Source organism: Dama dama, chromosome 18 (genome assembly GCF_033118175.1).
Source record: "Dama dama isolate Ldn47 chromosome 18, ASM3311817v1, whole genome shotgun sequence".
Taxonomy (NCBI): domain Eukaryota; kingdom Metazoa; phylum Chordata; class Mammalia; order Artiodactyla; family Cervidae; genus Dama; species Dama dama.
The window spans coordinates 107322131-107394219 of record NC_083698.1 but is presented as its reverse complement, the minus strand read 5'-3'; the positions used below and the strand labels follow the sequence as shown (position 1 = coordinate 107394219).

Sequence of the window (72089 nt, the reverse complement as noted above, 5' to 3'; positions counted from 1 at the left end):
CAGGGCCCGCTCCCTGGAGAGCAGCCTGGAGCCTGAACAGTGTAGACGGGGGAAGCACACGGGCCGTGAGTGGGGGCAAACCCAGTGTGGCTGAACACTGCGAGTGCTCCCCACACACCCCAGTGATATTTGTCTGCAGTGCTCTCCCTCCCCGCAGCGCGACTTAACGAGTGAACCTAAACAAGAGACCACCTCTGCCCGCTGGTGTCAGGGTGGAAATTAGACACTGAAGAAACCTGCAAACAGAAGCCAAATAAACAAAGGGAACCCCTTCAGAAGTGACCGGTGCAACAGATTAAAATCCCTGTAGTTAACACCGACTACACTGGAAGGGGCCTATAGATATCGAGAAGTGTAAGCTGAAACAAGGAGCTATCTGAAACTGAACGGATCCCACACTACCCACAACAGCTCCAGAGAAATTCCTAGATATATTTTTACTATCATTATTATTATTTTTCAATTAAAAAAAAGTTTTTTCTCTCTCTTTTCTTTTTATTTTTTTTTAAAGTCCTATATTTCTCCTCTATTACTCCTTAATTTTCATTTTTATAACACAGTATAACCTGGACCAAAATAAAGGACCCTATTTTTAAAGCAAACTTCATATATATTTCTTAAATTTTTTGTGGTTTTGTTGTTTTTTAATATTGTATTTTTAAGAGTCTAACTTCTACTGTAGATTTTTAATCTTTGTTTTTCAGTATTTGATATCAATTTTGGACATTTAAGAATCCATCATTCAGTACCCATTTTTACTCAGGAGTGTGATTACTGGTTTGATCACTCTCTCCCCCTTTTGACTCTCCTTTTTCTCCGCCAGATCACCTCTACTTCCTCCCTCCCCATTCTCTTCTCAATCCAGTTCTGTGAATCTCTGTGTGTGTTCTGGGCTGCGGAGAACACTTAGGGAACAGAGTACTGCTTAGATCTGTCTCTCTTCTCTTGAATCCCCCCCTTTTCTCCTCCTGCTCACCTCTATCTCCTTCCTCCCTCTCCTCTTCTTCATGTAACTCTCTGAACCTCTCTGGGTGTCCCTCACTGTGGAGAATCCTTTCACCATTAACCTAGAAGTTTTATTATCAGTGCTGTATGGAGGGAGAAGTCTTGAGGCTACTGAAAGAATAAGACTGAAATCCAGAGGCAAGAGGCTTAAGCCCAAAACCTGAGAACACCAGAGAATTCCTGACTACAGGGAACATTAATTAATAAGAGATCATCCAAAAGCCTCTATACCTACACTGAAACCAACCACCACCCAAGAGCCAATAAGTTCCAGAGCAAGACATACCACGCAAATGCACCAGCAACACAGGAACATAGCCCTGAACATCAATATACAGGCTGCCCAAAGTCACACAAAACCCAAAGACCCATCTCAAAACTCACTACTAGACACTCCATTGCACTCCAGAGAGAAGAAATCCAGCTCCACCCACCAGAACACCAATGCAAGCTTCCCTAATCAGCAAACCTCAACAAGCCAAACATCCAGCCCCACCCACTGGGAGAAACCCCCACAATAAAAAGGAACCACAGACTACCAGAATACAGAAAGGCCACCCCAAACCCAGCAATCTAAATAAAATGAAAAGGCAGAGAAATACCCAGCAGGTAAAGGAACATGAAAAATGCCCACCAAGCCAAACAAAAGAGGAGGCGATAGAAAATCTACCTGAAAAAGAATTTAGAATAATGATAATAAAAATGATCCAAAATCTTGAAAACAAAATAGAGTTACAGATAAATAACCTGGAGACAAGGATTGAGAAGATGCAAGAAATGTTTGACAAGGACCTAGAAGAAATAAAAAAGTCAATTAAAAATGAATAATGCAATAAATGAGATCAAAAGCACTCTGGAGGGAACCAACAGTAGAATAAAGGAGGCAGAAGATAGGATAAGTGAGCTAGAAGATAAAATGGTGGAAATAAATGAAGCAGAGAGGAAAAAAGAATTAAAAGAAATGAGGACAACCTCAGGGACCTCTGGGACAATGTGAAACACCCCAACATTCGAATCATAGGAGTCCCAGAAGAAGAAGACAAAAAGAAAGGCTATGAGAAAATACTCGAGGAGATAATAGCTGAAAACTTCCCTAAAATGGGGAAGGAAATAGCCACCCAAGTCCAAGAAACCCAGAGAGTCCAAACAGGATAAACCCAAGGCGAAACACCCCGAGACACATATTAATCAAATTAACAAAGATCAAACACAAAGAACAAATATTAAAAGCAGCAAGGGAGAAACAACAAATAACACACAAAGGGATTCCCATAAGGATAACAGCTGATCTATCAATAGAATCCCTCCAGGCCAGAAGGGAATGGCAGGACATACTCAAAGTAATGAAAGAGAATAACCTACAACCCAGATTACTGTACCCAGCAAGGATCTCATTCAGATATGAAGGAGAATTCAAAAGCTTTACAGACAAGCAAAAGCTGAGAGAATTCAGCACCACCAAACCAGCTCTTCAACAAATGCTAAAGGATCTTCTCTAGACAGGAAATGCAGAAAGGGTATATAAACGTGAACCCAAAACAACAAAGTAAATGGCAACAGGACCACGCCTATCAATAATTACCTTAAATGTAAATGGGTTGAATGCCCCAACCAAAAGACAAAGATTGGCTGAATGGATACAAAAACAAGACCCCTATATATGCTGTCTATAAGAGACCCACCTCAAAACAAGAGACACATACAGACTAAAATTGAAGGGCTGGAAAAAAATATTTCACGCAAACGGAGAACAAAAGAAAGAAGGAGTTGCAATACTCATATCAGATAAAATAAACTTTCAAATAAAAGATGTGAAAAGAGACAAAGAAGGACACTACATAATGATCAAAGGATGAATCCAAGAAGAAGATATAACAATTATAAATATATATGCACTCGACATAGCAGCACCGCAATATGTACAGCAAACGCTAATAAGTATGAAAGAGGAAATTAATAGTAACACAATAATAGTGGGAGACTTTAATACCCCACTCACAACTATGGATAGATCAACTAAACAGAAAATTAACAAGGAAACACAAATTTTAAATGACACAATGGTCCAGCTAGGCCTAATTGATATCTATAGGACATTTCACCAAAAAACAATCAATTTCACCTTTTTCTCAAGTGCACACGGAACCTTCTCCAGAATAGATCACATCCTGGGCCATAAATCTAGCCTTGGTAAATTAAAAAAATTGAAATCATTCCAGTCATCTTTTCTGACCACAATGCAGTAAGATTAGATCTCAATTACAGGAAAAAAACTATTAAAAATTCCAACATATGGAGGCTAAATAACACACTTCTGAATAACCAAGAAATCATAGAAGAGATCAAAAAAGAAATCAAAATATGCATAGAAATGAATGAAAATGAAAACACAACAACCCCAAACCTATGGGACACTGTAAAAGCAGTGCTAAGGAGAAGGTTCATAGCAATACAGGCTTACCTCAAGAAACAACAAAAAAGTCAAATAAATAACCTAACTCTACACCTAAAGCAACTAGAGATGGAAGAAATGAAGAACCCCAGGGTTAGTAGAAGGAAAGAAGTCTTAAAAATTAGGGCAGAAATAAATGCAAAAGAAACAAAAGAGACCATAGCAAAAATCAACAATGCTAAAGGTTGGTTTTCTGAAAAGGTAAATAAAACTGACAAACCGTTAGCCAGACTCATCAAGAAACAAAGGGAGAAGAAACAAATCAACAAAATTAGAAATGAAAATGGAGAGATCACAACAGACAACTCTGAAATACAACGGATCTTACAAGACTACTACCAGCAGCTGTATGCCAATAAAATGGACAACTTGGAAGAAATGGACAAATTCTTAGAAAAGTATAATTTTCCAAAACTGGACCAGGAAGAAATAGAAGATCTTAACAGACCCATCACAAGCATGGAAATCAAAACTATAATCAGAAATCTTCCAGCAAACAAAAGTCCAGGACCAGATGGCTTCACAGCTGAATTCTACCAAAAATTTAAAGAGCTAACACCTATCTTACTCAAACTCTTCCAGAAAATTGCAGAAGAAGGCAAACTTCCAAACTCATTCTATGAGGCCACCATCACCCTAATACCAAAACCAGACAAAGGCATCACAAAAAAGAAAACTACAGGCCAATATCACTGATGAACATAGATGCAAAAATCCTTAACAAAATTCTCACAAACAGAATCCAACAACATATTTAAAAAGATCATACATCATGACCAAGTGGGCTTTATCCCAGGAATGCAAGGATTCCTTAATATCTGCAAATCATCAATGTAATACACCACATTAACAAATTGAAAGATAAAAACTATATGATTACCTCAATAGATGCAGAAGAAGTCTTTGACAAAATTCAACATCCATTTATGATTAAAAAAAAAAAAAAAAAAAAAACTCTCCAGAAAGCAGGAATAGAAGGAACATACCTCAATATATGACAAACCCACAGCAAGCATTATCTTCAATTGTGAAAAAGCATTTCCCTTAAAGTCAGGAGCAAGACAAGGGTGCCCACTCTCACCACTACTTATTCAACATAGTTTTGGAAGTGTTGATCACAGCAATCAGGGCAGAAAAAGAAGTAAAAGAAATCCAGATAGGAAAAGAAGAAGTAAAACTCTCATTGTTTGCAGACGACATGATCATCTACATAGAAAACCCTAAAGACTCTTCCAGAAAATTATTAGAGCTAATCAATGAATACAGTAATGCTGCAGGATATAAAATTAACACACAGAAATCCCTTGCATTCCTATACACTAACAATGAGAAAACAGAAAGAGAAATTAAGGAAACAACACCATTCACCATTGCAACAAAAAGAATAAAATACTTAGGAGTATATCTACCTAAAGAAACAAAAGACCTATATATAGAAAACTATAAAACACTGATGAAAGAAATCAAAGAGGACACAAATAGATGGAGAAATATACCATGTTCATGGATTGGAAAAATCAATATTGTCAAAATGAGTATACTACCCAAAGTAATCTATAGATTCAGTGCAATCCCTTTCAAGCTACCAATGGTATTCATCACAGAACTAGAACAAATAATTTCACAATTTGTATGGAAATACAAAAAACCTCGAATAGCCAAAGCAATCTTGAGAAAGAAGAATGGAACTGGAGGAATCATCCTGCCCAACTTCAGACTCTACTACAAAGCCACAGTCATCAAGACAGTATGGTATTGGCACAAAGATAGAAATGTAGATCCATGGAACAGGATAGGAAGCCCAGATTTAAATCCACGAACCTATGGACACCTTATCTTTGACAAAGGAGTCAAGGATATACAATGGAAAAAAGACAACCTCTTTAACAAGTGGTGCTGGGAAAACTGGTCAACCACTTGTGAAAGAATGAAACTAGAACACTTTTTAACACCATACACAAAAATAAAATCAAAATGGATTAAAGATCTAAATGTAAGACCAGAAACTATAAAACTCCTAGGGGAGAACATAGGCAAAACACTCTCCGACATAAATCACAGCAGGATCCTCTATGACCCACCTCCCAGAATATTGGAAATAAAAACAAAAATAAACAAATGGGACCTAATTAAACTTAAAAGCTTTTGCACAACAAAGGAAACTATAAGCAAGGTGAAAAGACAGCCTTCAGAATGGGAGAAAATTATAGCAAATGAAGCAACAGACAAAGGATTAATCTCAAAAATACACAAGCAACTCCTGCAGCTCAACTCCAGAAAAATAAATGACCCAATCAAAAAATGGGCCAAAGAACTAAACAGACATGTCTTTGGAGACATGTCTCCAAAGAAGATGTACAGATGGCTAACAAACACATGAAAAGATGCTCAACATCACTCATTATCAGAGAAATGCAAATGAAAACTACAATGAGGTACCATTACACGCCAGTCAGGATGGTTGCTATCCAAGTACTGATGTTGAAGCTGAAACTCCAATACATTGGCCACCTGATGCAAAGAGCTGACTCATTTGAAAAGACCCTGTTGTCAGTTTCAGTGTGATTATGCCCATCATGACAGGTCCCTGTAGAGCAATCCCCTGCCCAGAACACCCAACGGTTTGACTGAGCCCTTAAAGACTTGGCATTTGTTATTAGACTTAATTGAATCAGATTACCCATCACCCCCATGTGAATACAAGCCAGCAGGTGCACATGCACAGACACACACTGCTTTGGGTGATGAACAGACAAAACAAACACTGTTGTTCCTGAGAAAATGGAGATACTGTGGTAAATCAGACTGGGACCCCAAGTCACATGCTCTTTGCTCCTGCAGACCTAGGGTCATTAATCTGCCCAGCTTGCCTGGGACAGGCCTGGCTTTAGCCAGGTCCTTCTCCCAGAAAACCCCCCAGGCCCAGGCAAAGCACAGAGGTTGGTGGTCCTGTGATCTACTTGCTGTCTGTGTCTGCTCTCTGCCCAAGAGGCTGGTGAATGGAAAGCATCCACTGTGCCTTTCTCCCTGACTTTCAGTTGGATGTAGCCAATGGGAAACAATTACATGAAGTTAGTGAAAGGGAAAAGGATGGGTTTATGGCACTTGGCCCCCTGAATCATCACACTTCTCAACACCTCAGCTACTATCAGGAAGCCTTTCCATCAGCTGCTCTCACCAGAGCCTGGTAACCACTTCCTCCTGTCACCATTTACGCTTAGAGGAAGCCATCATACCCCGGGTTTCCCGGTTCCAAAGTCCTGTGTTATCTCTTGTTTGTTTCTCAAATCCTGCTCCCTAACCATGTAAACACTGCTGTTATTAAATTGTCCTCACATTACCCTATTTGAAGGTGCCATCTGTTTCCTGCCGGGACCATGAAGGATCCACCCTGTATTTCAGGAGGGGCAGGGCACTCTGCTTTGGAACCTCACTGGAGCATACGGGATGGAGGAGGGGCATCTCCCAAAGGCAAAGGAGATGCCATTCCGCAAAAGGCAAAGGGTGAAATCTAGGCCAATGCTACTCAGACAGTCATTGATGGAGCGGTACTGGTACATGAACTGATGTTTCTGGTCAATGAGGAGATAAGAAGAAAAGTAAGATGAAACATTTAGAAATTCTTACAGCAATTTCATATTTTATAAGCAAAATTTAAGTGTTTTACAAAATAATCAGTCCAGTTAGGTACATTAGAAATTGAAATCTTTGAAAGCTGTTCCTTCTCAACAGACAGCTTGAGAAGCCATGATGGAAACCAAGATGTTACATATGATGTTGTGTGTAAATTTCAAAAACCTCTTCTATTGAAAAGTTGACTTAGAAGTACATGTTTTTAGACAATACAAATAAAAATCAACACGTTAAAAAGAAAGAAAGAAAGAAAGAAAAGACCCTATTGCTGGGAAAGATTGAGGGCAGGAGAGGAAGGGGACGACAGAGGATGAGATGGCTGGATGGCATCACCAACTCGATGCACAAGGGTTTGGGTAGACTCCGGGAGTTGGTGATGGACAGGGAATCCTGGCGTGCTGCAATTGATCGGGTCGCAAAGAGTCAGACACAACTGAGTGACTGAGCTGAACTGAATACAGTCCATGGGTCGCAAAGAGTTAGACATGACTGAGTGACTTTCACTTACCATTATATATAAAATACATAAGCAACAAGGATTTACTGTATAGTAAAAAGGAACTATATTCAAAATCTTGTAATAACTATAATGGAAAAGAATCAGAAATGTGTGTGTGTGTGTGTGTGTATATATATATATATATATATATATATATATATATATATATATATAACTAAATCAATTTGCTGCAATTATAGTAAATCGACTATACTTCAATAAATATATTTTAGAAAACAAACAATATCTAAAAGTAGAGAAACAAAAGACCAATAAAATATACTCAATAGAAAATGGGGTAAGAGATATCAATGAACAAGTTCAAGAAAAAATGTAAATATCCTTTGAATATATAAAAAGATATTAACATTTGCTCATAGAAAAATATATCAAAACATAAAAACCATGAAATTAATTAATTAATAAAGTTATACTATGACGCTATTTCTTATGTACAGGTTTGGCAAAATTCAAGTTTGTTGGCATAATCTATTGGTAAAAGGTATAGGGGAGGGACTCCCTGGTGGCCCAGTGGTTAAGAATCTGCCTTGCAATGCTAGGCATGAAGGTTCTACCCCTGGTTGAGGAATTGAGATCCCACATGCCATGGAGCAACTAATCCCACCACAACCAGAGAGTCCGTGTGTCCCAAGGAAAGATCCCACATGAGGCAACAAAGATCCCATGTGCTGCAACTAAGACCCAATGCAGGCAAATAGATAGATAACTATTTTAAAACAAAAGATTTAGGGTAGACAGGTCCTCGCCTGCCTGTCTATTGGGAAGAGAAAAACAGTCTAAAAGAACCAGAGGAGAAGTTAGCAAGAATTTGCAACAGTACATATGCATTTACCCTTTGATTATCAATCACAATTTTAAGACTTATCCCAGAGGTACACCAACAAAAAAGAAAGAAAGAAAGAAAATTATGCAGAATGCATAATATGCACCACTGTTTGAAACCTCAAAAGACCAAAAACTTATCAATTGACCATCATTAGGGACCTGATTGAATTAACTAAAGTATATTCACACAGTGAAGTACTAGCCAACTGTAAAAAGGAATGAAGTATATTTTTATATCCAGTATGGAGATCTGTAGAATACATCATTAAGTTAAAAAAGCAAAGTGAAGAAAATAATGTACAGTTTACTAGCATTTCTCTAACAAGGAGGAATGTGACCTATATGTATAAATGTAATATATGTGTTTTTCATTCATCTGTAGAAGCAATGGCAGAATAATCTGAAAACTAAACAAATAATTAGTTACTTAGATGGGGATGGGAAAAAGAGGAAGGAGGGCACAGGGATAGATGTTGGGAACTAGACTTGTTGGGATATACTTACATTTCATAGATTTGATCTTAAAGCCATGTAAATAGTTTAAAGAATTATACAGTAAAAGTTATGTTTCAAAATACTAGTAAAAATCAAAAGCAAATGAAGCAAACAAGCCTAATTGCATTTTGTGTTGTGAATGAACTACACAAAAGACTGTTCCAAGAGGCTTGACAATGCAGTCATTTCTTTGTCCGTCCCCAGTGGGATATATTTAACTTCTCCCACTACTCGCTCCCCAGAAAGACCTGCAAAACATTATTTTCAGGAATCCTATTCTTGACTGTGTGTGTTTGTATAGTTTTGAACTTCATTGAAAAGGCATAAAAATGAGCAGCCCAGTAGCAATGAGCACCCTTAATGCCAGATTTCAGTCTTCAAATACCATTACCGCCAAAAAATTAGTTGATTTACAATCAACTATACTGAAATATAAAATAGAAACTAAATTTTAAAAAAGAGAGATTAGGACTAGGTGGCCCCTCTTTGCCCTGCAACTCTAAAGACCTGCCTTGGGAACGCATTTCTTCTTAAGAGAAATGTCTGGGTTATCAAGTGTACTCAATGTCTATCCCAACAACAGCTGGGTGGAAGGTGTAGTATTCAGGAAAAGATTGTCATGTTAAAATGAGATGCATGGATATTATGTTAACAAAATCCTTACTCCCCTCCCTACCCTCCACCACTCCTGCTCTGGCAGCATCCTCTTGGTGGAGTTGCTTGCACAGCACGCGTGGTCCCTTCTCAGGCCAGAATCCGCCCTCTCCAAGTCCAGGTATCCTACTGCCCCTACAACTCTGTCACTCTGGAGCCTCTTCTCAGCCAGGCTCACCTGCTTTTGAAGGATTTGATGAGCTGTCCGGTTTCTTCCAGAGATCTGTTTGAGCTCTGTTTTTGCTTTAACTGCTGCACTTCTGAAACCTCGGAGCCAGGAAGCAAATTGGGTGGGGCTAGTGAAAACACCTTTTTTTTTTTTTTTTTTTTTAAAGAGACAGAAATATTGCCCATAAATATTGTTTAGGTTTGCCAAGTTGGAAGTTTTTTCTCCATGTGCCTGCAGTCACGTCAAAATTTCCAAAAATTACACTTCTTGTTTGGGGTTATAGTAAATGACCTAAATCTTGCCCAGAAATCCAGACACAGTGTCTGATCATCTCTCCTGGGAGCTGTAAGAGACCACAGGGCGCTTCAGGGAAGAAGCTTGCTGTATCCTGGGGATACTCCCTGTTCTGTTGGGTGGCAAGTAGAACTTGTAAGTGATGAACCTGACCATTTAGCCGAAGTAATTTCTGAGCAAAGTGTGGAAGGTGCAGCCTGGTTCTTCCTTCTGCTTATAGTGAAATGCAAGGGGAAAGTTGCAGTGATGCATCTAGAAGCTGAGGATGCCAGCAACCCCAGAAGCCCGGAAGAGGCCAGGAAGGATCTGAGAGCCTTCAGCGAGCACGGTTCTGCCACCATCTTGAGTTTGAACAAGGACTATGACGCAATAAATGTCTTGCTTTCAAGCTCTGTAGTTTGTAGTAATCTGTTGGAGCAGCTCTAGGGATCTAATCTATTGCCTTTCTGTTTGCTCTGCCTGTGTCTTGTTCCTCTTACTGACCCACACGTTCCCCTCCTGCTTTACAGGGTCTGATGGTGCTTGGCTACTAGATTGTGTCCTTCCTCATGCCCTACCTACACCTCTGGCCAAGATGGGCCATGGAAGTCTCAGTGATGAGAGAGTTGTGGCTTTCTTAGGAGAGTTTAGCTTTCAAGTTCTCAGGAGAATCTGTCTTGTTCAACAGTTTAAACAAAAAATCTACTGAAAAAAATGTATAACCTAAAAGCTGAGAATTAATTTTATTTGAGAATTTGGCCCAGGAGGCAGCCTCTTGGATAGCTCTGAGAGTCCACTCCCAAGAGACAAGGGAAGAGTCACTATGTATAGGATTTTGCAACAAACACCAGGTGGTTGGAAACATCAAAAGACTATGGTAAATTACAGAAAATCAGATATCTCCAGTTGGTGAATTTAGTAGTTTTCTATGTAGGAAAGGTGCAAGAACTGGGCTCTTTGAAATGATTCCTTTGATGTACACTGAGCTATCTGGGGCCAGTATCTGGTGCTTTCACATCGAGTGCCCTCAGGGTGCTCCATGGGGATGACTGCAGTGGCTGAGGGCACCACAGCAGGCAGTGGATTTGTCTCCATCCAGAGTCCTCTCCTTGGTAGAAAAACTTGCTCGTGGGAAGAAAAGCTATGACAAACCTAGACAGTGTATTAAAAAGCAGAGACTTTACTTTGAGGACAAAGGTCCCTCAAAGCTATGGTTTTTCCAGTAATCATGTATGGATGTGAGAGTTGGACTACAAAGAAGGCTGAGTGCTGAAGAACTGATGCATTTGAACTGTGGAGCTGGAGAAGACTCTTGAGAGTCCCTTGGACAGCAAGGAGATCCAACCAGGCAATCCTCAAGGAAATCAATCCTGAATATTCATTGGAAGGACTGATGCTGGTGCAGACACTCCAATATTTTGGCCACCTGATGTGAAGCAGTGACTCATTGGGGAAGACCCTAATGTTGGGAAAGATTGAAGGCAGGAGAGAGGATGACAGAGGATGGGATAGTTGGATGGTGTCATCGACTCAATGGACATGAGTTTGAGCAAACTCTGAGAGATGGTGAAGGACAGGGAAGCCTGGTGTGATGCAGTCCATGGGGTCACAAAGAGTTGGACACACCTGAGTGACTGAACAACAATGACAACAACAACAAAGAGAACATATAACCACACTTCCACTGGCAGGAATTGTGGACCCTGGTCTGCTTACCCACACTGCTTCTCAGAGATTGGTGGTTATAGTTATCAACCTCCAGCAGTGGTGAAGAGAACAGTGGTCATAAAAGGGAGGCTACATGAAGGGGACAGTTCTTGGTGCCCTTGGCTTCAGGGGCCTTGGGGTGAGAGACCACTTCTAGTCCAGGCCTTCTCCTCCCAGTGTTCCTGAGTCTCGGCAGTCATCAGAGCAATGGGTGGTTACAGACAGTTGTAGATATCAGCTTTATTTACCACTTGTCTCTGACAGTAAGAAAATAAGAAACAAGGAATTGTGTTTTTCTCCTACATTTTTCTATTACTCTCAGAAAAGACACAATTCCCTTCCTTATTTGCCTAGAAAGGTTTCTTAGTCCCATACCTCCAAAACCCATATTTGCCTTGATAACCCCTGAATTCTTAGCCATTCCATGATCTTGATGGTGGAAGAAGAGGCCATTATTAGACACTAAAAAGGAATACACCATGATAGTATGATCATTTCAGAAATACTAGGGTGGCCCAACATGAAGAAATTGATTCTTACAACCCATTCTAGTTATAGATTAAGAAGAAAACTAACTAGGTGCAGAAGAGTCATTTGGCCAAATTCAACACTGATTCATATTTAAGGCAGTTTATAAAATTTACATTAGATACTTCTTTAACATGTCTTTACATAAATATAAATTTAAAACATTTTTGTCATCACTTTTTTTCATGCAACTAATATAGTTGATTATAAAGTTCATTTGGAAGAAGAAAATAGAAAAGCTAGCCTTGAGAATCAAGAAAAATCATCAATGAAGGAAGATCAGAAAGACCAGAAACTTTACCAGATAGTAGAACATTATAATTTCTATAATTAAAACAGTATGGTGCATGGATAGACAGTGAAACACAAACAAAATTCAGAAATAGACTAAATTGATCACACTATACTCATTTATATTCTGTTCAGTTATATTATGTTACATTTATATTCACTAAAGCAGCATCTAACATCAGTGGAAAAAAAGGTGGACTAATAAGCAATATTGAAATAATGATATAGAAAAAGATAAAACTGCATCCATTTCCTGATGCCATTCAATTCCAAATAAATTAGAAATTTAAATGTAAAAAAATTAATCCATATAAGTAACAGAAGAAACATGGGTAAATCTTTGTAATGTGGTGATGGGGAAAAATATGTCCAAGATTTGAAAAAGAGTAAGGAAAGAGAATATCAATTTGATTACATAAAAATCACAAAGATAATGTGATGCAAAAATAAAGCACAATATATAAAGTACACACAATTCAAACCTGTGTTATTCAAAAGATAATTGTGTCTCACTCCCCAAAAGACCTGCAGGGAAGCTAATTTTATTATCAGAATTGTTTAAATGAAGAAACTGATGTGGCTCAAGAATTCTGAGACACTTGCCCACAGTCATGGTGCCCATTGGTATTGAGCAGAGAGGGATTCAATTCAAAGTCTGTCTGACTACCACGGTCACTCTTAACCACTGCACACTCCAGCCTCTTCTAGATTCCTTCTCTGTTTCTTCATTCTATAGATTACATCAGATCAGAGGTAGATCAGGGGAAAATAGTTCACTCTCTTTGCCAAATGGTGAACAGGTAGCAGGGCTGTAATTAGAGAAGACAAGGGGAGGATTTCACAAATATTGTTTCTTTAGAATAGCTAACCCTGTCCACAGGGCACCTGCTCCTCAACTTATCTGTCATCTTACTAGGGACACAACTTCTCTCTGTTAAGTATTGAAAGAATTCAAACTGAGTTCTAGGTTTCCTCTGCCATAAGTAACCTGAGTAATCCATTGTCTCATGAATTCACCAAGGTCTCATGGAGTCACCATGCTCTCAGGGATTCTATTTCTGTAAAATCAACGAGGACTTACTGTAAAGCATGTTGCATATTGAACTCTACTCAATACTCTACTGCTGCTACATTGCTTCAGTAGTGTCTGACTCTGTGTGACCCCATAGATGGCAGCCCACCAGGCTCCCCGTCCCTGGGATTCTCCAGGCAAGAATATTGGAGAGGATTGCCATTCCCTCCTCCACTCAATACTCTGTAATAACCTATATGGTGAAGAATCTGAAAAAGAATGAGTACATGTATATGTATAACTAAGTCACTTACCGGTACACCAGACACTAATTCATTAAAAATAAACTGTACTGTAATATAAAATTAAATTAAATTTAACAAGGGATTTAGACTGAATGGCCGAAATTGCCTTGTAGTTCTAAAGACCTGCCTTGAAGACACTAAGAGAAAACTCTGGGTTATCAAGTGGTACTCAATGTCTGTCCCAACAGCAACTAGATAGAAGGTGCCTGCATGTATTCTGAGTGGTGTTTGACTGTTTGTGATTCCATGGACTACAGCCTGAGGCTCCACTGTCCATGGGATTTCCCAGGCAAGAATAACTGGAGTGGGTTGCCCTGCCCTTATCCAGGGGATCTTCCCAACCCAGGGATTGAACCCGTATCTCCTGCATCTCCTGCATTGCAGGTGGATTCTTTACCGCTGAGCCTCTGGGGATTCCTGGAGGAACATTGCAATATTCAGCAAAAGGTTGTCACGTTAAAATGAGACTCATGGACAATATGTTAACAGACATCCTTACTCCCCTCCCTACCGCCACCTCCCCGCTCTGGCAGCATCCTCCTGACTTGTTTGCACAGCACCTGGCCCCTTCTCAGGCCAGAATCCACGCCCTTCCCAGGCTCCCCTATCCTACTGTCCCTACAGCTCTGTCTCCCTGGGATCTTTTCTCAGCCAGGCTCACCTGATTTAAGGACTTGATGAGCTGTCTGGTTTCCTCCAGAGAAGCTGTTTGAGCCCCTGCGTTTGCTCTAACTGCTGCACCTCTGAGACCTTGGAGCCAGGAAGCAGAGTGGGTAGGGCCAGTGAAGAAACTATTTTAAAGAGACAGAAATGTTGCCCCATAATTTGGTGGGTGCTTCAGTTTTGCAAAGTGGAAAGCTTTTTTTTCATGTGCCTGCTATAGCACCAAAATTTCTTAAATTATATTCATTGTTTGGAGTTATCATGGTGGATCCAAAAGACCCTTGGTAAATGACCTAAATGTTGTCCAGAAAGTCAGACTCAGTGTCTGATCATCTCTCCTGGGAGCTGGAAGAGACCACAGGGTGCTTCAGGGAAGAAGGAAGACAGACACGTGGCTTGCTGTATCCTGGGGATACTGCCTGTTCTACTATTGGGTGGAAAGTAGACCATTTAGCTGAAGAGATTTCCAAGCAAAGTGTGGAAGGTGCAGCCTGGTTCCTCCTTCTGCTTATAGTGAAATGCAAGAGGAAAGAGGTTGCAGTGATATGTCTAGAAGCTGAGGATGCCAGCAACCCCAGAAGCCTGGAAGAGGCCAGGCTCTGTCAACATTTTGAGTTTGAACTCCCAAACTATTACCCAATAAATGTCTCTACTTTTAGTTTGTAGTAATCTGATAGAGCAGCTCTAGGAATCTAATCAGTCACCATTCTCTTTTCCTCTACTTTTTCTCCTGCCTGCTTTTTGTTTCTCTTACTGACCCACACATTCCCCTCCTGCTTTACAGGGTCTGACTGGTGTAAGATTACTAGAATGTGTCCTTCCCCATTCTCTGCCCACACATCTGGCCATGATGGGCCATGGAAGTCTTAGTGATTGGAGAAGTTGTGGTTTTCTCAGGAGAGTTTAGCTTTCAAATTCTCAGGAGAATTTAACTTTTGTCAACAGTTTATAGAACAAATCAACTGGGAAAAGTGCACAACCTAAAAGTTGAGAATAATGTTTTATTTGATGGACTTCCTGAGGACTTTGGCCCAGGAGGCAGCCTCTCAGGTAACTCTGAGGGACTGCTCCCAAGACTCAAAGGAAGAGCCAGGATGTGTAGGATTTTGCAACAAAAACCAGGTGGTCAGGAACATCAAAAGACTACTGTTAATTAAAGAAAACCAGACATCTCAACTTAATGAGTTTAGTGCTTTTCTATGTAGTGGACCCAATATGCCAGCAAATTTGGAAAACTCATCAGTGGCCACAGGACTGGAAAAGGTCAGTTTTCATTCCAATCCCTAAGAAAGGCAATGCCAAAGAATGCTCAAACTACTGCACAATTGCACTCATGTCACACTCAAGTAAAGTAATGCTCAAGATTCTCCAAGCCAGGCTTCAGCAATACATGAACCGTAAACTTGCAGATTGTTTTCTGGTTTTTGAAAAGGCAGAGGAACCAGAGATCAAATTGCCAACATCCGCTGGATCATCGAAAAAACAAGAGAGTTTCAGAAAAACATCTCTTTCTGCTTTATTGACTATGCCAAAGTCTTTGACTGTGTGGATCACAATAAACTGTGGAAAATTCTGAAAGAGATGGGAATACCAGACCACCTGACTTGCCTCTTGAGAAATCTGTATGCAGGTCAGGAAGCAACAGTTAGAACTGGACATGGAACAGCAGACTGGTTCCAAATAGGAAAAGGAGTATGTCAAGGCTGCATACTGTCACCCTGCTTATTACCTTATATACAGAGTACATCATGAGAAATGCCAGGCTGGATGAAGCACAGGCTGGAATCAAGATTGCTGGGAGAAATATCAATAACTTCAGATATGCAGATGACACCACCTTTATGGCAGAAAATGAAGAACTAAAGAGCCTGTTGATAAAAGTGAAAGAGGAGAGTGAAAAAGTTGGCTTAAAGCTCAACATTCAGAAAAGTAAGATCATGGCATCTGGTCCCATCACTTCATGGCAAATAGATGGGGAAACAGTGGCAGACTTTATTTTTTGGGGTTCCAAAATCACTGCAGATGGTGACTGAAGCCATGAAATTGAAAGACGCTTGCTCCTTGGAAGGAAATTTATGACCAACTTAGACAGCATATTAAGAAGCAGAGACATTACTTGGCCAACAAAGGTCTGTCTCATCAAGGCTATGGTTTTTCCAGTAATCATGTATGGATGTGAGAGTTGGACTATAAAGAAAGCTGAGCACAGGAGAATTGATGCTTTTGAACTGTGGTGCTGGAGAAGACTCTTGATAGTCCCTTAGACTGCAAGGAATTCCAACCAGTCCATCCTAAAGGAGTTCAGTCCTGAATGTTCATTGGAGGAACTGATGCCGAAGCTGAAACTCCAATACTTTGGCCACCTGATGCAAAGAGCTGACTCATTTGAGAAGACCCTGATGCTGGGAAAGATTGAAGACAGGAGGAAATGGTTGGATGGCATCATCGACTCAATGGACATGAGTTGCATAAACTCTGGGAGTTGGTGATGGGCAGGGAGGCCTGTTTGTTGCAATCCATGGGATCACAAAGAGTTAATTCAGTGACTGAACTGAACTGAACTGATGGAATGGTAATGGGCTTCTCTGGTGTCTCAGATGGTAAAGTATCTGCTTGCAATGCATGAAACCCAGGTTTGATCCCTTGGTCTGGGAGTTCCCCTGGAGAAGGGAATGGCAACCCACTCCAGTACTCTTGCCTAGATAATCTCATGGACAGAGGAGGCTGGCAGGCTACAGTCCATGGGATCAACTGAGCAACTAACACTTATGGAATGGTATTGACTCTAATATTTTGGCCTCAGTCAATGAGAACAAACTCCCAGAATCTCCACTGGTAAGGATCATGAACCTTGGCTCGCTTACCAACACTGCTTCTCATATGTTGGTTGGTTATAGTTATAAACCTCCAGGAGAGGTACAGAGAACAGAAGTCCTGAGAGGACAACCACCATGTGCAGACAGTTTCTTGGGCTCTTCTATTTATGGGTCTGGGATGAGGAACCACTGTTAGTCCAGGCCCTCTTCTCCCAGTGTCCCTTAGTCCCAAGGGCCATCAGAGCTTTGGATGGTTATAGATAGTTATAGATATCAGCTGTATTTACTGCTTGGCTCCAACAGCCAAAAAAGCAAGAAGCAAGGAAATAGGTTTTTCTTTCACATTTTTCTGTTACTCTCAGGAAATCCACAGTTCCCTTCCTTATTCACCTACCTAGGTTTCTTAGTCCCACACCTCCAAAATTCACAATGTTTACTTTGATATCCCCTGGATTCTCAGCCCTTCCATGATCCTAATAATGGAAGAAGAGGCTGATTAGGAGAACAGGAGTTGGGAAAAGAATTTAGAGGCTGCAATAAATCATCTGACAGCATTTGATAACTTGCCCTCTTTCTGGGATTTGTCATTTAGTTTGCACAATTTCTGTAATTATTTTTATTTCTTTTTTGTTTCAATTTCACAGCTTTTGTTGCTTCACTTCAATCCTTCCCTAAAGAGAATGTCCTTCAGTGCTTTCTTATTGAAAATGGATGCTATAATTAAAGTTTTAACAAGGGGTGCAGGAACAACTGCAATGGACACCTCAGTATATCACACCACAAACTTCTTTCAAAATCCTAACAATTCTCAAAGCCTAGGTAGCTAGTAAATAGCTGAATAGCCTTATTGCTTTTGATTATTATTTATCATGAAAATATGTAACTTGAAAGTGGTAGTTAAATGACTCATTTCTAAACTTTGGGAGGTCACACATGACTATTTGGAAATATAAGGAGACACTAGAATTTATCTGATCCTCTATGAGTGTAACATATTTGCATTTAATGGAGAACCAAGAGTTCCAAATAAAATAGCAACCTGGAAGACAATGGCAGCCATCACATAGGTCCCTGTTAGCTATATTTTATTCAACTACAATAAAGAACAACAAGAAGGGGAAAGTAAACTATGTAAAACCCATGCACATGGCAGGAAGGAAGAAGAGGGGAGCTAGCAATGTGACCAAAATTTAATTTAAAACTACTGACAGAGTTTCCAGCTCCACAACGCATCATGAGAAGCCCTGCAAACTTATTACTGGTGAACTACCATAACTGGTGAACATTATTTAAAAAAAATAAAGAAATCTCTAAACATTGTCCTATGATCATATAACGAAGAAGAAACATTTAGTCAAAAAAAAGTCTACTGAATCTTAGAACAGTGAGAGTCTGCATTATACTTGAGCCATGACCAAATTCCTCCTTCCCCAAATCACCATCAGCTAAGCTTGAAGGAATTCTGGGCAGGAGTGGCCGAGAAGATGAGGCTCCCTCTCCCCATAGCTACTCATCAAGAGAGTATAGTATCTTACCAATAGGAACAGCATTCCCTCCAACTCTGAGTTCCAGAGACTAAATTCATGGTGAGTGCAGCTTCTCTATTGATAGAGCAGAGGCTCTACTTCAGGCATGACAGGTCCAGCTCCTTCATAGGATGGAGATTTTATGCTAGGAGAGGCAAGTTGAAAAGACCAAAGGCTACAATCCCCTGCTCTTAGCCTAGAGCTGTGACTCAAAGATTTTGTTCAGGAAGAAAAGAAGTTCATAATAACTTAAAATTCCAAAGCCCTCCCCAAAGGAAATTTGAAACATAGGGTAGTAAGCTCAGGTCAAAGTGTTCTCTTGCAAATGATACAGATTTTAGTGGTAAGCAATTTAAAGAGAGCCATAAGGGAAACCATAGGCCAGCAAGTTTACCAGCAAGAACTAGAAAAACAGGTAAGAAGAGTCCTTCTAGGATCAGAGAAACCTGAAAAGCTGGCCAAGAAAACTATCACTGCAAAGTAAACCAAATTTAATTAGATAAGACTGTGGACCAATTTATGTTCATGGGCATTGTTAAAAATTAGAGTGCAACCAACTGGCAACTAGTAAGCCTAACAGCTGGGTATAATACCAATAGAGACACACAGATAAGCAGAGATATTAGGGAAAGAAACTCTCAGAGACAGCACTGCTAAAACTATTGTCATTCCAGGTAACTGTGTGAATGCCAGTGACTGCACCTTCTCAGGAGCAACATCAGAGATTTCATACTGTAGGGGAAATTTTTGTTATTGTTATTGTTGTTATTCAGTTGCTAAGTCATGCCCAACTCTTTGCAACCCAGTGGACTGTAGCATGCCAGGCTCCCCGCCCTCCACTATCTCCAAGAGTTTGCTTATTTCATGCCCTTTGAGTCGGTGATGCTATCTAATCATTTCATCCTCTGTGACCCCCTTCTCCTCTTGCCTTCAATCTTTCCCAGCATCAATATCTTTTCCAATGAGTCAGCTCTTTGCATCAGGTGGCCAAAATTGGAGCTTCAGGATCAGTCCTTTCAATGAATATTCAGGGTTGATTTTCTTCAGGATTGACTGGTTTGATCTCCTTGCAGTCCAAGGGACTCTCAAGAATCTTCTTCAGCACCACAATTCTAAAGCATCAATTCTTCGGTTCTCAGTCTTCTTTATGGTCCAACTCTCATATCCATCCATATATGACTAGTGAAAAAAAACCATAGCTTTAACTGTTTGGACTTTTGTTGGCAAAGTGCTGTCTCTGCTTTTTAATATGCTGTCCAGGTTTGTCATAGCTTTCCCTCCAAGGAACAAGTGTCTTTTAATTTCATGGCTGCAATCATTGTCTGTAGTGATTTTGGATTCTAAGAAAATAGAATCTGGCACAGTTTTCAATTTTCCTCCTTCTGTTTGCCATGAAGTGATGAGACCAGATGCCATGATCTTAGATTTGTTGAGAATTGAGTTTTAAGCCAACTTTTCCACTCTCCTCTTTCTTCCTCATCAAGAGGCTCTTTAGTTCCTCTTCACTTTTTTCCATTAGAGTGGTATCATCTGCATATCTCAGGTTGTTGGTATTTCTCCCAACAGCAAAATGGACAGGAATGGGTGGGAGAAACATACATCACCAAAAGAGCCTGGTGGTGGTTTAATTTAGCGACTAGTCCAACTCTTGTGATCTCATGGAGTGATCCCACTAGGTTCCTCTGTCCATGGGATTTTCCAGGCAAGAATACTGGAGTGGGCTGCCATTTCCCTCTCCAGGGTATGTTCCTGACCCAGGGATCAACCTGGGGACTCCTGCACTGCAGGGAGTTCAGTTCAGTTCAGTCACTCAGTTGTGTCCGACTCTTTGCGACCCCATGGACTGCAACACACCAGGCCTCCCTGTCCATCACCAACTCCTGGAGTTTACTCAAACTCATGTCCATTGAGTCGGTGATGCCATCCAACCATCTCATCCTCTGTCGTCCCCTTCTCCTCCCACCTTCAATCTTTCCCAGCATCAGGGTCTTTTCAAATGAGTCAGTTCTTTGTATCAGGTGGACAAAGTATTGGAGTTTCAGCTTCAACATCAGCCCTCCCAATGAATGTTCAGGACTGATTTCCTATAGGATGGACTGGTTGGATCTCCTCGCAGTCCAAGGGACTCTCAAGAGTCTTCTCCAACACCACACTTCAAAAGCATCAATTCTTCGGATAATGCATAGATCAGTCAATCAGAAGGCCAACAAAGAAATTAAAAATGTGAGAAACACTATAAATCAACTAGGTCTAATACAAGAATACTCCACCACCAGCAGCAGATTACACATTTTTTTTTCAAGTGCACAAGGAATATTCTCCTAATTAGATCATCTATAAGGACATGAAACAAACTATGATAAGTTTGTGTTGTTGTCACTGTTTAGTTGCTAAATTGTATCTGACTCTTTTGTGACCCCATGGACTATAGCCCACTAGGCTCCTATTTCCATGGGATTTCCCAGGCAAGAATACTGGAATGGATTGCCATTTCCCTCTCCAGGGGATCTTCCCAACCCAGGGATCAAACCCATGTCTCCTGCATTGGCAGGTAGAGTCTTTACCACTGAGTCACCAGGGAAGCCCAAGAGGCTTGAAATCATACGTAGTAAGTTTTCCAGCCAAAATGGAGTAAAATAACGGAAAAACATGAGGAATTCAGTAATATGTGGCTATTAAACTACACAATCTTAAATAACCAATGAGTCAAAAAAGAGACCAAACAGGAAATTATAAATACTTTGAGATGAATGAAAATGAAAAAAACAACATGGCAGAACTTAGAGAGAGCAGCTAAAACAATGCTTGGAGGAGATTTCATAGTTGGGAATACCTATATTAAACAAAGATTTCAAACCAGTAACATGATATTTCACATTGAAACAGTTATAAATGAAAAACACACTAAACCTAAAGCAACCAGAAGAGGGATATAGTAAAGATTAGAATGGAAATTATTGATCTAGAAAATAGAAAATTAACAAAACCAAAACTTGTTTTCTTAAAAATATGAACAAATTGATAAATCTCTAGATAGCTTGTCCAAAAATATATGGAGGAGAATTAAATAACTAAAATCATAAATGAAAGAGGAAACATTATTACTGTGCTTTCAGAAATGAAACAATTACATGGAAATATCATGAACAATCTTATGCTCCCAAGATTAGATAACTTAGATAAAATGAACTAATTAATAAGCTATCAAAATTGAATCAGGAAGAAATAGAAATTCTGAATAGATCTATAATTCATAAAGAAATTCAAGTACCAATAAAAAATATTTTTACCAAAAAAACCCCAAAGCAAAAACACATGCAGACCCAAATGACTTCACTGATAAATCCTGCCAGATATCTAAGAATTAATACCAATTCTTCACAAACTCTTCCAAAAACAGAAAAATACACTTTTAAATTCATTCCATGATGCCAGTATTATTCTGATACCAAGTCAGAAAAAGACACATCCATATAAGAAAATTACATGCCAATATATCTTATGAATATAGATGCAAAAATCATCCACAAAATAAAAGCAAAGTGAACCCAGCAGTTATATGAAAAGTATACACCAAGAACAATTGAAATTTACCTCAGCAAGAAATACTGGCTTAATATCAATTGATATAATAATTAATTTAGTAAGCCATATCAATAGTATAAAGAAAGATTATTTCAATAGATTTAGAAAAGTATTTGAGAAAAATGAATGTCATTTCATAGTATAATAAAAACACTCAAACTAGAAAGAGAAAGACATTTCCAACCTGGTAAAAAGTCATCTGTGAAAATTCTAACTAGTACCATACTTAATGATGAGAGACTGAAAAATTTCCTGCTAAGATTAGGTATAAGAAAAGAATATCTGCTCTCATCACTTCATTTCAACTTTTTACCAGAGGTTCTAACTAGAGCAATTAGGTAAGAAAATACACTATTCAAAAACAAGGAAATGAGGGCTACAAAGATGGTTCAACATCCACAATGTGATTCACTACACTAACACAGTGAAGAATAAAAACCATGTGATCATCTCAATAGATACAGAAAAAGTATCTGACAAAATTCAATGTCCTTTCATGATACAAACTCTGAACAAACTGGATACAAAGGGAACATACCTCTCATAGCAAAGGCCCTATACAACAAGCCTACAGCTGTCATACTCAACAGTGAAAAGCTTTTTCTGTAAAATCAGGAAAATTACAAGGATGCTCAGTCTTGCCACGTTTATTCAATGTAGTACTGGGAGTCCTAGGCAGAGCAATTAAGTAAGAGAGAGAAATAAAGGACATCTAAGTCATAAGGAAGTGAAACTGTCTCTATTCTCAAATGACATGATCTTATATACAGGAAATTTTAAGACCCCACCAAAAATGTGATAAGTAATAAGCACATTGAGTAAAACTGCAGATTAAAAAATCATATACAAAAATCAGTTGCATTTCTGTACACTGATAATGATTTATCAGAAAGAGAAAACAATCTCATTTACAATAGCATCAGAAGGAATAACTCATCTGGGAATAAATTTAACTAAAGAGGTGAAAGACCTGTACACTGAAAACAAGACATTAATAAAAGGAATTAAAAGCCACAAATAAATGAAAAGGTATTCTATGTTCATGAATTGAAAGTTAAAATTGTAAAAATTGTCCATATTACCCAAAAAGATCTACAGATTCAATGCAATTCCTATCAGAATTCCAATGGTGTTTTTCACAGAAATAGAAAAAACAATGCTAAAACTTGTAGGAAACACAAAAATTCTCAAATAGGCAAAGCAGTTTTAAGAAAGAAGAACAAAATTAGAGGCATCACACTTTCTGATGTAAAACCATATTACAAAGCTATACTAATTAAAATGGTATAGTATTGTCACAAAAACAGACACATGGAACAGAACACAGACCTCAGAAATAAACCCATGTGTATATGGTAAATCAGTTTACTACAAATGAGCCAAGAGTATACAGAGGGGAAATAAGTATCTTTTCAATAAATGGTTTTGGAAAAACTAGACAGCCACATGCAAAAGAATGAAATTGGATGCCTATGCTGCTGCTGCTAAGTCGCTTTAGTCATGTCTGACTCTGTGTGACCCCATAGACAGCAGCCCACCAGGCTCCCCCATCCCTGGGATTCTCCAGGCAAGAACACTAGAGTGGGTTGCCGTATCATACACCAAAAACAAAAATCAATTCAAAATGAACTGAGATTTGAACATATAAGTTAAAACCACAAAACTCCTAGAAGAAAACATAGTGGGTAAGGTCCTTGACCTCAGGTTGGCAATGATTTTTTGAATTTGACACCAGAAGCACAAGTGACAAAAGCAAAAATCTTAGACCCAGTGCAGTCAAATAAATAAATACTGTGGAAAAAAATCTTTTTAAAAAAAGTAAAAATCCATAAGTGAGATTATATAATCGACAAAATGTGAAGGCAACTTATGAAATGGGAGAAAATATTTGTTAAATCAAATATCTGATAAGGGGTAAAAATAAAGAAGTATACCAGGAATTCATACAACTCTCTAGCAAAAGAAATAAGCAATTCAGTTTAAAAATAATCGGACAGACTTAATAGACATTTTCCCAAAGAAGACATGCACATGGCCAACAGATAATTGAAAAAATTCTCAACACTGCTAATCATCCAGGAAATGCAAATCAAAACCACAATGAGATATCATTTCATACCTGTTAGAAGGCCATCATCAACAAGACAATCAATAATAAGGTAAACCTATGGCTGATTCATGTTGATGTTTGGCATAAACCAACACAATACTATAAAGCAAGTCAGTCAGTTCAGTTCAGTCACTCAGTTGTGTCCGACTCTTTGCGACCCCATGGACTGCAACATACCAGGCCTCCCCGTCCATCACTAACTCCTGGAGTTTACTCAAGCTCAAGTCGGTGATCCCATGCAACCATCTCATCTTCTGTTGTCCCCTTCTCCTCCCACCTTCAATCTTTCCCAGCATCAGGGTCTTTTCAAATGAGTCAGTTCTTTGTTATCAGGTGGCCAAAGTATTGGAGTTTTAGCTTCCACATCAGTCCTCCCAATGAATATTCAGGACTGCTTTCTTTTAGGATGGACTGGTTGAATCTCCTTGCAGTCCAAGTGACTCTTCAAGAGTCTTCTCCAACACCAGAGTTCAAAAGCATCAATTCTTCGGCGCTCAGCTTTCTTTATGGTCCAAGTCTCCCATCCATACATGACTAGTGGAAAAACCATAGCTTTGACTAGATGGACCTTTGTTGGCAAAGTAATATCTCTGCTTTTTATTATGCTGTCTAGGTTGGTCATAGCTTTTCTTCCAAGGAACAAGTGTCTTTTAATTTCATGGCTGCAGTCACCATCTGCAGTGATTTTGGAGCCCCCCAAAATAAAATCTGTCACTGTTTCCACTGTTTCCCCACCTATTTGCCATGAAGTGATGGGACCAGATGCCATGATCTTAGTTTTCTGAATGTTGAGTTTTAAGCCAGCTTTTTCACTCTCCTCTTTCTGCATATCAGAAGGGATTAATATTTCTCCTGGAAATCTTGATTCCAGCTTGTGCTTCATCCAGCCCAGCATTTCTCATGATGTACTCTGCATGTAAGTTAAATAAGCAGAGTGACAATATACAGCAATTATCTTTTAAATTTAAAATAAATTTAAAAAAAGACAAGCAATAACAAGTGTTGGTGAGAATACGGAGAAAAGGGAACATTTGTGCACTATTGGTAAGAAAGCAAATTAGTACAGTCACTATGGGAAACAGTACGGAGGTTCCTCAAAAAATTAAAAATATAACTACTACATGTTGAACAATCCTACTTCTGGATATCTATCAAAAGGACAGGAAAACAGAATCTTGATGTGGTATCTGCACTCTCATCTTCACTGCAGTATTATTCACATAGCCAAGATACATAAACAACCTAAGGTTCTGTCTATGGATGAATGGATAAAGGTGATATAGAGTGTATGCATATATATATACATGTGCTCAGTAGGGTCTGACTCTTTGTGACCCCATGAACTGAAGCCTGCCAGGATCTTCTGTCCATGGAATTTACCAGACTGGAATACTGGAGTGGGTTCTCATTTCCTCCCCAAGGGGGGTCTTTCCGACCCAGGGATCAAACCTACGTCTCTTGCAACTCCTGCATTGCAGGCAGATTCTTTGCGACTGAGCCATCAGGGAAGCCGTGTGTGTGTGTGTGTGTGTGTGTGTGTGTGTGTGTGTATACACACACACACACAGTAGAATATTATTCAGCCACAAGAGAGAAAGACATCTCACTGTTTACAACAACATGGATGGAACTTGAGGGTATTTCAGTTCTGTAACTCAGTTATGTCTGATTCTTTGCAATCCCATGAACTGCAGCATGCCAGGCTTCCCTGCCCATGACAAACTCCTGGAGCTTTTTCAAACTCATGTCCATTGAATCAGTGATGCCATCCAAACATCTCATCCTCTGTCGTCCCCGTCTCCTCCTGCCTTCAGTCTTTCCCAGCATCGGGGTCTTTTCCAACGAGTTAGTTCTTCACATCAGATGGCCAAAGTATTGGAGTTTCAGCTTCAGCATTGGTCATTCTAGTGAATATTCAGGACTGATTTCCTATAGGATGGACTGGTGGATCTCCTTGCAGTCCAAGGGACTCTCAAGAGTCTTCTCCAACACCACAGTTCAAAAGCATCAATTCTGCAATGCTCAGACTTATTTATGGTTTAACTCTCCCATCCATACATGACTACTGAAAAAAACCATAGCTTTTACTAGATGGACCTTTGTTGGCAGAATAATGTCTCTGTTTTTTAATATACTGTCTAGGTTGGTCAGAGCTTTTCTTCTATGGAACAAGCATCTTTTAATTTCATGGCTGCAGTCACCATCTGCAGTGATTTTGGAGCTCAGGAAAATGAAGTCTGTCACTGTTTCCATTGTTTCCCCATCTATTTGCCATGAAGTGATGGGACCAGGTGCCATGATCTTCATTTTTTGAATGTTGAGTTTTAAGCCAGCTTTTTCACTCTCCTCTTTCACCCTCACCAAGGGGCTCTTTAGTTCCTCCTCACTTTCTGCCAAAAGGGTGGTGTCATCTGCATATTTGAGGTTATTGATATTTCTCCTGGCAATCTTGATTCCAGGTTGTGATTCATCCAGCCTGGCATTTCGCATGGTATCCTCTGCATATAAGTCAAATAAACAGAGTGACAATATACAGCCTTGACGTACTCCTTTCCCAATTTAAAACGAGTCCGTTGTCCCACATCTAGTTCTAACTGTTGCTCCTTGCTTTCTCAGGAGGCATGTAAGTTGGTCTGGTATTCCCACCTCTTTCAGAATTTTCCACAGTTTGTTTTGATCCACACAGTCAAAGGCTTTAGTGTCGTCAATGAAGCAGAAGTAGATGTTTTTCTGGAATTCTGTTGTTTTTTTCTATGATCCAACGGGTGTTGGCAATTTGATCTCTGGTTCCTCTGCCTTTTCTAAATCCAGCTTCAACATGTGGAAGTTCACAGTTCATGTACTGTTGAAGCCTTGCTTGGAGAATTTTCAGCATTACTTTGCTAGCCTGTGGGATGAGTGCAATTGTGTGCAGTTGAGGGCATTTACTAAGTGAAATAAGTCAGACAGAGAACAACAAATACTATATGGTATCACTTGTTAATGTGGAATTTTAAAAAGTCAAATTCCTTGAAATGGAGAGTAGAATGGTGGTTATTAGGGGCTGGTGGGTGGGAGAAATTTGAAGATGTTGGTCAAAGAGTACAAACCTCCAGGGAGAAGATGAGTAGGTACACACACAGTGATTATAGTGCAATTTGGTATTACCTACTTGAATGTTGCCAAAATAGTAGATCTCACCACCAAAAATAAATGGTAATTATGTGAAGTGATGCAGATGTTAGCTAATGTTGTGATGGTAATCATTTTGCAATGTATATCAAATCAATACAACATGGATTTTAAATGTATATGATGTTACATTCAATTATATCTCAATAAACCTAGAGGGTGATGTTCCTGGCAGGTAGAACCACTTTTGTGGCCTTGTCCACGCTGATGTTCACTCAAAAATTCCTGCCCTGGGAAGGAGACACTCAAGAGGTCATTTTATTTAAAAATGCCTAAAAAGCAAGAGACAACTGGAGATAAGATTATTGGTCAAAAGTTGGAAATAAAAAGAGATCTCAGAAATCTAAAATGCTCTTCCTCACTGATGTTATAGCCCCTGTTGGGGACAAGATGCTGGTGTCACAGAAACCTTTGGAAAACATTACCATAGCCCAGAGCTATGGGATAGGATGTGCTTTGTTGCTCAGTCATGTCCAACTCTTTGTGACCCCATGGACTGCAGCCCTCCAGGTTCCTTTGTCCGTGAGGATTCTCCAGGTAAGAATACTGGAGTAGGTTGCCATGCCCTCCTCCAGGGGACCTCCCCATCCCAGGGATCAAACCCAGGTCTCCTCATTGCAGGCAGATTCTTTACTGACTGAGCTAAGCAGGGAAGCCCAAGAAGACTGGATTGGGTAGCTTATCTCTTCTCCAGGGTATCTTCCTGATCCAGGGTCTCCTGCATTGCAGGCAGATTCTTTACCAGCTGAGCTACCAGGGAATCAGCATGGGATAGGATATGCAGTGACAATACTGCATACCCACCAGTTCATGGGTTAATGCTACTGTCTCTTTAAGTCATCACCACTGGACCCTCCCCTCCCTGAGCTTCTTGAGCTCTGAGTGGCACAGAGACTTCCTTGTTGGTGGGGAGGAAACCAGTCACTGCACCCACAGCCAAGGGCAGGCAGCAGATCAGGAGCTTCTTGGATCTAATATTAGAGCCTGTCATCAATTCTGCAGGAAAGGTGAGTATAAGGGAAAGGGAGTCAGTCCGGGAGTAGGACCTGTGGGGAACAGGAAGAGCCCATGTGAAACTGACTAGCGAGCATGTGCATTCTAGTAATTATGAGAAAGGGAAGCAAGACCTAGAAACAGTAACTTCGCACGCATAAGTTAGTAAGGATGTTTTGAGTGTCAAATAGAGTAAGTTCAGGAGAAGCGGTAAGCATCACTTTCTAGCTCTCGTTGCATGTGCTCCTGTTGTTGTTTAGTCATTCAGTTGTGTCTAACTCTGTGCAACCCCTGGACTGTAGCCAACCAGTCTCCTCTGTCCTCCACTATCTCATGGAGTTTGCTCAAAATTCATGTCCCTTGAATCAGTGATGCTACTTGATGCACATACTCTTGAAAGTGAAAGTGAAGTCACACAGTCTTGTCTGACTCTTTGACCCATGGACTGTAGCCCACCTGGCTCCTCCATCCATGAAATTTTCTAGGCAGGAGTACTGGAGTGGGTTGCTATTTACTTCTCTAGGCACATACTCTTATGTGGGACTAAATTCTGTCTCTTTGTCTGTATGTGTGCATGCTCAGTCACTCATGTTCGATTCTTTATGACCCCCTGGACTGTAGCACACCAGGCTCCTCTGTCCATGGAATTTTCCAGGCAAGAATACTGGAGTGGGTCTCCATTTCCTACTCCAGGGGATCCTCCTGACCCAGGAATCAAGCCCACATCTCTTGTGTCTCCTGCATTGGCAGCAAGATTCTTTACCACTGAGCCACCTGGGAAGCCCCTATCCTTCCTTAGTCCCCTAGTAAATAAGAAAGGTGATTGCTAGAACTACTTCAGGCACCAAAACACATTTTCAAAGTCAACAAAAACTCCCCAAAAGCATATTCAGCAAAGGCAAAAGGTATTCCTGGGGACTTATAAGGAAAGCTAACCTCAGGACTGTGAAGAAAGCTGAGTGCCAAAATATTGATGCTTTTGAACTGTGGTGAAGGAGAAGACTCTTGAGAGTCCCCTGGACTGCAAGGAGATCAAATCAGTCATTCCTAAAAGAAATCAATCCTGAATATTCCCTGGAAGGACTGATGCTGAAGCTGAAACTTCAATACTTTGGCCACCTGATGCAAAGAACTGACTCCTTGGAAAAGATCCTGATGCTGGGTAAGACTGAAGGCAGAAGAAGGTGACAACAGAGGCCAAGGTGGTTGGATGGCGTCACCGACTCAATGGATGTGAGTTTGAGTAAACTCCAAGGGTTGGTGATGGACAGGGAGGCCTGGCGTGCTGCGATTCATGGGGTCACAAAGAATCGGACATGATGAGTGACTGAACTGAACTGAACTGACTGAACCTCAGAACAAGTTACAAAGTGAAAACTCTGTAATTCTCCCAAAACCTCCACTCTCCTTGGCACTATCCACAATAGTGCAGGAAACAACTGAGGTTATGAACTTGGTCCTGACCCCTTGCTCTAGAGGAACTCTTGCGTATCTTCTCCCCAAGTCAAGCTGGGCTTTGTGGGCTGCTGCGCCACGTTAATTTCCTCATCGCAGCTGTGTCCTGAAGGGGTGGGACTAGGATAACTGATTCAAAAACTCAAGTCATGGGCTGAATGCTTAAAAAGAATTCGGCATGGAGGGGAACTTAATATTTTTAAGTACAAATATAGGAATATAAATCTAAGAAATAACACATTTTTATATACCGTGAATCACCACAATGGCATTCCTGCAGCCATAAAACAAAGATTGGAGCAACATGGCAGGTGTGTATAATACTAAGAAAAAACACAGACTGTGAATAGTGTATGTGATAGCATTGTAGCTACATAAAAATGTGCATTGCACATGGACAATAAGATCAAAGGAACTATAGAAAATAAAAGGATTGCAAAAGATAAAAATACATACATTTTTAACAATCTCCTAAATAATTCCAAAAGACGCCAGGTTCAATGAGTACTGGACTAGCTAAATAAACCTTGACCCCTTGAAGTTTTAGAAGAAAGGATTGTACAAGTTTTACTTTTTCCAATAAATGTATACCTTTGTTACCCCAGATTTTAGCTGTTAAGAACCTCAAAAGAACTTTCCAAATTCCTTTCCAAATTTTGTGGGAAGTTCCAAAGGGTATACCCAAGAGTTCTGTGGATTCCCTGTACCACACTTTCTCATTTCCACCTGTGACGGGGACATCTTGCTTCAGGTAAAGTCTTCTTGGTTGTGAATCTTGTAGCTCTTTCTTCATCGCAGCTCTGGTGTCAATTAAGGGAGCCTGTTGATTTCTAGACACAAAATAACTAATCACATCATGGGATTTGCCCCAGGACAAACTTTACTGAAAGCTTTGGGGGAATGGGGGGTGCAGGAGAGTTACTGCAGAAATGTAAACAGCTTTGGCTTGAGTTCTAGGCAAAAGGGCCCTCTGAGTTCTTTGAGACAGGTTATTGAGCCAGCCTCTGTCTTTGCTTTTCCTTTGTTGTTGGAGCCAATGGGGGAGAACACAGTTATCTGCAAGAACCAGGTGGGTGAAGAGGTAGAGTTTGAAATGGACAGTAAAACAGACAGGACTCAAGCAGAAATGTGGAGCGGGATGAAGGGTCCTAGGAGGGAAAGCACGAGGTGGGTTGGGAAAGGCGCTGAAATCTTCTGTGTCTGGAGTGGCTGACTGGTGGGGTGGGGGTGGGCGGGGATTCACTGGAAATGAGGCTGGGGAAGTAGGCTGAGGAGAGCCTGTGCTCTCTTGTTCAGGTGCTCACAGGATCAGGCAAATGATCACAAAATGTTTAATTGTATTAAATAATGTTTGAATGAGTATAATCACTTTACTTTGAGAAGCCTCAGATTTGAAAGCAAGAGGATAAAGAGGGGGAAGGAAGCCTCCCAGTCTCTCTAGCACACAGATCATATTTAGACTTATTTGTTTACTTATTTTTAATTGGCATACAGTTGACTTAAAATATTATAGTACTTTCAAGTGTAAAACATAGTGACTTGATATTTTTTATAGATTATGCTTCATGTAAAGTTAATCTAAAATATTAACTATATTTTTTGTACATTACATTTTTGTATCTTTTATTTCCTGGCCACACCCTGTGGCTTCTGGGATTTAGTTCCCCAAACAGGGGTCAAACCCTTGCCCTTGGCAGTGAAATCCCCAACCACTGGACTGCCAGGGAATTCTTTATCTTAATTTTATACCTAATATTTTTTACCTCTTAATCCTTTTCTCTGATCTTGCCTCCCCCTTAAGCCCTGTCTTCAGTGGTAACCAATAATTCATTCTTTGTGCTGGTAAGTCTGTTTCTCTTTTGTTATATTCAACTGTTTTTTTTTTTTTTTTTTTTTTTTTCAGATTGTGAAAACATACAGCATTTTTCTTTCATATGACTTATTTCAATAAGTATTACCTATTTCAATAAATATAATACCCTCTAGGTCCATCCATGTTGATGCAAATGGAAAGATTTCATCCTTTTTTATGGCTGAGGATTATTCCACTATAATCTATCTATCTATATATATATCAAAAAAAGAGATAATCAAAATGAAAGTGTTAATCACTCAGTTGTGTCCAACTCTTTAGGATCCCATGGACTGTAGTCCACCAGGCTTCTCTGTCCATGGAATTTTCCAGGCAAGGATACTGGTGTGGGTAGCCTTTCCCTTCTCCAGGGGGATCTTCTCAATCCAGGGATCAAACCCAGGTCTCCTGCACTGCAGGCAAATTCTTTACTGTCTGAGCCACCAGGGAAGTCAATGTACATGTATATATAAAACAGCTGCTTTACCCAATCATCTATTGATGGACATTTAGGTTGCTTTCATATCTTGGTTATTATCAATAATGCTGCTATGAATTTTGGAGTGCATACATCTTCCTGAATTAGTGTTTTCATTTCCTTTGGATATATACCCAGGGGTAAAGCTGCTAGATCATATGGAAGTTCTATTTTTAACTTTTCAAGGAGCCACCATGCTGTTTTCTACCGTTACTGTAACAATTGACATTCTCACTATCAGTGCACTAGGGTTCCCTTTTCTCTACCTCCTCACCAACACGTGTTATTTCTTGTTTTCTGATGACAGCCATTCTGACAGCAGTGCCCCATGTCTCTTGTACCCGAATATCTGTTTTCTTCCTCAAGTTAGGAAACTTTTCAATTATAACTTCACCAAACACATCTTTGACCCACTTCTCTCTCGTCTCTTCCTATAACGTGAATGTTAGTACACTTGATGTTGTCCCAGAGGGCCCATAAACTGTCATTCATTTTTTATTTTTTTTTATGTTAGCTGTAGGTTTTTTCCCCCCCAATTATTTTTATTTGTTGGAGGCTAATTACTTTAAAATATTGTAGTGGTTTTTGCCATACAGTGACATGAATCAGCCATAGGTTTACATGTGTTCCCCATCCTGAACCCCTCTCCCACCGCCCTCCACATCCCATCCCTCTGGGTCATCCCAGTGCACCAGCCCTGAGCACTTGTCTCATGTATCTAACCTGGACCAGCGATCTGTTTCACACTTGATAATATACATGTTTCGATGCTGTTCTCTCAGATCATCCCACCCTCACCTTCTCCCATAGAGTCCAAAAGTCTGTTCTATACATCTGTGTCTCTTTTTCTGTCTTGCATATAGGGTTATCGTTATCATCATTCTAAATGCCTCATATATGCATTAGTATACTGGATTGGTGTTTTTATTTCTGGCTTACTTGACTCTGTATAATGGGCTCCAGTTTCATCCATCTCATTAGAACTGATTCAAATGAATTCTTTTTAATGGCTGAGTAATATTCCATGGTGTATATGTACCACAGCTTCCTTATCCATTCATCTGCTGATGGGCATCTAGGTTGCTTCCATGTCCTGGCTATTATAAACAGTGCTGCAATGAACATTGGGGTGCATGTGTCTCTTTCAGATGTGATTTTCTCAGTGTGTATGCCCAGGAGTGGGATTGCTGGGTCATATGGCAGTTCTATTTCCAGTTTTTTAAGGAATCTCCACACTGTTTTCGATAGTGGCTGTACTAGTTTGCATTCCCACCAACAGAGTAAGAGGGTTCCCTTTTCTCCACACCCTCTCCAGCATTTATTGCTTGTAGACTTTTGGATAGCAGCCATCCTGACTGGCGTGTAATGCTACCTCATTGTGGTTTTGATTTGCATTTCTCTGATAATGAGTGATGTTGAGCATCTTTTCATGTGTTTGTTAGCCATCTGTATGTCTTCTTTGGAGAAATGTCTGTTTAGTTCTTTGGCCCATTTTTTGATTGGGTCATTTATTTTTCTGGAATTGAGCTGCAGGAGTTGCTTGTATATTTTTGAGATTAGTCCTTTGTCTGTTTCTTCATTTGGTATTATTTTCTCCCATTCTGAAGGCTGTCTTTTCACCTTGCTTATAGTTTCCTTTGTTGTGCAAAAGTTTCTAAGTTTGATTAGGTCCCATTTGTTTATTTTTGTTTTTATTTCCAATATTCTGGGAGGTGGGTCATAGAGGATCCTGCTGTGATTTATGTCGGAGAGTGTTTTGCCTATGTTCTCCCCTAGGAGTTTTATACTTTCTGGTCTTACACTTAGATCTTTAATCCATTTTGAGTTTATTTTTGTGTATGGTGTTAGAAAGTGTTCTAGTTTCATTCTTTCACAAGTGGTTGACCAGTTTTCCCAGCACCACTTGTTAAAGAGGTTGTCTTTTTTCCATTGTATATCCTTGCCTCCTTTGTTGAAGATAAGGTGACCATAGGTAGGTGGACTTATCTCTGGGCTTTCTATTCTGTTCCATTGATCTGTATTTCTGTCTTTGTGCCAGTACCATACTGTCTTGATGAGTGTGGCTTTGTAGGAGAGCCTGAAGTTGGGCAGGTTGATTCCTCCAGTTCCATTCTTCTTTCTCAAGATTACTTTGGCTATTTGAGGTTTTTTGTATTTCCATACAAATTGTGAAATTATTTGTTCTAGTTCTGTGAAGAATACCATTGGCAGCTTGATAGGGATTACACTGAATCTATAGATTGCTTTGGGTAGTATACTCATTTTCACAATATTGATTCTTCCAGTCCATGAACACGGTATATTTCTCCATCTATTTGTGTCCTCTTTTATTTCTTTCATCAATGTTTTATAGTTTTCTATGTATAGGTGTTTTGTTTCTTTAGGTAGATATACCCTAAGTATTTTATTCTTTTTGTTGCAATGGTGAATGGTATTGTTTCCTTAATTTCTCTTTCTGTTTTCTCATTGTTAGTGTATAGGAATGCAAGGGATTTCTGTGTGTTAATTTTATATCTGCAACTTTACTATATTCATTGATTAGCTCTAATAATTTTCTGGTAGAGTCTTTAGGGTTTTCTATGTAGAGGATCATGTCATCTGCAAACAGTGAGAGTTTCCCTTCTTCTTTTCCTATCTGAGTTCCTTTTATTTCTTTTTCTGCTCTGATTACTGTGGCCAGCACTTCCAAAACTACATTGAATAAGTAGTGGTGAGAGTGGGCATCTCTGTCTTATTCCTGATTTTAGGGGAAGTGCTTTCAATTTTTCACCATTGAGGGTAATGCTTACTGTGGGTTTGTCATATATAGCTTTTATTATGTTGAGGTATGTTCCTTCTATTCCTGCTTTCTGGAGAGTTTTTTTAGTCATAAATGGATTCTGAATTTTGTCAAAGGCTTTTTCTGCATCTATTGAGATAATCATATGGTTTTTATCTTTCAATTTGTTAATGTGGTGTATTACATTGATTGATTTGCAGATATTAAAGAATACTTGCATTCATGGGATAAAGCCCACTTGGTCATGATGTATGATCTTTTTAATATGTTGTTGGATTCTGTTTGCTAGAATTTGGTAAGGATTTTTGTATCTATTTCATCAGTGATATTGGCCTGTAGTTTTCTTTTTTTGTGGCATCTTTGTCTGGTTTTGGAATTAGGGTGATGGTCGTCTCATAGAATGGGTTTGGAAGTTTACCTTCTTCTGCAATTTTCTGGAGGAGTTTGAGTAAGATAGGTGTTAGCCCTTCTCTAAATTTTTTGTAGAATTCAGCTGTGAAGCCATCTGGCCCTGGGCTTTTGTTTGCTGGAAGATTTCTGATTACAGTTTCAATTTCCATGCTTGTGATCAGTCTGTTAAGATCTTCTATTTCTTCCTGGTTCAGTTTTGGAAAGTTATACTTTTCTATATCATCCATTTTTTAAATGTGTTTTTCTTTTTGCTGTTCTGGTTAAGTAATTTCCACTCTTCTGTCTTATGTGTTCTTCTGTGTCACCTCAGCTGGCCTGAATTCCTTCTAGCACATTTTTCATTTCAGTTATCATAATCATCAGCTCTGACTGGTTTTTATATTTCCTAGTTCTTTGCTGAAGTTCCCACTGTGTTCAGCTGCATTTTCTCAAGTTCAGTTAGCATTTTTATTACTGTTGCTTTGAACTCTTGGCAAGCAAATTATTTGTCTCTGTTATCTTGTTCTTTCATTTAAAATATGTGCCTCTGTTTTCTCATTTTCTTTAACTTTCTCAGTTTGCTGCTATGAAAATAGGTGAAACGGTCACCTATCCTGGTCTTGAAGGCATGTCCTTGTGTGGGAGTGTCCCTTTGCATTGTGCATGTGCCTGGGGCTTTGGTGGGAAAGCTGGACCGGAAGTGAGTGGTGACTGTGTCTTCTCCCAGGGTGTGCTGGCAGCCACTGCAGTGGTGGGAGGCAGGGCTGGAGTCAGAGGGGCTACAGCCAGAGCCAGGTGCCAGCCACGGCTTCTCCTAGGCTCTGTACCAGTTGCCACCCTATTGTGGGAGGAGTCAAAAGCCAAGCGGCAGGAGCGGGAGTCTTAAGGGAGCTTAATCTTCCCCCAGATTGATGACTGTCTTCACTTTGTCTGGGGGCACAGCCAGGGCCTGAGGGTTTGGGGCCTCACTTCTGAGCTGGTTCCATTTTTCCTCGGTGTGTACCCCTTGGTTAGAGGCAGGATGGGGAACCAAAGGGTTGGAGCCAGACCACAGAGCTTTCTCTGCTCCTTCCCTGGTGCTCACCTACCCATTGGCAGTGGTGGCTTCTGCCTTTGAGGGGAGCAGTAGGGGATGGAGTAGGATCCCGGGCACTGGGAGGTACTCTGGGAGCAGTCCTGGCAGGCTGGCCAGAGCACCAGGCAGTGTTCAATCTACTGCCTCTGCACTGGGACTGGGGGAAAGCAAGCTGTACATGCTCTTCAAGACCAGGGTCTCAGTATCCTACAGCCCCTACAATAAGCCCTACTGATTTCCAGACCAGCTAAGGGGCTCATCTTGACATGGACTAAATGTTATCATCTCCCCTCCACTCTTTGCATTTGGGGGCCCTGAGAAGACAAAGCCAAGCTTACCAGGTGTTCTCACAGTATCATCCCAACCCCAGACTAGGCTCCTCCAAATGTCTTTGCTGAACATTTCCTTCAATCTCTTTCCAATGCCCAGGGGAACGCAGGAACTATGACCTTCTCACTGTGAGGTCACCAGCATTTTAGACCTGGCCTGTCACATTATAGGCAGTTACACCTATTTGATAAATGAGTGAATGAACAAATTGTGTCTGGGACTCTTTTAGGTAATCATGGGAGGACGGAAGGTGGCAAGAGATGAAGGAAATGCCTATGGTAAGAACACGTCTCACAATGTGTAATTGCCTCCAGGTGTGAACCCTGGATGGTAGTGGCATGGGCTAATTCAAGACTGAACAAGAGAAGCCGAGAGGTGACTTGATGCTGGGGTGAAGCAGCAAGAGCCCTGGGGCTGGCACTTCACCTAGATCTTTACCCCCACCCTGCTGTGAGATATCAAGTTATTTGACTAACCTGTATCTCTGTTTCCAAAGTAAAACGAATACACAGAAGTGGATGTAGAGGGCATCAAGTCGTGTATTAGAGGGAACATGGTTCACCAGGTAGAAGGTGTTAGGGAACAAGGATGGAGGGCGACACAAGTGTCTTATTAGGCAGCAGGTTTAAGAGACAAGAGAGGAGGAGGAGGGAGGCAGGAAGGGAAGGAAGAGAGTTGATCTCATCTTATTTTCTGACGCTCTATGAGGACAGCGCTACAGCATTGATCCCGTTTGCAGAAGAGGTTTAACACTTAGATTAAGCAGCTCCCAGGGTTACAAGGCTGGTAGAGGACAGGTCTATGATTCAATCCCCGGCTAGGGGACTCCAGATAGCCCTCCGCACTGGGCCCACTGCCCCACCCCTTTCTCCAGTGGGAGGGCATCAGGGAAAAGAAGGACCAGCTCTGCACAGCCTGGATGACAGATCGTATCAGAGGAAGTAATGGTCTGTATTACAAAGGCACATCCTCTAGAGAAATGTTCAGCAGCAGCTGGAGCACCTACAGGTGCACGTGTGACACTAAAGACTGAAGAAATAGACGGGTAGGGACCCCCTTGGAGTGTCCACATCTCACACCAGGCCGCTCAGTAAAGTTACAGTGAAAGTCACCCAGCCATGTCAGACTGTGCGATCCCATGGACAATTCAGTCCATGGAATTCTCCAGGCCAGAATACTGGAGTGGGTAACCTTTCATTTCTCCAGGGGGTCTTTCCAACCCAGGGATCCAACCCAGGTCTCCCGCACTGCAGGCAGATTCTTTACCAGCTGAGCCACAAGGGAAACCAGTAAAGGTTTGGTCCCAAACACAACCGTGGAGGCGCTCTGTTCTCCTTTGCTCGCAAGGCGTCCAGGAGACCTGGGGACCGGGACATGTCGCTCTCAGGTTCCGAAGCTTACAGACCACCGGTGCCCACAGGTTTCCAGTTCAGGTCCGCCCCGCAGGAGCGCAGGCTGCGCCTCCTCCTGGTTGGGAGGTCGGGGACCGGGAAGAGCGCCACGGGCAACAGCATCCTCCAGCGGAAGCACTTCCTCTCCAGGCTCGCGGCCACGGCGGTGACCCAGGCCTGTGCCACGGGGAGCTGCCGCTGGGCCTCGTGGGAGTGGAAATCCTCGACACCCCCGACCTCTTCAGCCCCGAGGTCGCCCAGGCAGACCCGGGCTTTGAGGAGAGAGCCCGCTGCTACCTGCTGTCGGCCCCGGGGCCCCACGCCGTGCTCCTGGTGACCCAGCTCGGCCGCTTCACCGCCCAGGACCTGCGGGCCTGGCGCGGGGTGAAGGCGCTCTTCGGGGCGGGCATCGCGGCGCGCGCCGTCGTGGTCTTCACCCGCAGGGAGGACCTGGCGCGGGGCTCGCTGCAGCAGTACGTGCGCGACACGGACAACCGCGCCCTGCGGGAGCTGGTGGCCGAGTGCGGGGGCCGCTGCTGCGCCTTCGACAACCGAGCGGCCGACAGGGAGCGCGAGGCGCAGGTCGGCGAGCTGATGGGGCTGGTGGAGGAGCTGGTGCGGGACCACGGCGGGGCCCCCTACACCAACGACGTGTACCGCCTGGTGCAGACCCTGGGCGGGCTGAGCCCCGAGGAGAGGCTGCGCAGGGTGGCGGAGCGACTGGCTGCCCGCGCGCCGACGTGGCCGGGGCGCTGGCCTCTGGCCGGGCTGTGGCGGTGGCCCAAGGCGGCGCCGGGGACCCGGTGTAAACTGGGCCTGGCCGCCCTGATGGGCGCCCTGTTCCTGCTGTACCTGCTCTGCAGGTAGCTCCCGATTCCTTTCGTGAGGTCTGTCCTGATAAATGGTAAATAATACTTTGTCCCTTGCAGTGATAATCACGTTCATCTGAGGTGCGCTGCTGCTCCAGGGCCCACATTCCCTTCTTTTCTCCCTCATCTTGCCTAATCTACCAACCTCAGAGTCGTCCCAGGCAAATCTCCCACCTGAAACCTTCCTGTGTTACCTGGTGGTCCCTGAACTCCCCACTCTGCAGAACCTAACAGCCACTGTTAATTTTAGGTGTTTTCCACCTGACCTCAGACTGCCTTTGACTCCCTCCTGTCACTGAACTGTTTTTACTCCTGAAAGCAGATGAGGACCATTTGCCCTCTCATCCCCTGGACTCCCGGGTGAACCAAGGGCAGAACCACCCCAGGGCAAAGTCTGAGTACATATTCATTTGTTTGAATTGAACTGAATGGAAGAAATAAATGTACTGGACAGTCACATTGTGTTCAAAGAAATCAGTATCTGCAGATGTTTCTTCATCCATTTTATATACGCTTTGGACAAAGATGCTGCTGTCTCATTCCTGACCCCACAGGCAAACAACCACGCACCCACACACTCACTCAGGTGTGTGATGGCAAGGCCAGAAGACATTAGTGCAGACCTGGCCCTCTGTACCGGCAGGGGATTGTCGCCCCCCAGCAGCTTGAATGCAGATGTTTCTGCATGTCCAAAGAGACTGTCACTGGAGACTTGGTTCCCTAGGGCCCATGGAGGTTCTTCAGAAAATCTCCTCCCAAAGAGGAGTTTTCTCACTGGCTGACACACTCACAGGGTAAGCAAGGGTATGACTTTTCAATTCAGGGATAAATTTAAAGATTTAAGTGGATTGGAGATTTTCTTTTATGTGAATCTCAAAGGGCAAATAGGTCTTTGTGGGCTGAGAACTGGTGATATGATCGTGGGGTAGAGAGTCACCCCTGTCCCATGCATGCCTGGGAGAATCAGCTGTCTGGTGCCGGTAAGTGAGCCAGGTTAACCTGTATCATCAGTTCTAGGTGTGCCTCCCTATCTCTTTATTCACATTTGCTTTGTCCCCAACACCACCGTCTTCACACACCAACAGAAGTCCATCTCTAATACAGCTATGCATTTCCAGGTCTCCCCCTACAGTATCCTCTGCCTATTGCCTACCCAGCCAGAGATTCTCAGGCTACTGATGACCTGAGATCACTAAGTGAAAGTCGCTCAGTTGTGTCCAATTCTTTGCAACCCCATGGTCTATACAGTCCATGCAATTCTCCAGGCCACAATACTGGAGTGGGTAGCCTTTCTCTTCTCCAGGGCATCCTCCCAACCAGGGATCAAACCCAGGTCTCCCACATTACTGGCAGATTCTTTACCAGCTGAGCCACCAGGGAAGCCCTAAGATCACTAAAGAGACATGTAAAAGGAAAAATGATCTGCAACAGCTGAGTACATATGTGAGGCCCACAAACCCTGTGAGAATGCCATGGCAAACACTAACAGGGACACCAATGCCAAATACTGAGGCTTGAGATTTCCTCAGCTGCAAAGGTCATTTTGGTTTAAGGAGTTGTGTGCAGATCTCAGCAGAGGTCCTGATAGGGCATCTTGCTTTTTTTCTTGTTCACTTTTTGATATACTCTTAGAGTAAACAGAGAACTATCCTGCCATTATCACTCCTCTGAGAAAAGGGATGGAGATTGGTGAAAATAAATGTGAAAAAAGAATGAAAATAGAATGACAAACTGCCCCATGTGAACAATGGATAGCTTTAATCTATGACTCAAATAATGAGAAACATCTGTTTCTTGCTCTTGCTTTGGGAAGGAATGAAGGCTGGGAAGTTCCTAAGTGACCCTGGTTGAGCTGATGGGCATGTGGGGAGGAACATGCCAGGGATCCCAGAGGGCAGGCAATTGCCTAGTTCAACACTAGAGAGCTGTCTGTATATGTGGGATATACACAAGAGGATAAAGAATGCCATGAAGAATGTCTGTAATAGATTAATGGATAGAAACAACAAATAGTGCTGGGACCACTGGCTATTCACATGCAAAATAGTAAATTTGGATGCTTATCTTGCATGATATAAAACCACTAACTCAAAATGGATCAAAGACCTACATGTAAGAGTTAAAACTATAAAAATCTTAGAAGAAAACAAGGGCAAATCTTCATGACCATGGATTAGACAACAGTTTCTAATATATGACATCAAAAGCACCAAAGAAAAACAGGTGTTAATCAAAATTTAAAACATTTTCCCATTAAGTAACACTATCTAGAAAATGAAAAGACAGCCTAAAGAATGGGCAAAAATATTTGCCAACCTGATAAAGATCTCATATCCAGAATATATAATGAACTCTTACAACTCTACAACAAGAAGACAAATAACCCAATTTTTAAATGAGTGAAAGATTTGAATAGGAGTTTCTTCAAATAAGATACAAAAATGGCCAATAAACACATAAAAAAAAATAATGAACATCATTTGTCGTTGGGGAAATGCAAATCAAAACAAGATACCACTTCATATTCCCTTTTTTTTAAGAGAAAAAATAACAGATACTGATGAGCATGTGGATAAATTTAACCCTTGTCCACAGCTGGTAAGGATGTAAAATGACACAACTGCTGTAGAAAACAGTTTGGCATTGCCTCAAAGAGTTAAACATATATTACCATATGATGCAGTAATTTCACTTCCTAGGTATATATCCAAGAGGACTGACAACACATGTTCAGTCCAAAAATTCTACATGAATGGTAAAGCATCATTATTCATAATAGTAAAATAAAGTGAAAACAACCCAAATGGACAACTAATTAATGAATACACACACACACACACACACACAATGTATATATACATATAATGGAGTATTACTTAGCCATAAAAAGGAATGGGGTAGGGACTTCCATGGTGGTCCAGTGGTTAAGAATCCACTTTCCAAAGCAGGGGACACAGGTACGATCTCTAGTTTTCAAACTAAGATTTCACATGCCATGAAACAGCTAAGACTGGGCTCCATAATTACTGAGCCCTCCTGCTTCACAGCCCATGTGCCACAACTAGAGAGCCTGTGTGCCACAACTACTGAGGCTGCATGCTGCAACTAGGGAGATCGGGCACACAATGAAGATTTTATGTGCTGCAACTAAGACCTGATGCAGTGAATAAATAAATATTTTTTAAAAAATATATTTTTAAAAAGGAATGGAGTACAGTTACATGTGACAATGTGAATAAGCTTTGAAAGCATTATGCTAAGTGAAAGAAGCCAGGAAAAAGATCACATGAAGATATGATTGCATTTACATGAAACATCCAAAAACAAGAATGGGCTCATGAGAGTGTCCTCAACAGGGTTTTAGTTCCTTGTACTCTGTTAACATTTATATTCAGTTTCACTTTTTAAGCCTTTTCCCTCTGTGTTCCCCAAAAGGATGCTGAAGGCTTAACACTATGAATGTGATCTTACTTGCAAATAAGGTCTTTGTAGATTTGATTGTTAAAGTAAGGCCACTGGGATGAGCTGTAATCCATACAACTGGTCCCTATTACAAGAGGGGGATTGGACATAGACACATGCATTGGAAAGACAGTCATATGAAGACAGAAATAGAGGTTGGAATAATGCTGCCAGGGGCCACTAGAAGCTAGAGGAGGCAAGGAAGGAGCCTTCCTAACAGCCTTCAGGAGAAGCATGGCCCTGCCAGCACATTTATTCTGAACTTCTGGCCTGGTCTCCATACCTGTGAGAGAGTAAATTTCTGTTATTATAAACCACATCATTTGTGCTACTTTGTTATGAAAGCTCTGGGAAATGAACATGTCTTCCCTGTGGTGATTTTCTCTAGTTATCCCTGGTCAGCACACAACAATTACATCTTGTTGCCATTTAGGGAGATGAAATGGCAGGTCTTACATAGGTGTGGGTCAGCAGGACACTAAAGGAGAATGCAGACTGCCTCCAAATTAGTCTCCTCTGAGGATGTCATGCTGGGGGCAGCAATCACCTAGGGAGGACATGGATCCTGGAGGTCAGCTGCTGACCAAAACTAAATCAATCTGAGACTCACCACAGAACTGAGTGACATTCAAGTAAACCATGATAATGAAGTAGCTCATGTGCAAGGACAAACTCAGAAACAACAGAAGACTTTTACCCCCAACCCTACTTACATAGTGGGATGGGGGGTAGTGCCTGGATCCTACTATTCTTTAGACAGGGAGACAGAAATGGCAGATACTTGAGGGACATGTCATGCTCTGCCTCCATGGTGGTTCAGGACCATCCCCGGTCTGTTCATCAGAAATCGTGGAGGCCAGAAGGAAGGGGCACAATATTTTCCAAGTGTTGAAAGAAAAGACAGAATGGGAAAGACTAGCCATCTCTTCAAGAAAATTAGAGATACCAAGGGAATATTTCATGCAAAGATGGGCGCAATAAAGGACAGAAATGGTATGGACTTAACAGAAACAGTAGATATTAAGAAGACGTGGTAAGAATACACAGGGGAACTATACAAAAAAGATCTTCACAACCCAGATAACCACGATGGTGTGATCACTCACCTAGAGCCAGAATCTTGGAATGTGAAGTCAAGTGGGCCTTAGGAAGCATCACTATGAACAAAGCTAATGGAGGTGATAGAACTCCAACTGAGCTATTTCAAATTCTAAAAGATGATGCTGTGAAAGTGCTGCACTCAATATGCCAGCAAATTTGGAAAACTCATCAGTGGCCACAGGACTAGAAAATGTCAGTATTCCTTCCATCCCAAAGAAGGGCAATGACAAAGAATGTTCAAACTACTGCACAATTACACTCATCTCAAACACTAGTAAAGTAATGCTCAAAATTCTCCAAGCCAGGCTTCAGCAGTACATGAACTGTGAACTTCAAGATGTTCAAGCTGGATTTAGAAAAGGCAGAGGAACCAGAGATCAAATTGCCTACATCCGTTGGGCCATGGGAAAAGCAAGAGAATTCCAGAAAAACATCTACTTCTGCTTTACTGATTACACCAGAGCCTTTGACTGTGTAGATCACAACAAACCATGGAAAATTCTTCAAGAGATGGGAATACCAGATCACCTTACCTGTCTCCTGAGAAATTTGTATGCCAGTCAGAAGCAACAGTTAGAACCGGATGTGGAACAACAGATTGGTTCCAAATTGGAAAAGGAGTACGTCAAGGCTGTATATTTTCACCCTGCTTATTTAACTTATACACAGAATACATCAAGCAAAATGCTGGGCTAGATGAAGCACAAGCTGGAATCAAGATTGCTGGGAGAAATATCAGTAACCTCAGATATGCAGATGACACGACCCTTATGGCAGAAAGTGAAGAGGAACTAAAGAGCCCCTCGGTGAGGGTGAAAGAGGAAGTGAAAAAGCTGGCTTAAAACTTAACATTCAGGAAACTAAGATCATGGCATCCAGTCCCATCACTCCATGGCAAATAGATGGAGAAACAATGGAAACATTGAGAGACTTTCTTTTCGTGGGCTCCAAAATCACTGCAGATGATGACTGCAACCATTAAATTAAAAGATGCTTGCTCCATAGAAGAAAAGCTATGACCAACTTAGACAGCATATTAAAAAGCAGAGATTACTTTGCCAACAAAGGTCCATCTAGTCAAAGCTATGGTTTTTCCAGTAGTTATGTATGGATGTGAGAGTTGGACCATAAAGAAGGCTGAGCACCAAACAATTGATATGTTTGAACTGTGGTGTTGGAGAAGACTCTGAAGAGTCCCTTAGACTGCCAGAAGATCAAACCAGTCCATCCTAGAGGAAATCAGTCTTGAATATCCATTGGAAGAACTGATGCTGAAGCTGAAACTCCAACATTTGGCCACCTGATGTGAAGAACTGACTCACTGGAAAAGATCCTGATGCTGGGAAAGATTGAAGGCTAGAGGAAAAGGGGATGGCAGAAGATGAGATGTTTGGATGGCATCACCGACCCTTGGACATGAGTCTGAGCAAGCTCCAGGAGTTGGTGAAGGACAGGGAAGCCTGGCGTGCTGCCATCCATGGGGTCGCAAAGAGTCAGACACAACTGAAGGACTGAACTGAAAGAAAAGAGCTGTCAACCCACAATCTATAACCAGGGAAAACATCCTTCAAGAATGAAAGGACAATTAGTACATTCTCAGGTAAAGGAATATTAACCAAGGGAATTTGCAACCAGCAGATCTAACTAAAAGAATGACCAAGGGATGTTCTGAAGCAGAAGGAAAGAGTAAAAGAAGACTTCGAGTACCAAGAAGGAAGAAAGTAGCAAAAAAAAAAAAAAAAAAAAAAGAGGGGGTAAGTAGACTTTCCTTTTCCTCTTGAGCTTTCTAAATTATGTTTAATGGTTGAAGAAAATATTATAACACAGACTGATGTGGTTCTAAATTTATGTAGAGGAAGGAAATTTTAGATAATTTTATTGTAAACAGGGGAAGTTAAAGGGATGAAGGGGAAGTAAAGTTTGTATACTTATCTCCAACTGGTAAAATAATAATATAGGTGGGCTGTGATAAGTTAAATACACATATTACAATACCCAGAACTGCCGTTTTAAAAGTTACACTGTGTGCTAAGTTGCTTCAGTTATGTCCAATTCTTGGCAACCCTATGGACTGTAGGACCGCCAGACTCCTTTGTTCATGGGATTTCCCAGGCAAGAATATTGTAGTGGGTCCCCACTTCCTTCTCCAGGGGATCTTCCCAACCCAGGGTTTAAACTTGTTTTTCTTGCATTGGCAGGTGTGGGTACTTTACCACTGAGCCACCAAGGAAGCCCATAAGTCAAAATAGCAATCTAAAAATGGCCAGCTACCCCCACAGGAATGTAATGGGATAATACAGAAATGAAAAATGGAGAAAACAGAAAGAAAAATAAAATAAAATGGCAGACTTGTGTCCTAACATCTTGGTAATTATACCAAATATAAGATATCTGAATACACCAATTAAAAGCAGAGATTGGCAGAGTATATTAAAACACACCCCAACTATATACTTCTAACAAGAAAATTGTTTCAAATATGGTAGAAACAGGTTGAAAATAAAAGGGTGGAAAAGTTCAATCCTGCAAATATTAATCATACAGTGGAAAGAAGAAATGACTAAATTAACATCAAATAAAATAGACTTTGGGCTTTCCAGGTGGTGCTAGTAGTAAAGAACCTGCTTGACGATGCAGGAGACATGAGAGACATGGGTTCAACCTCTGGGTCAGGAAAATCCCCTGGAGAAGGGCATGGCAACCCACTCTGATATTCTTGCCTGGAGAACCCCATGGGTAGAGGAGCCTGGTGGGGTATAGTCCATAGGGTTACAAAGAGCTGGACATGACTGAAGCGATTTAGCATGCATGCACACAAAATAGACTTTAGAATATAGAAAATTACTATTAATTGATACAGAGAGACATTATATAGTGATAAAAAGATCAATCCACCAAGAAGACAAAGCAATCCTAAATATGTATTCCCAAAAATAGAGATGTAAAATTTGTGAAGCAAAAACTGACAGAACTGAAAGAAGAAATAGACAAATACAGAATTACATTTAGAGACTTCCCACTCCTCTCTCTCCACAATTGATAGAATAACTACAGTGAAAATGAGCAAGGATATAGAAGAGTTCAGTGACACCATCAAGCAACAGGATCAAACTGATATTTAGAGGATATTCTACCACACTTGTTTCAAGTGCGCATGGAAAGTGCACCAAGATAGACCATATCCTGGGCTGTAAAACAAACCTCAACAAACTTAAACCATTCTTTCTCTCTGCCCACAGTGTTATCAGGCTAGAAACCAATAACAAAAAGACAACAGAAATGCTTCAGCACCCTATCAGCAGCATTATGATTCCCTAAATGATCACCAGGGATCCAAAGAGCTGACTTATTGGAAAACACCCTGATGCTGGGAAAGACTGAGGGCCGGAGAAGGGGACAACAGAGGACGAGGTAGTTGGATGGCATCACTGACTCAATGGACATGAGTTTGAGCAAGCTCCAGGAGTTGGTGAACAACAGGGAAGCCTGCCATGCTATAGTCCATGGGGTCACAAAGAGTCAGACATGACTGAGTGACTGAACAACAAAAGGATAATCAGAACTGAGAAGAGGGCTTGTGGATGGCCCTCCAAGTCAAACTCTTAAGTATCCCTTAAACTCCAAGGGACTTTTCTGGCCTTGGAAAACACTCATGACACTGTGGTGAAAGATGGAAAAGTAAGGGGTAAATGATCATTTCCCCTTTTTCCTACCAATTGCTGAAGCTAATCTCCTTTGTTGTTGAAGAGAAGAGAGGATAAGATTGTCTCCACTCTACATCTATATCTTAATTTCACCATGCACCCACTCCTTTTCCACTTGGAGTGCATGTAGATGACTTTGGTCAAGAAAGAGCCAATTCGGTCTCACTTACCAGTCTCTGCCCACCTCTCACAGCATAGCTAACCCTGTGGGCCTTACTGGTTGTCATTAATGTTGGTGGAAATTCTGAGGGCAGCTGCCTGGTCAGTGGTGAACATCTAGGGCCATGTCAAGAATCAGCATCACAGAACACTGAAAGCACCATGGGTCACATCTCTGAAGCACCACAATCAGCATCCACCTCCATCTGCCTGGAGTGATTTCAGGGGCTCCGGCTCTATTCTCCAGGCAGAAGAGAGATTACAATCCTTTTTGAGGCCCAGAAATCTTAGACAGCACACACAAAGCACCCCTCAACCCTCCACCGCCCTGTGCAGGATCTAAAACCACAGTCTAAGTCTTTGAATTCATTCTCCTCTTTTCCTTCATGCACATTATTTATTTCTTCTTCACTTTCTGCCATAAGGATTGTGTCATCTGCATATCTGAGGTTATTGATATTTCTCCCTGCAATCTAGATTCCAGCTTGTGCTTCATCCGGCCCAGCGTTTCTCATGATGTACTCTGCATATAAGTTAAATAAGCAGGGTGACAATATACAGCCTTGATGTACTCCTTTTCCTATTTGGAACTAGTCTGCTGTTCCATGTCCAGTTCTAACTGTTGTTTCCTGACTTGCATACAGATTTCTCAAGAGGCAGGTCAGGTGGTCTGGTATTCCCATCTCTTGAAGAATTTTCCACAGTTTATTGTGATCCACAGAGTCAAAGGCTTTGGCATAGTCAATAAAACAGAAAGAGATGTTTTTCTGGAACTCTCTTGCTTTTTCGATGATCCAGCAGATGTTGGCAATTTGATCTCTGGTTCCTCTGCTTTTTCTAAATCCAGCTTGAACATCTGGAAGTTGATGGTTAACGTAGGCTAATGTAGCAGAGTTGAAAAAGATATATCATGCATCAATTAAGTATATGAAATCTACAGCAACTATAATATCACACAAAGTGGCTTCAGAACGATCCTATCTCTATGTCAGGGCTAAAGGATGACCCTTCACTGCAAGATGATGACTGCAGTCATGAAATTAAAAGACACTTGCTCCTTGGAAGAAAAGTTATGACCAACCTAGACAGCATAATAAAAAGCAGAGACATTACTTAGCCACCAAAGGTCCATCTAGTCAAGGCTATGGTTTTTCTGGTAGTCATGTATGGATGTGAGAATTGGACTATAAAGAAAGCTGAGCACCAAAGAGTTGATGCTATTCAACTGTGGTGTTGGAGAAGACTCTTGAGAGTCCCTTGGACTGCAAGGAGATCCAACCAGTCCATCCTAAAGGAAATCAGTCCCTGAATGTTCACTGAAAGGACTGATGTTGAAGCTGAAACTCCAATACTTTGGGCACCTGATGTGAAGAGCTGAATCATTTGAAAAGACCCTGATGCTAGGAAAGATTGAAGGTAGGAACAGAAGGGCACGATAGAGGATGAGATGGTTGGATGGCATCACTGACTCAGTGGACATGAGTTTGAGTAAACTCCGGGAGTTGGTGATGGACAGGGAGGCCTGGCATGCTGCAGTCCATGGGGTCACAAAGAGGCGGACACGACTGAGCGACTGAACTGAACTGAACTGAATGGAACTTGAAAGGACTTCCCTGATAGCTCAGTTGGTAGAATCCACCTGCAATGCAAAAGACTCCGGTTCATTTCCTAGGTTGGGAAGATCCACTGGAGAAGGGATAGGCTACCTACTCCAGCATTCTTGGGTTTCCCTGGTGGATCAGCTGGTAAAGAATCTGCCTGCAGTGTGGGAGACCTGAGTTCAATCCCGGGGTTGGAAAGATTCCCTGGAGAAGGGAAAGGCTACCTACTCCAGTATTCTGGCATGGAGAATTCCATGGACTGTATAGTCCATGCGGCCCCAAAGAGTGGGATATGACTGAGCAACTTTCACTTTCACTATGGAGCTTAAAAGAAAGACATTTATTACCTCCAGTTCTGAGAGTTCAAACTCAAGATCCTGGCAGAGCTGTGCTCTCTGAAGGCTCTCAGGGAGGCTGCTTTCTGGCCTCTTCGGGGCTTCTGGGGCTGCTGGCAATCCTCAGCTTCTAGATGCATCACCTCAACCTCTTTCCTCTTGCAATTCACTATAAGCAGGAGGAGGAATCAGGCTGCACCTTCCACACTTTGCTTGGAAATCTCTTCAACTAAATGGTCAGGTTCATCACTTACAAGTTCTACTTTCCACCCAACAGTAGAACAGGCAGTATCCCCAGGAAACAGGGAGTCAAGTGTCTGACTTACTTCTTTCCTGAAGTGCCCTGTAGTCTCTCACAGCTCCCAGGAGAGAGGATCAGACACTGTGTCTGGATTTCTGGGCAAGACTTAGGTCATTTACTATAACCCCAAACAAGAAGTGTAATTTTTGGAAATTTTGATGTGACTGCAGGCACATGGAGAAAAAGCTTCCAACTTGGCAAACCTAAACAACATTTATGGGCAATATTTCTGTCTCTTTAAAAAAAAAAAAAAAAAAAAAGGGTTTTCACTAGCCCCACCCAATTTGCTTCCTGGCTCCGAGGTTTCAGAGGTGCAGCAGTTAAAGCAAAAACAGGGGCTCAAACAGATCTCTGGAAGAAACCGGACAGCTCATCAAATCCTTCAAAAGCAGGTGAGCCTGGCTGAGAAGAGGCTCCAGAGTGACAGAGCTGTAGGGGCAGTAGGATACCTGGACTTGGAGAGGGCGGATTCTGGCCTGAGAAGGGACCACACGTGTTGTGCAAGCAACTCCACCAAGAGGATGCTGCCAGAGCAGGAGTGGTGGAGGGTAGGGAGGGGAGTAAGGATTTTGTTAACATAATATCCATGCATCTCATTTTAACATGACAATCTTTTCCTGAATACTACACCTTCCACCCAGCTGTTGTTGGGATAGACATTGAGTACACTTGATAACCCAGACATTTCTCTTAAGAAGAAATGCATTCCCAGGGCAGGTCTTTAGAGTTGCAAGGCAAATAGAGGCCACCTGGTCCTAATCTCTCTTTTTTAAAATTTAATTTCTATTTTATATTGCAGTATAGTTGATTGCAAATCAACTAATTTTTTGGTGGTAAATGGTATTTGAAGACTGAAATCTGGCATTAAGGGTGCTCATTGCTACTGGGATGCTCATTTTTATGCCTTTTCAATGAAGTTCGAAACTATACAAACACACATAGTCAAGAATAGGATTCCTGAAAATAATTTTTTGCAGGTTTTTCTGGAGGGAGAGTAGTGGGAGAAGTTAAATATATCCCACTGGGGATGGACAAAGAAATGACTGCATTGTCAAGCCTCTTGGAACAGTCTTTTGTGTGGTTCATTCACAACACAAAATACAATTAGGCTCGTTTGCTTCATTTGCTTTTGATTTTTACTAGTATTTTGAAACATAATTTTTACTGTATAATTGTTTAAACTATTTATATGGCTTTAAGATCAAATCTATGAAATGTAAGTATATCCCAACAAGTCTAGTTCCCAACATCTATCCCTGTGCCCTCCTTCCTCTTTTTCCCATCCCCATCTAAGTAACTAATTATTTGTTTAGTTTTCAGATTATTCTGCCATTGCTTCTACAGATGAATGAAAAACACATATATTACATTTATACATGTAGGTCACATTCCTCCTTGTTAGAGAAATGCTAGTAAACTGTACATTATTTTCTTCACTTTGCTTTTTAACTTAATGATGTATTCTACAGATGTCTCCATACTGGACATAAAAATATACTTCATTCCTTTTTACAGTTGGCTAGTACTTCACTGTGTGAATATACTTTAGTTAATTCAATCAGGTCCCTAATGATGGTCAATTGATAAGTTTTTGGTCTTTTGAGGTTTCAACAGTGGTGCATATTATGCTTTCTGCATTATGCTTTCTGCATAATTTTCTTTCTTTCTTTCTTTTTTGTTGGTGTACCTCTGGGATAAGTCTTAAAATTGTGATTGATAATCAAAGGGTAAATGCATATGTACTGTTGCAAGTTCTTGCTAACTTCTCCTCTGGTTCTTTTAGACTGTTTTTCTCTTCCCAATAGACAGGCAGGCGAGGACCTGTCTACCCTAAATCTTTTGTTTTAAAATAGTTATCTATCTATTTGCCTGCATTGGGTCTTAGTTGCAGCACATGGGATCTTTGTTGCCTCATGTGGGATCTTTCCTTGGGACACACGGACTCTCTGGTTGTGGTGGGATTAGTTGCTCCATGGCATGTGGGATCTCAGTTCCTCAACCAGGGGTAGAACCTGCATCCCTAGCATTGCAAGGCAGATTCTTAACCACTGGGCCACCAGGGAGTCCCTCCCCTATACCTTTTACCAATAGATTATGCCAACAAACTTGAATTTTGCCAAACCTGTACATAAGAAATAGCGTCATAGTATAACTTTATTAATTAATTAATTTTATGGTTTTTTTATGTTTTGATATATTTTTCTACGAGCAAATGTTAATATCTTCTTATATATTCAAAGGATATTTACATTTTTTCTTGAACTTGTTCATTGATATCTCTTACCCCATTTTCTATTGAGTATATTTTATTGGTCTTTTGTTTCTCTACTTTTAGATATTGTTTGTTTTCTAAAATATATTTACTGAAGTATAGTCGATTTACTATAATTGCAGCAAAGTGATTTAGTAGATACACACACACACACACACACACACACATACATATATATATACACACATTTCTGATTCTTTTCCATTATAGTTATTACAAGATTTTGAATATAGTTCCTTTTTACTATACAGTAAATCCTTGTTGCTTATGTATTTTATATATAGTGGTGAGTGAAAGTCACTCAGTCATGTCTGACTCTTTGCAACCCCATGGACTGTATTCAGTTCAGTTCATTCACTCAGTTGTGTCCGACTCTTTGTGGCCCCATCAATCACAGCACGCCAGGGTCCCTGTCCATCACCAACTCCTGGAGTCTACCCAAACCCTTGTGCATCGAGTGGGTGATGCCATCCAGCCATCTCATCCTCTGTCGTCCCCTTCCTCTCCTGCCCTCAATCTTTCCCAGCAATAGGGTCTTTTCTTTCTTTTTTTTTTTTTAACGTGTTGATTTTTATTTGTATTGTCTAAAAACATGTACTTCTAAGTCAACTTTTCAATAGAAGAGGTTTTTGAAATTTACACACAACATCATATGTAACATCTTGGTTTCCATCATGGCTTCTCAAGCTGTCTGTTGAGAAGGAACAGCTTTCAAGGATTTCAATTTCTAATGTACCTAACTGGACTGATTATTTTGTAAAACACTTAAATTTTGCTTATAAAATATGAAATTGCTGTAAGAATTTCTAAATGTTTCATCTTACTTTTCTTCTTATCTCCTCATTGACCAGAAACATCAGTTCATGTACCAGTACCGCTCCATCAATGACTGTCTGAGTAGCATTGGCCTAGATTTCACCCTTTGCCTTTTGCGGAATGGCATCTCCTTTGCCTTTGGGAGATGCCCCTCCTCCATCCCGTATGCTCCAGTGAGGTTCCAAAGCAGAGTGCCCTGCCCCTCCTGAAATACAGGGTGGATCCATCACGGTCCCGGCAGGAAACAGATGGCACCTTCAAATAGGGTAATGTGAGGACAATTTAATAACGGCAGTGTTTACATGGTTAGGGAGCAGGATTTCAGAAACAAACAAGAGATAACAGTACTTTGGAACCGGGAAACCCGGGGTACGATGGCTTCCTCTAAGCGTAAATGGTGACAGGAAGAAGTGGTTACCAGGCTCTGGTGAGAGCAGCTGATGGAAAGGCTTCCTGATAGTAGCTGAGGTGTTGAGAAGTGTGATGATTCAGGGGGCCAAGTGCCATAAACCCACCCTTTTCCCTTTCACTAACTTCATGTAATTGTTTCCCGTTGGCTACATCCAACTGAAAGCCAGGGAGAAGGGCACAGTGGACGCTTTCCATTCACCAGCCTCTTGGGCAGAGAGCAGACACAGGCAGCAAGTGGATCACAGGACCACCAACCCCTGTGCGTTGCCTGGGCCTGGGGTTTTTCTGGGAGAAGGACCTGGCTAAAGCCAGGCCTGTCCCAGGCAAGCTGGGCAGATTAATCACCCTAGGTCTGCAGGAGCAAAGAGCACGTGACTTGGGGTCCCAGTCTGATTTACCACAGTATCTCCATTTTCTCAGGAACAACAGTGTTTGTTTTGTCTGTTCATCACTCAAAGCAGTGTGTGTCTGTGCATGTCCACCTGCTGGCTTGTATTCACATGGGGGTGATGGGTAATCTGATTCAATTAAGTCTAATAATAAATGCTAAGTCTTCAAGGGCTCAGTGAAACAGTTGGGTGTTCTAGGCAGGGGATTGCTCTACAGGGACCTGTCATGATGGGCATAATCACACTCAAACTGACAACAGGGTCTTTTCAAATGAGTCAGCTCTTTGCATCAGGTGGCCAATGTATTGGAGTTTCAGCTTTAACATCAGAACTTGGATAGCAGCCATCCTGACTGGCGTGTAATGGTACCTCATTGTGTTTTTCATTTGCATTTCTCTGATAATGAGTGATGTTGAGCATCTTTTCATGTGTTTGTTAGCCATCTGTACATCTTCTTTGGAGACATGTCTCCAAAGACATGTCTGTTTAGTTCTTTGGCCCATTTTTTGATTGGGTCATTTATTTTTCTGGAATTGAGCTGCAGGAGTTGCTTGTATATTTTTGAGATTAGTCCTTTGTCTGTTGCTTCATTTGCTATTATTTTCTCCCATTCTGAAGGCTGTCTTTTCACCTTGCTTATGGTTTCCTTTGTTGTGCAAAAGCTTTTAAGTTTCATTAGGTCCCATTTGTTTATTTTTGCTTTTATTTCCAATATTCTGGGAGGTGTGTCATAGAGGATCCTGCTGTGATTCATGTCAGAGAGTGTTTTGCCTATGTTCTCTTCTAGGAGTTTTATAGTTTCTGGTCTTACATTTAGATCTTTAATCCATTTTGAGTTTATTTTTGTGGGTAGTGTTAGAAAGTGTTCTAGTTTCATTCTTTTACAAGTGGTTGACCAGTTTTCCCAGCACCACTTGTTAAAGAGGTTGTCTTTTTTCCATTGTATATCCTTGCCTCGTTTGTTGAAGGTAAGGTGTCCATAGGGACGTGGATTTATCTCTGGGCTTTCTATTCTGTTCCATTGATCTATATTTCTGTCTTTGTGCCAGTACCATACTGTCTTGATGAGTGTGGCTTTGTAGGAGAGCCTGAAGTCAGGCAGGTTGATTCCTCCAGTTCCATTCTTCTTTCTCAAGATTGCTTTGGCTATTTGAGGTTTTTTGTATTTCCATACAAATTGTGAAATTATTTGTTTTAGTTCTGTGAAGAATACCATTGGCAGCCTGATAGGGATTGCACTGAATCTATAGATTGCTTTTGGGTAGTATACTCATTTTCACAATATTGATTCTTCCAGCCCGTGAACACGGTATATTTCTCCATCTATTTGTGTCCTCTTTGATTTCTTTCATCACTGTTTTATAGTTTTCTATGTATAGGTCTTTTGTTTCTTTAGGTAGATATACTCCTAAGTATTTTATTCTTTTTGTTGCAATGGTGAATGGTGTTGTTTCCTTAATTTCTCTTTCTGTTTTCTCATTGTTAGTGTATAGGAATGCAAGGGATTTCTGTCTGTTAATTTTATATCCTGTGACTTTACTATATTCATTGGTTAGCTCTAATAATTTTCTGGAAGAGTCTTTAGGGTTTTCTATGTAGATGATCATGTCGTCTGCAAACAGTGAGAGTTTTACTTCTTCTTTTCCTATCTGGATTTCTTTTACTTCTTTTTCTGCCCTGATTGCTGTGATCAACACTTCCAAAACTATGTTGAATAAGTAGTGGTGAGAGTGGGCACCCTTGTCTTGTTCCTGACTTTAAGGGAAATGCTTTTTCACAATTGAAGATAATGCTTGCTGTGGGTTTGTCATATATTGAGGTATGTTCCTTCTATTCCTGCTTTCTGGAGAGTTTTTTTTTTTTTTTAATCATAAATGGATGTTGAATTTTGTCAAAGACTTTTTCTGCATCTATTGAGGTAATCATATAGTTTTTATCTTTCAATTTGTTAATGTGGTGTATTACATTGATGATTTGCAGATATTAAAGAATCCTTGCATTCCTGGGATAAAGCCCACTTGGTCATGATGTATGATCTTTTTAAATATGTTGTTGGATTCTGTTTGTGAGAATTTTGTTAAGGATTTTTGCATCTATGTTCATCAGTGATATTGGCCTGTAGTTTTCTTTTTTGTGACACCTTTGTCTGGTTTTGGTATTAGGGTGATGGTGGCCTCACAGAATGAGTTTGGAAGTTTGCCTTCTTCTGCAATTTTCTGGAAGAGTTTGAGTAAGATAGGTGTTAGCTCTTTAAATTTTTGGTAGAATTCAGCTGTGAAGCCATCTGGTCCTGGACTTTTGTTTGCTGGAAGATTTCTGATTATAGTTTTGATTTCCATGCTTGTGATGGGTCTGTTAAGATCTTCTATTTCTTCCTGGTCCAGTTTTGGAAAATTATACTTTTCTAAGAATTTGTCCATTTCTTCCTAGTTGTCCATTTTATTGGCATACAGCTGCTGGTAGTAGTCTCGTAAGATCCGTTGTATTTCAGAGTTGTCTGTTGTGATCTCTCCATTTTCATTTCTAATTTTGTTGATTTGGTTCTTCTCCCTTTGTTTCTTGATGAGTCTGGCTAACGGTTTGTCAGTTTTATTTACCTTTTCAAAAAACCAAGCTTTAGCATTGTTGATTTTTGCTATGGTCTCTTTTGTTTCTTTTGCATTTATTTCTGCCCTAATTTTTAAGACTTCTTTCCTTCTACCAACCCTGGGGTTCTTCATTTCTTCCTTCTCTAGTTGCTTCAGGTGTAGAGTTAGGTTATTTATTTGACTTTTTTGTTGTTTCTTGAGGTAAGCCTGTATTGCTATGAACCTTCTCCTTAGCACTGCTTTTACAGTGTCCCATAGGTTTGGGGTTGTTGTGTTTTCATTTTCATTCATTTCTATGCATATTTTGATTTCTTTTTTGATCTCTTCTATGATTTCTTGGTTATTCAGAAGTGTGTTATTTAGCCTCCATATGTTGGAATTTTTAATAGTTTTTTTCCTGTAATTGAGATCTAATCTTACTGCATTGTGGTCAGAAAAGATGACTGGAATGATTTCAATTTTTTTAATTTACCAAGGCTAGATTTATGGCCCAGGATGTGATCTATTCTGGAGAAGGTTCCATGTGCACTTGAGAAAAAGGTGAAATTGATTGTTTTTTGGTGAAATGTCCTATAGATATCAATTAGGCCTAGCTGGACCATTGTGTCATTTAAAATTTGTGTTTCCTTGTTAATTTTCTGTTTAGTTGATCTATCCATAGTTGTGAGTGGGGTATTAAAGTCTCCCACTATTATTGTGTTACTATTAATTTCCTCTTTCATACTTATTAGCGTTTGCTGTACATATTGCGGTGCTGCTATGTCGAGTGCATATATATTTATAATTGTTATATCTTCTTCTTGGATTCATCCTTTGATCATTATGTAGTGTCCTTCTTTGTCTCTTTTCACATCTCTTATTTGAAAGTCTATTTTATCTGATATGAGTATTGCAACTCCTGCTTTCTTTTGTTCTCCATTTGTGTGAAATATTTTTTTCCAGCCCTTCACTTTCAGTCTGTATGTGTCCCTTGTTTCGAGGTGGGTCTCTGATAGACAGCATATATAGGGGTCTTGCTTTTGTATCCATTCAGCCAATCTTTGTCTTTTGGTTGGGGCATTCAACCCATTTACATTTAAGGTAATTATTGATAAGAATGGTCCCGTTGCCATTTGCTTTGTTTTTTGGGGTTTGCGTTCATACAACCTTTCTGTGTTTCCTGTCTAGAGAAGATCCTTTAGCATTTGTTGAAGAGCTGGTTTGGTGGTGCTGAATTCTCTCAACTTTTGCTTGTTTGTAAAGCTTTTGCATTCTCCTTCATATCTGAATGAGATCCTTGGTGGGTACAGTAATCTGGGTTGTAGGTTATTCTCTTTCATTACTTTGAGTATGTCCTGCCATTCCCTTCTGGCCTAAAGAGTTTCTATTGAAAGATCGGCTGTTATCCTTATGGGAATCCCCCTTGTGTGTTATTTGTTGTTTCTCCCTTGCTGCTTTTAATATTTGTTTTTTGTGTTTGATCTTTGTTAATTTGACTAATATGTGTCTTGGGGTGTTTTGCCTTGGGTTTATCCTGTTTGGGACTCTCTGGGTTTCTTGGACTTGTGTCACTATTTCCTTCCCCATTTTGAGGAAGTTTTCATCTATTATCTCCTCAAGTATTTTCTCATGGCCTTTCTTTTTGTCTTCTTCTGGGACTCCTATGATTCAAATGTTGGGGCATTTCACATTGTCTCAGAGGTCCCTGAGGTTGCCCTCATTTCTTTTAATTCTTTTTTCTTTTTTCCTCTCTGCTTCATTTATTTCCACCATTTTATCTTCTAGCTCACTTATCCTATCTTCTGCCTCCGTTATTCTACTGTTGGTTCCCTCCAGAGTGCTTTTGATCTCATTTATTGCATTATTCATTTTAAATTAACTTTTTTATTTCTTCTAGGTCCTTGTTAAACATTTCTTGCATCTTCTCAATCCTTGTCTCCACGTTGTTTATCTGTAACTCTATTTTGTTTTCAAGATTTTGGATCATTTTATTATCATTATTCTAAATTCTTTTTCAGGTAGATTCCCTATTGCCTCCTCTTTTGTTTGGCTTGGTGGGCATTTTTCATGTTGCTTTACCTGCTGGGTATTTCTCTGCCTTTTCATTTTATTTAGATTGCTGGGTTTGGGGTGGCCTTTCTGTATTCTGGTAGTCTGTGGTTCCTTTTTATTGTGGAGGTTTCTCCCAGTGGGTGGGACTGGATGTTTGGCTTGTTGAGGTTTGCTGGTTAGGGAAGCTTGTGTTGGTGTTCTGGTGGGTGGAGCTGGATTTCTTGTCTCTGGAGTGCAATGGAGTGTCTAGTAATGAGTTTTGAGATGGGTCTATGGGTTTTGTGTGACTTTGGGTAGCCTGTATATTGATGCTCAGGGCTATGTCCCTGTGTTGCTGGAGAATTTGTGTGGTATGTCTTGCTCTGGAACTTACTGGCTCTTGAGTGGTGGTTGGTTTCAGTGTAGGTATGGAAGCTTTTGGATGATCTCTTATTATTTAATGGTCCCTGTAGTCAGGAGTTCTCTGGTGTCCTCAGGTTTTGGGCTTAAGCCTCTTGTCTCTGGATTTCAGTCTTATTCTTTCAGTAGCCTCAAGACTTCTCCCTCCATACAGCACTGATAATAAAACTTCTAGGTTAATGGTGAAAGGATTCTCCACTGTGAGGGACACCCAGAGAGGTTCACAGAGTTACATGAAGAAGAGGAGAGCGAGGAAGGAGACAGAGATGAACAGGAGAAGAAAAAGGGGGATTCAAGAGAAGAGAGACAGATCTAGGTTGTACTCTGTTCCCCAAGTGTTCTCTGCAGCCCAGAGCCCCCACAGAGATTCACAGAATTGGGTTGAGAAGAGAATGGGGAGGGAGGAAACAGAGGTGACCTGGGGGAGAGAAAGGAGAGTCAAAAAGGGGAGACAGTAATCAAACCAGTAATCACACTCCTGAGTAAAAATGGGTACTGAAGGTTGGATTCTTAAATGTGCAAAATTGATATCAAATACTGAAAAACAAAGATTAAAAATCTAGAGTAGAGGTTAGACTCTTAAAAATACAATATTAAAAAACAACAAAGCCACAAAAAATTTAAGAAATATATATGAAGTTCACTTTAAAAATAGGGTCTTTTTTTTGGTACAGGTTATAGTGTGTTCTAAAAATGAAAATTAAGGAGTAATAGAGGAGAAATAGAGGAGTTTAAAAGAAAGAAAAAGAAAAGAAAGAGGGCAAAAAACTTGTTTTTAATTAAAAAATAATAGTAATGATACTAAAAATATATCTAGGAATTTCTCTGGAGCTGTTGTGGGTAGTGTGGGATCCGCTCAGTTTCAGATAGCTCCTTGTTTCAGCTTACACTTCTCGATATCTATAGGCCCCTTCCAGTGTAGTCGGTGTTAACTACAGGGATTTTAATCTATTGCACCAGTCACTTCTGAAGGGGTTCCCTTTGTTTATTTGGCTTCTGTTTGCAGGTCTCTTCAGTGTCTAATTTCCACCCTGACACTAGCGGGCGGAGGTGGTCTCTTGTTTAGGTTCGCTTGTTAAGTCGCACTGCGGGGAGGGAGGGCGCTGCAGACAAATATCACTGGGGTGTGTGGGGAGCACTCGCAGTGTTCCGGCCACACTGGGTTTGCCCCCACTCACGGCCCGTGTGCTTCCCCCATCTACACTGATCAGGCTCCAGGCTGCTCTCCAGGGAGCGGGCCCTGTGTGCGTGCACTTCCCAGGCCTAAGCCACTCAGGTTCAGGTTTTTGGGTACTCCACAAAACCATAGACTCGGTTGGGCCTGCGTTTTGTGCCTTCTCTGGTCAGAGCAGCTCAGGCAGCCAGGAGCTTGACGAGCGCACTCTCCCACTGTTCAGTGAGCCTTCTCCCCTCCACGGTCCCAGCCTCAGTTTCTGGGTGCGCTGGTCGGGTGCACCTGTGTCCCTTCTGGGAAGCTGATTTCTGGCTGCAACGCTCCTGGTGGATGTCAACCATCCAGAATCTCAGGAAGTCTTTGGTTAGAGACTGGAGGTCTGTTGGCAGTTTGGTAAGGGGTGCTGTCTCTGGAGCCAAGTTTGCCCCTTTCCCCTCCCCCCTGCCTCCTGCCTCCGGCGGGGGATGGGCTGGTTCTCAGTCGGGTAGCTCTTCTCTGGTATTCGCTCAGTCCTTTGTTCTGGGAATGGACAGGTAGTGCCTAAGTTTAGGGCTTTCCCCAGGTAAATTCTCTCTTGCTATCCCACAGTTTAAATTGCTATCTCACGTCCGCTCCTTCCGATTGCCCTCAGGGCTTTCAGGCCTGGTCCTTACCCTAAGCAGTGCCGCCCGCTCCTCTCCGTTCTGCCCCCACTTGCTGGTGGCAAATGTAGGTGTCTGGGGTACTTTTCTGCTGGGAGTTGCTTTTAGGCATGTAATCTGTGGGTTTTATTTATTTTTCTCCCAGTTAGGTTGCCCTCCGAGATTTGAAAACTTCCCCCAGACCCACCAGTGAGAGGGTTTCCTGATGTTTGGAAACGTCCTCTATTAAGACTCCCTTCCCTAGTTAGGGATCTCTGTCCCTAACTCTATTGTCTCTCTTTTTATCTTTTATATTTTGTCCCACCTCCTTTCGAAGACAATGGGCTGCTTTTCTGGATGTCTGATGTCCTCTGCTAGCGATCAGAAGTTGTTTTGTGGAGTTTGCTCAGCATTCAAATGATCTTTCGATGAATTTGTGGGGGAGAAAGTGGTCTCCCCATCCTATTCCTCCACCATCTTAGCTCCTCCTCCTCAGCTTTCTTTATAGTCTAACTCTCACATCCATACATGACCACTGGAAAAACCATAGCCTTGACTAGATGGACATTAGTTGGCAAACTAATGTCTCTGCTTTTTAATATGTTCTCTAGGTTGGTCATAACTTTCCTTCCAAGGAGTAAGTGTCTTTTAATTTCATGGCTGCAATCACCATCTGCAGTGATTTTGGAGCCCAGAAAAATAAAGTCTGACACTGTTTCCACTGTCTCCCTATCGATTTACCATGAAGTGATGGAACCAGATGCCATGATCTTAGTTTTCTGAATGTTGAGCTTTAAGACAACTTTTTCACTCTCCTCTTTCACCTTCATCAAGAGGCTCTTTGGTTCTTCTTCACTTTCTGCCATAAGGGTGGTGTCATCTGCATTTCTGAAGTTATTGATATTTCTCCCAGAAATCTTGATTCCAATTTGTGCTTCATCCAGCCCAGCATTTCTCATGATGTACTCTGCATATAAGTTAAATAAGCAGGGTGATAATATACAGCCTTGACATACTCCTTTTCCTATTTGGAACCAGTCTGTTGTTCCATATCCAGTTCTAACTGTTGCTTCCTGACCTGCATACAGGTTTCTCAAGAGGCAGGTCAGGTGGTCTGGTATTCCCATCTCTTGAAGAATTTTCCACAGTTTATTGTGATCCACAGAGTCAAAGGCTTTGGCATAGTCAATAAAGCAGAAAGAGATGTTTTTCTGGAACTCTCTACTTTTTCGATGATCCAGCGAATGTTGGCAATTTGATCTCTGGTTCCTCTGCTTTTTCTAAAACCCGCTTGAACATCTAGAAGTTCCTGGTACACAAATTGCTGAAGCCTGGCTTGGAGAATTTTAAGCATTACTTTCCTAGCAAGTGAGATGGGTGCAATTGTGCGGTAGTTTGAGCATTCTTTGGCATTGCCTTTCTTTGGGATTGGAATGAAAACTGACCTTTTCCAGTCCTGTGGCCACTGCTGAGTTTTCCAAATTTGCTGGCATATTGAGTGCATCACTTTCACAGCATCATCTTTCAGGATTTGAAATCGCTCAACTGGAATTCCATCACCTCCACTAGCTTTGTTTGTAGTGATGCTTCCTAAGGCCCACTTGACTTCACATTCCAGGATATCTGGCTCTAGGTGAGTGATCACACCATCGTGATTATCTGGGTCGTGAAGATCTTTTTTGTACAGTTCTTCTGCAGTCCATTGAATTCTCCAGGCTACAACACTGGAGTGGGTAACCTTTCCCTTCTCCAGGGGATCTTCCTAACCCAGGGATGGAACCCAGGTCTCGCACATTGCAGGCAGATTCTTTACCTGATGAGCCACAAGGAATATACAATGGTATGTATCCATAAATCCTATACTCCTAATTCATCCCTTTTCCCAGTACTCTTGCCTGGAGAATCCCATGGACAGAGGAGCCTGGTAGGCTGCAGTCCATGGGGTCACTGAGAGTCGGATATGACTGAGCATTTTCTTGGGGTCACTGAGAGTCGGATACGACTGAGCATCTTCACTTTCACTTTTAACTTTCATGCATTGGAGAAGGACATGGCAACCCACTCCAGTGTTATTGCCTGAAGAATCCCAGGGACAGGGGAGCCTGGTGGGCTGCCATCTATGGAGTCGCACAGAGTCAGACACGACTGAAGGGACTTAGCAGCAGCAGCAGCTGACTTTCTTATTTGGTAATAATAAGTTTGTTTTCTGTGTCAGTGAGTCTGTTTCTGTTTTGTAAATAAGGTCATTTACTTTTTTAGATTCCACATATTAATTGTACCATATTTTTTTTTCACATCTGACTTACTTCACTAAATGTGAAAGCATCTCATTTCATCCGTGTTGCTGCAAATGGCAATATTTCATTCTCTTTTATGGTTGAGCAATATCCCATTGTGTGTACAAACCACAGTCCTTCGCACATTCATCTGTAGATGGACAATTAGGTTGTTTCCCCATCTGGGATATTGCGAATAGTGCTACTATGAACATAGGGCTGCATATATCTTTTCAAATTAGAGTTTTATCTGGATAATATGCCCAGGAGTTGGATTGCTGGATCATATGGCAACTCTATTTCTAGTTTCTTGAGGATCTTCCATACTGTTCTTCATAGAGGCTATACTAATTTATGTTTCCACCAACAGTGGAGGAGGGTTTCCTTTCCTTCACACTCTCTTCAGCATTATTTGTAGACTTTTTGATGGTGGCAATTCTGACTGCTGTGGGGTGTACATCAAGGTATTTTTGATTGCATTTCTTGAGTAGTTAGTGATGCTGAGCATCTTTTCATGTGTTTATTGATGATTTGTACAGATATTACTTGTATAAAAGGGAAATGGCCCTTCTTTTATATAAGTAGGAAATTTTTTTCCTCTGGTTTGACATTTGTGTTTTAATTTGTATATCCGCACAATATCTGTTTGATTTTTATGTAATCAAATTTAGGAGTCTCTTTACTTACTCTGGGCTTCCCTGTGGCTCAGCTGGTAAAGAATCCACCTCCAATGCAGGAGACCTGGGTTCAATCCCTGGGTTGGGAAGATAACCTGGAGAAGGGAAAGGCTACCCACTCCAGTATTCTGGCCTGGAGAATTCTATGGATGGTATAGTCCATGGGATCGCAAAGAGTTGTACATGACTAAGTGATTTTCACACAAACTTACTCTATTCCAAATCTTATAAATATTTTACCTATACCTAGGTTACAAAGATTTACTCATGTTTCTTCTATTATTTATATGGGTTACTTTTTCTACATTTAAATTTCTAACCTATTTGGAAGTTGAACATCAAGAAGAAATGGACACGGTTTTATTTTTTCTATATGGTTATCTCAATGTTCCTTATTAGTCCATCTTTCTTTGCATTGATGTGAGATGCCACCTTACTGAATATATATGTAGCATAATGTAAATGATTTGAATATAAATGAATATTGTGTGATCAACTTAGCCTATATTTGAACTTTCTGTTTTTGTTTCAGTGTTCTGTCTATCCATGCACCAATATCATACTGCTTTAATTATAGAAACTGTTATATTCTACTATCTGGCAACACTAGTCTTACCTCATTTTTTTTTTTTTTTTTTTTTTTTTGGTGGCTTGATTGCCCAGGCAAATTTTTTTTTCTTCATTCAAATAAATTTTATAATCAATTGCTTTAGTTGCTGAGTTTACCAGGTGGCTCAATGGCAAAGAATCCACCTGCCAATGAAGGAAACTCGGGTTTGATCCCTGGGTCTGTAAGATGCTCTGGAGAAGAAAATGGCAAACCAATCTAGTATTCTTTCCTCGGTAATGCCATGGACAGAGGAGCCAGGCAGGCTGCAATAAATGAGGTCACAAAAAAGCTCTACACAACTTAGTGGCTGAACAACAATTTTAGCTGCATTTAAAATAAGTGATAACAAAAATTTTTTATTTTAAATATACATACATTTATAAAGAAGAATCAATTAATTTAAATTTGATGAACTGCTTTAAACATGAATCAGGACTGAATTTGGCCAAATGACTCTTCTGCACCTAGTTACTTTTCTTCTTAATCTCCTGATGGGATGTATTGTAACAGTCAAAACTCTCATGTTGAATCACCCTAGTATATCTGACAATCATACTTACTCATGTGATACTGCTCTTTGCATCTAATAATTTATTTAGAACTTTTGTATCAATATTTACACATGAGACATGTCTACAGATTTATTTATTGTGAAATCTTTGTTAGCTTTGGAATCAACATTACACTTGCTTCATAGAAAAAACTGAACATTTTCCGTCATTGCTATGTGATCAGGAATAGTTTGAAGCACTGAGATTATCAGGTCTTTAAAGGTTTCATGAGTTCCCTATGAAACCATCAGGACCTGATATTTTTGTGGAGATACTCTAACTACTTGGTTATTTCTTCAATAACAATTGAACTGTTTAAATTTTCTGTCTCTGCCGGGGTCAATATGCATAAGAGAATATTAGAACCTTTCAGGGAGGAAAAGAAGGAAAAAAAAAAAAAGAGAGAGAGAGAGTTGGAAATGGTTCCTACTTACCTAAATTGACCCTTTCCCCTTCTTCTACCTTTTCTCAAGGTGGAGTGGGTGCCTGCGCACCAGAGTCTCTTGACATAAACATGGCTGCCACGCCAAACAACACCCTGAGGATCGTGCTGGTCGGGAAGACCGGAAGTGGGAAAAGTGCGAGTGGAAACACCATCATCGGGGAAGAAGTATTCGACTCTAGGATTGCTGCCCACGCTGTTACCAAAACTTGTCAGAAAGCATGCCGGGAATGGAAGGGGAGAGAGCTTCTCGTTGTTGACACTCCAGGGCTCTTTGACACCAAGGAGTCCCTGGACAAAACCTGCAAGGAAATCAGCCAATGTGTCCTCGCCTCCTGTCCTGGGCCTCACGCCATCGTCTTGGTCCTGAGGCTGGGCCGCTACACACAGGAAGAGCAGCAAACCGTGGCGTTGGTCAAGACTCTGTTTGGGAAAGCAGCCATGAAGTATATGATCATCTTATTCACTCGCAGAGATGAACTGGGGGACCAGAGCCTGAGCGACTTTTTGAAGCATGCAGATGTAAACCTACGAAGCCTCCTCCAGGAGTGTGGAGACCGCCGCTATGCCATCAGTAACAGCGCAAAGACAGAGCAGGCTGAGAAGGAAGCTCAGGTGAAGGAGCTGCTGGAGCTGATAGACAAGATGGTGCAGGACAACCAAGGGGCTTACTTTTCTGACCCCATTTACAAGGACATAGACCAAAAGCTGAGACAGCAGGAGGAATACTTGAAGAAAGTCTATGAGGATGAATTACAAAACCGAATGAAACTAATAGAAAAGGATTATGCCAATGAACCACAAGAAGAAAAGGATAAACAAATAAAGTTGCTACTGCAGAAGCATGAAGAACGAATGAAAGATATAAGGGAAGAAGCTGAGAAGAATATATTTCAGGTTGCATTCAACATGATTAAAAATATGCTTTCAAGAATATGGCACATGTTCTGGTAGTATAAAGTTTATTTTTACTCCTCAGGTTACTATAACTTGTTAATGTGGTAGTGTTTATTTTCCAAAGATGGTTAAAACCCTATCTTCTGACTTCTTATAATCTGATTCCTCTTATGATCTCTCTTCCTTGAGCTTTGCATCTATGTCCATAACCTGGAAATTGGAGGGACTTTGTGACTGCTTTGAGAAATAGTGGATGGTTGAAGCAACACCATATGACTTCTAAGACTAGATAGGGAAAATGCCTCCTTGCTCTTCCACATTGGTTACCCTTGGAATTTGCCCACCCTGTTGTGAGGAAGCCTGAGTAGAAGACCAAGTAGCCCGCATGAAGAGAACCTGAAGTCACTGATCCACTCCCCTGGCTGAGATTTCATCTGCCATCCAGAATCAGCTTGCCAGCCTTGCAAGTGAGGCAAGACAGAGTGGATTCTCCAGCTGCCAACTGATGAAACTGCAAAGAGCAAAGAGGAGCCATCCCCAGGGGGTCCTGCCTAAATTGCAGATTCCTGAGAAAAATAAATGGTTGCTGTTCATTTAAACCACTATGTTTTGGGATGATTTGTTATGCAGTGAGGGCTGCATAAAAGCAGGCTAAGTTGTTTCTGTCCTGTCCGACTCTTTGCGACCCTGAAGACTGTAGCCCACCAGCCTCCTCTGACCATGGGATTCTCCAGGCAAGAATATTGGAGTGGGTTGCCATGCCACCCTCCAGGGGATCTTTGTGACCCACATGCATGTGGGTGCATGTGGGTCAAACCCACATCACTTACATCTCATACATTGGTAGCGGGCTTCTTTACCACTAGCATCATCTGGGTACCCATGCAGTGAGAATTAACTAGAATTAAATATCTTCCCAGCTCATTCTCCAGCACTCCTGGCTCCTACCTGTCCTTCCACACAATGCCAACAAATTTAGGAGTTTATGAAATTGACATAACCAGGTAATGATTCATTTTGTAGAGTTCAAAGATTCAATCTGGGAAAATTCAAATAAGAAACCTTGCCTATGTTAAGTGTAGGCCCCACTGATATAATAAGTGGTGCGTTATTTCAATCCACACCTAGGAGAACTTTGTTTATGAAGCATGGGCTTCTCTAGCACCATTATTCTATGGTTCATGGAGATGTGGAAGTTGGCAAATTCTCTTGTTTTTTTCCTCTCCTCTTTTTTCTATTAAATGTATCTCTTTGCTATCAATGCCATTTAAGTATAGTACAGATCACCATGACTGTTCTTCTATACAAAAATATTTTATATGTCCTTTTATTTAAATTAATTCTGATAACAATTCTATAGAAAAGATGACAGTGAGTCTCAGGAATATAAGTAATGTGACTAGAGCCATCTGAACTCTTGCCTAGTGATCAACAGAGCTGAATTTTAATTCATATCTGCTTGCTTTTAAACTTAAAGCTCTTTCAAAGGCACCAGTCTGATCCTTTTAGACATCTTAACTTTTTTAATTGGAAGAAATTGCTTTCCAGTATTATGTTGGCTCCTGCCATATATCAACATGAATCAGTGATAGGTATACATATGTCCCCTCCCTCTTGAACCCCCCTTCCACCCCTGTTGGTTGTCACAGAGCACAACCTAGGGACTTGAGATCTCTGCATCAAACAGCACATTTGCTAATGGAACATTAATCGACAGGAGCTCTCCCAAAGGCCTCCATATCAGCACTAAGACAAAGTCCCACCCAAAGTCCCGAAACCTCCAGTCCTGGAAACTTCACGCCGAACCATTTGCAAAACAGAAACACAATCCTGACCATTAGCAGAAGGACTTCCCAAAGCCATATCAAGCCCATAGACACCCCAAAACACACTCCTAGAAACAGCACTACCCTTCAGAGAGACAAAGTCCAGTTCCATCCACCAGAGCAGAGGAACAAGTCCTCCCAGCTCGGAAACAAGACACGGGCCCAACCCCACCCCTGGGCTCTCTCCCTCTTTTAACATACTGTCCTAACTTCAAATGCTCCTAATGGTAACACAAAAACCTTCTCTTTCAAATAGTTTTTGTTTGCCTCTGCACATCCACACTTCACCCCCCTCTCCCCTTCAATCTAACTTGTTGCCTGGGAGGCTGATCTGCATGGACTACATCAGTGGGATCTCTTGCTGTCTGTCCTCTGCTTGGTTTCTGCCAAAGGAAATCCAAGCAGGACATCTCTTGAAGGTAGAAAAGCAAGATCAGTATATCTGTTCTCTTGCCTCTCTCCCTGCAGGGTCATCTCTGAGTAGTTGCTACCCTAGGGTGAAGGTCATAGCACCTCTCCTTGAGATCTCTCCACCCAACTCTCCTTCTGGATTCCACCTTTTGTTCACCACTTAGGGTACTGATACAATTTCCTCAGTGTTACTGGACATCTCCCTTGTCATTTCCAAACCTTGTATTCATTGTTCATAGGAAGCCCCTTCACTAGACTCTGCTTCAAGTATTTCATTATAGTAGACCATCTTTTTTCTGCTAGAATCCTGATGGATACATCTTATGAAACTTACTTCTTTTTCTACTTGAAAACATTCCCTGATTTTTATTCTTTTTGTTTGATTGTTTTTCAATCCCCTGACAGCAGGAAAGTCTCACGTGACTGTTGAAGTCTCTGGGAAAATTTTACCGACATGGACTGTGACATTGGCAGTGAGCACATGAAAGGTTCTATCTTGCTAAAATCATTACAAAACTTCAGTGATAGAGAGATGAGTTTATATTCAGATAAATATGGCAGATAACTCAAACACAAATATCTGGAATTTTTACAGCTGTCCTTTGTTTTATCTCTGAAAGTGACAGGGTGTTTACTGCATCCGTGAAACTTAGGGACACAGGGATTGGAGATTAAATGTCAAGAAATTAACATCTCAAATACCTGCTCATTCTAAAGTTCATCACAAATATTATGAATGGAGTAAGACAATGTGGAAGAAAAGTCTGTTGTGAGAAACATTCATAGTATATGTGAAATAACACTGCAGGCCCCACTGCTATTTGCTATAACACAGTTATATTTATAGTTAGTTCCTTGTGAGTAATTCATCAGTGCAACATTATCTACAGAGAACAAACAATCATGCACTGCCCAGACATATTTCCTTTGTGAACCATTTGGATGATATTTTCTCTCAGGGATTTACAGAAGCATTATGAAGTCAGTTAGCTTGTGTGTTTCTAGGCTTGTGTGAGGACCAATGAAGATGCAACTTAAATGAGTTGATTTCTTTTCTCCCAAACCTATGTTCTATTTTTGAAGGTAAAACATATACTTAGAAGAAAAATGAGTTATTCAAGTGAATCATATAGACATCATCTTTTCCTTGATGCATGAATTTTTGACCATTAGATTATCTTCACTTTCATTATATCCCAGTTTTCTCTGAAGGTGGTTCTGAGTCCTGAGGTCTTAGGAAGTTCCAGCACTCAGCGTGTGTACTATTCCTATGGTTGAAATATGCCACAGCCATGATCCATAGCTGGGGAAAGTAGGATTCATAGGAGAAGACTTGAGGAAGAATTCAGGGCTTGAGGTCTACTCTGAAGGATGTATAGGATGTGTGCATGTGGGTGATGGGATAATAAACCCTTTCTTTGCAGAAAGAGGAAAGTTAGGGTCTGTAGGTGAGATCATCAGGGTAGACTCAGAAGTGACAACGTTCAATTAGGTTTGTGACAAGCTGAGTATCAGAGTCAAAGGGAGCGTCCGACATTGAAATTTTGAACTGAAGATTATGTGAGTGGCCTAGGGTGAATGTGGCAGGATATTAACAATAAATATTCATTTTGACTGACTCAGTACTGATAAAATCCCCACATTCCAGTCTTATGTACTAAAAGATTTGTGTAGAACTTGAAAGGAAACAGGTGGGAACCAGTTCTGTGAGGAGTAGTTCTTCAAATAATTCAGTAGGTAATTGAACAGTTCAAGAGGAAAGTGAAAGTGAAAGTGGCTCACTCCTGTCCAACTCTTTGCAACCTCATGGATGTAGTCCATGGAATTCTCCAGGCCAGAATACTGGAGTGGGTAGACTTTACCTTCTCCAGGGGATCTTCCTGACCCAGGAATTGAACAAGGGTCTCCTTGCATAGCAGGCAGATTCTTTACCAATTGAGCTATAAAGAAAGGGCTTTGTAAAAGAGAACACTTTGATTGGAAGGACAACAACCTTCAGGACTGGCAAATTTGGGGGGTTTATACCTAGAGTAGTGGCTCCCCTAGTCACGACGGTAATCTCTCTGTAACCATGGCATTTCATAAGGGAGGCTCCACGGGGAATCCTCTTGTGCTCTACCCAACAGGACAAGAGTTCTCTTACCTCACACCAATCATGTGGCCCCCTGGGTCCTGGTCCTGCCTGAGGACATGAGTGCTGCATGGTAAGAGATTCCTGGGGGGACAAGACCAGTGTCCTATGGAGTGAAACTTTAGAGCCAGATGCTCTTGGGGGAAACATAAAAGATGCTGCCATGTGCCAGAGGATAATGATTGAGGAGGCTGATTTGAAGCAACCACAGCTTTCACTAACTGTGGACCCAGGTGTGTGCTTCCCACAAATCAGCTGTAGGCCACACAGGAGGGCGCCAACCAAAGCCGGCTTAACAGGGACTTGACTGGAAGTCTACCAGGGATCCCAACTCTGCCAGGAACTGGAGTTGAAATAATGAGCTAGAGGGCAGATAGCAGTCACCAGCTGGACATGTAATGGTAGATTTTCAGGGGAGGCTCTCAGCAGAGTCACTGATGGAGCCCCATGAGGAAAAGAGCCACTAAGTGTGACTCCTTTTGCCAAAGACCAGATTGCCCTGGACTTGTCTTCAGGGTTTTTTTCTCTCTCCTCCAACCAAGGAGGAGTCAGAAGCAAGGCCAGTGGCTGGAGGAGGAGGAGGCGAGGGCAGGGGTGCAGATGGAAGCAGCCCTGTCCACACTGCTTGGCCTTCAGCAGAAGCCGGCATGAGCCATGGGATGGAGAGGCTTTACCCTTCAATGAAATTCGGCTTGGTTATTGGGTTGGAAGTTTTAATTACACAAATGGGATGAGCAGTGGTTGGAGAGAGTTTCTGCCTAGGGTAACAACTATCCAAGACTTCCTTCATGAGACACTAATGGAGCCAGCATGACGGGTCTGTAGGAGACAAGAATAAATGTCTTCCTTCTTTGTGACGTCTTTCTTACTTAATGCAAGGCTTAGATATATATCACCTCATTTGCTGTGGAGGAGAGCACACTACAGAAGAACCCAAAGATCTTCCCCTTCTAGGCCTGAAATAGCAGCCTTAGGTGCTCTGAGTGGTGTAGCAGGAGCCCAGAGAAGCACTGTGCTCCTTCAGATTACAGGAAGAAGTTTGAGGTAGCCATATCCCTCTCACAGACAAGTATTTATGTATAAATCCCGCAGTCGGACGAGTCATAGAGGTGGAGTAGAGCCTGCCTATCTGAAGTGGTAGAAGTGTCCCTCAGTGCCCTGATCCTTATGTACTCAAGATCAGTCAAAGACCTGCCTTGACCAGTTAAGCATCTGTGCAGTGGAGTCTCCATGTCCTTGTGACTGAAGAGAAAGCAGCTAAATGGAGACCTTCACAACAAGTGTAGGGGATAACTCTGGCAAATGCTTTGACTGTTCTTAGAGATCATAACTTGACCTCATGAGAATGACTTTAATTGTTGACAGAGTCTCAATCTGGTGAATAAAGTCAATGACCAAGCTTGAACACATGCCTTGGTTGAAATTAAAAAGAAGCTACAAATCACAGACTTGTTTTCTTTTCACTGTGGCATTTAAGTTCAAAGATGACTCCACCAGAATGGTTCTGGAGATGTAGAGTAATGAGTCCTCAAGCTCAAGGAGGCATGCCTGAA

General features: G+C 41.2%; 2 protein-coding genes across 14 annotated transcripts in view; one reads left to right on the top strand and one right to left on the bottom strand.

The window, feature by feature from the left end:
• The window catches only part of LOC133072625 (GTPase IMAP family member 7-like), a 16462-nt gene extending 6600 nt beyond the window's left edge, over positions 1-9862 (bottom strand). The window contains exon 1 of the mRNA XM_061166084.1: positions 9763-9862. The gene's annotated coding sequence lies outside the window, so the exon portion shown is untranslated. The remainder of the gene's footprint in view (positions 1-9762) is intronic.
• An 18766-nt stretch (positions 9863-28628) lies between these two features.
• Positions 28629-66767, top strand: LOC133072623 (GTPase IMAP family member 7-like). 13 transcript variants are annotated; one of them, XM_061166077.1, is made up of 5 exons: positions 28644-28747; positions 29815-30939; positions 31990-32030; positions 37322-37370; positions 38346-39809. In XM_061166077.1, the coding sequence occupies exons 4-5, from the start codon at positions 37353-37355 to the stop codon at positions 39348-39350; spliced, it is 1023 nt and encodes a 340-aa protein (XP_061022060.1). In that variant the 5' UTR covers positions 28644-28747; positions 29815-30939; positions 31990-32030; positions 37322-37352; the 3' UTR covers positions 39351-39809. The 13 variants fall into 13 exon arrangements, with proteins under 13 accessions (XP_061022066.1, XP_061022059.1, XP_061022062.1 ...); XM_061166074.1 differs by having other exon boundaries at positions 38299-39809; XM_061166073.1 differs by having other exon boundaries at positions 29815-31355; positions 38299-39809.
• The last annotated feature ends 5322 nt before the right edge of the window (positions 66768-72089 follow it).

Coding starts and splice junctions, on each gene's coding strand:
- LOC133072623 (XM_061166072.1), top strand. CDS start 37,328: ATGGGAGGACGGAAGGTGGCAAGAGATGAAGGAAATGCCTATG. Junction 37,371..38,298: donor AGATGAAGGAAATGCCTATG/GTAAGAACACGT, acceptor TCATTTCTCCAG/GGGGTCTTTCCAACCCAGGG.